Source organism: Bactrocera dorsalis, chromosome 4, assembly GCF_023373825.1.
Source record: "Bactrocera dorsalis isolate Fly_Bdor chromosome 4, ASM2337382v1, whole genome shotgun sequence".
NCBI lineage: Eukaryota > Metazoa > Arthropoda > Insecta > Diptera > Tephritidae > Bactrocera > Bactrocera dorsalis.
In genome coordinates, this window is record NC_064306.1 from 14019441 (window position 1) to 14081817 (window position 62377).

General features: G+C 37.4%; 3 protein-coding genes and 1 long non-coding RNA gene across 19 annotated transcripts in view; 3 read left to right on the forward strand and 1 right to left on the reverse strand.

The window, feature by feature from the left end:
- LOC105234086 (MAP kinase-activating death domain protein) overlaps positions 1–6434 on the forward strand; it is a 79266-nt gene extending 72832 nt beyond the window's left edge. For 3 of the 14 annotated variants that reach the window (XM_049456728.1, XM_049456731.1, XM_011216330.4), the window contains one exon: positions 4666–6428. In XM_049456728.1, coding sequence (XP_049312685.1) covers positions 4666–5850 — 1185 coding nt within the window. In that variant the 3' untranslated portion in view covers positions 5851–6428. Of the gene's footprint in view, positions 1191–4665 lie in introns of those variants that run through there. The other 11 variants (XM_049456730.1, XM_049456732.1, XM_029548440.2 and 8 more) reach the window with 7 other exon arrangements.
- A 10727-nt stretch (positions 6435–17161) lies between these two features.
- LOC125778516 (probable cytochrome P450 4s3) lies at positions 17162–40018 on the forward strand. Of its 3 annotated transcripts, none has more exons than XM_049456764.1 (4): positions 17162–17463; positions 20777–21230; positions 21295–22001; positions 22062–22326. In XM_049456764.1, the coding sequence occupies exons 1-4, from the start codon at positions 17313–17315 to the stop codon at positions 22217–22219; spliced, it is 1470 nt and encodes a 489-aa protein (XP_049312721.1). In that variant the 5' UTR covers positions 17162–17312; the 3' UTR covers positions 22220–22326. The 3 variants fall into 3 exon arrangements, with proteins under 3 accessions (XP_049312721.1, XP_049312723.1, XP_049312722.1); XM_049456766.1 differs by lacking the exon at positions 22062–22326 and adding an exon at positions 39069–39680 and having other exon boundaries at positions 17163–17463; positions 21295–21397; XM_049456765.1 differs by lacking the exons at positions 17162–17463; positions 20777–21230; positions 21295–22001; positions 22062–22326 and adding exons at positions 32973–33268; positions 38448–38901; positions 38966–39672; positions 39751–40018.
- Positions 40019–41526: 1508 nt separating this feature from the next.
- On the reverse strand, positions 41527–42541 carry LOC125778521 (uncharacterized). Its single transcript, XR_007422766.1, has 2 exons — positions 42114–42541; positions 41527–41783 (listed from the first exon to the last, which is right to left on the reverse strand). It is a non-coding gene; the product is annotated as an uncharacterized LOC125778521 (long non-coding RNA).
- Positions 42542–45432: 2891 nt separating this feature from the next.
- On the forward strand, positions 45433–54404 carry LOC105222980 (probable cytochrome P450 4s3). The gene is made up of 4 exons (XM_049456767.1): positions 45433–45706; positions 52841–53294; positions 53359–54065; positions 54126–54404. The coding sequence occupies exons 1-4, from the start codon at positions 45556–45558 to the stop codon at positions 54281–54283; spliced, it is 1470 nt and encodes a 489-aa protein (XP_049312724.1). The 5' UTR covers positions 45433–45555; the 3' UTR covers positions 54284–54404.
- Positions 54405–62377: the final 7973 nt, after the last annotated feature.

Below are 62377 nucleotides of genomic sequence, written 5' to 3' on the forward strand. Positions count from 1 at the left end.
GAAGCTGCCAAGCCGGTTGAAACCAATGAGCAAACAAAAGCTACTGAGCAGGTGAAAGCTACTGAGCACGTGAAAGTTACTGAGCAGGTGAACGCTGCTAAGCAGGCGAAAACGAAAGTGCAGGTTATAGTTACAGAGCACGTAGATGTTACTGAGCTAGTGGAAGTTATAGAGCAGGTGAAAGCTATTGAGCTAAATAAAGATACTGAGCCAGTCGAAGCTACTAACCAACTAACAGAAAACGATAAGATAGCTATCAAACCGATAGAAGTCGATGAACAAACAAAAGCAGTTGAGCGCGTGCAAATTACAGAGCAGGTGGAAGTTACTGAAGCGGCAGAAGCCATTGAGGAGGTGAAAGAAATTAAGTTAGCCACAGCTACTGCGCAGGAGAAACCCATTAAATCGACGAAAGCTGCTAAAGTAATGGAAGTTGACGAGCAAACAGAAGCAACTGAGCAGTCGAAAGCCATTGAGCAAGAGAAAGCTACTGAGCAGAAGGAAGTTAATTTGCAGGCGAAAATTACTGAGCAATCAGAAGTTATTGAAGAGCAGAAAGCTGCTGGGTTAGTGAAGGCAACGCAGCCAGCGAAAGATACTGAACAAGTGAATGCTCCCGAGTTGGTGAAATCTGCTGAGCAGACGAAAGCTAATGAACAAGCGAAAGCACCCGAGCAAGTGAAAGCTTCCATGCAGGAGAAAGCTCTTGAGCAGAAGAAAGCTGCCGAGCAGGCAAAAGCTCCCGAGCAGGCAAAAGCTCCCGAGCAGGCAAAAGCACTCGAGCAGGCGAAAGCTCCCGAGCAGGCAAAAGCACCCGAGCAGGCAAAAGCAACCGAGCAGGCAAAAGCTCCCGAGCAGGCGAAAGCTCCCGATCAGGCAAAAGCCCCCGAGCAGACGAAAGCTGCTAAAAAGACGAAAGTCCCTGAATAGTCAAAAGCTCCCGAGCAAACGAAAAACTATTACTCATGCGAAATCAATTAAACGGTTTCCAGCTGCCGAGTCTGTGGAAGCTATTAAACATTTGGAAACTACGCAGCAAGGCGAATACTAAAAGCAAAGCCTGTTGTACTACGTTCTTCGTCAGGAATTAGTAGGAATTAAACTTAAAAAAATTTTTGCACTGTGATACATCTGAAAGGCAACTAGTTTAAGATATTTGCAGTCTACATTTTATGTCAATTCTTGAAATAACACGTACATCAATATATATTTATTATAAACAATTATGTAAAAATGAAAAATGCTGCCACATTTTGTGCCGCGTTTATTTTATTTACAATTATACAATCCACACACTGAAAACAAAATCTTAATTATTTCAATATTACATGTATATTAAGCCTTGCCGCCTTTTAATGCCAAGCAAAAATATAAAACAATCACAAAAAATGTCTTATAAATTTTTATGCTCTAAAATATTTTTAAAAACTATTTAAAATAAAGTAGAAAAGTGAATTAATGGAAATCAAAAAGTGTGAAAAATATTATGTATAATTAAATAGTCTGCTTGCCTTGTGTATAGCTTTTATATTACTATTGTGTCATTATTAAATAAATGCTATTCAAAATTGTTTCTAAAACACAAGAAAGCTAAAAATGTGTTTCCTTATATAAATTTGTACATACACATGTGTTTGTGCACACGTATCTTTGTACATATGGGTACATATGTTTGTAAATATATATAATTTTCGAGAGTTTCATTTGCATTTCTACTGTGGAAATTTTGAAAGTATATACCAGGGAGTTCAATTCAGAACTAGTTTGACGCTGAGCATTATATTTTGTTTTATTCTATAATTAATATAAAAGTAATAAAAAATATAAATTTTTACAAAAAAACTAATTTTGTTATTATATTATACTATAGTAGCGCATTTGATGTGCCTTTCTGATGAGCTATTAAATATTTTTCTTATTTTTTGGCGGAGACGCCGCTTAAGCAGTTATAGCCGAACCGAAATAAACCACGAAGCAATATTCTCGATATACAATATTACGATGTTATGATATTTAACTTTATGATGATGTAATGATATTCAATTTTAATATTGATTTTGATATTACTTTTGAGAATACGCCAACACTGCTGTTTTAATGTTAAATTGACATGTTTCGACGTCCGTACAGATATTGCTCTTAAGGGGGTATTATACTCTAGAATTCAAATTTTGGGCAGTTTTTTGAATTTTATTTAAAAAAAAAAAAAAAAATATATTTTTACTATCCATTTTTTTATAGTGTTTTTATTGATATCTTAAGAATACATATAAAGGATAAAGGATTATATTAAGAAGGTTCACACAAAATTTCAATTAAATCGGTTGTATAGAACTTGAGATAATGCCGGTACCGTGTGAAAAAGAGTAGTTTCGAGAAAAATGCGTTTAAGAAAGTGAGTCTACCTACCTACCGGGCTAGGTACTGCGTCACTAAAGTAACTGTAGCTCTTAAGATAATTTTAATTTTTAAAAATTCCCCTGGAGGATATGTTCTTAAGGGTCTAAACTTTAAATATATGAAAAAAAATCGAATTTTTCAAAATTCTAGAGTAGAATACCCCCTAAAGTTTGTATTTCATATCTGGTAGATACAGATTACAGCATGTTGTATCTTTCAGTCTCAGTAGTCCCTTTCTATCCGATTACAGTTCTTATTTCCTCTTTTTAGTTTTTTCAGAAAGAGTTCACTTTACCGACGTTTACATTAGGTTAGGTTCGTCTGGTAGTCTCCTGACCCACGCATAGCCCAGTTTTGATACTTAGCGATGATATTGACTCTCTAAAAGTTCCCATCCATCTACATCAGCTAAACTTCATTATGTTTTCATTCTTCTTCCTCTTCCTCTTCTTCTTTTCTTTACATTACTTATACTCGTAGTGTCGATGTTCAAGTAATATAATCGTCAGTGGATGACTTTTTCATGTTTTTATATGTATTTTTTTAATATTGTGACTTTCTTTTTTTAAGTTCCTTTTGTGACTTACTTTAAGATAGTAGTCTGTCGTACCGCATACAGAAAATATAACGGTACTATCAGCAAATTCGCTGATGTGTTACTCTAAAGTCTGTTGTTACAAAACTGCTGTGAAAGACGAGTACAGTAGTGAGAACAGTAGTAGCATCTAGTGGTTTCACAACAATTTACTGCTGAAATCTTATAAACGATTTTAAAAATGTCAGTTTTGAAAGTTTTTCTTCCAAAATAATTTTTGAGGACTTACTACATTTGCTATCCAGTGAAACCCTTAGATTATGTACATTTCGAGAATAATATTAAGATTTCAAAATTATTGAATCCTCCTCAACAGAGCATGGCTAATGAATTGTATGCCCATAGATCTACCTAGAAACAACCAAATATACCAATATCTTCCGAGGCCTAGTTATAACCCGAAATATAGTGAAAATATAAGGAAGATTTGCCAATAATATACATGAACCACTCAGAGACTGAAGTACTTAATAAAGGCGTAGATATGAGAGGAAATAACATACTCAAAAGATCATAATATTCTGTATCTCTCTTTGGCGCCATAGGCCCTCAAAAAAATATTAATAAATTATGTTTCCACTCAGGTTCTACTGTTTGAGTGTTTTTAAGGGGGTATTCTACTCTAGAAATCAAATTTTGGGCAGTTTTTTGAATTTTATTTAAAAAAACCAAAAATATTTTTACTATCCATTTTTTTATGGTGTTTTTATTGATATCTTAAGAATACAGAAAAAAAATTTTACAAAAAAATATTAAAAATTAAAATAATTAGAGGGGGGAGAGACAGGTGTAAAAAAAAATAGCGCATCCTGGTGACATTGATCCTGACTCTCCTGTTGGTCTGAAAAAAAATCAGAAGAATTTCTTAATCAGTAAGGATGCTGTTATAGTCCCTACCTCAGGGAACACGAAAAACATTTTTTTTTAAATGGCGACTGCCTGAAAATAAAAATAATTTTTTAGGTCTTTTTTGAAATTCCCGAATTTTTTAAAATATTAAAAACAACGGATTAAAGTTTATATAAAGAAGGTTCACACAAAATTTAGTAAATCGGTTGTATAGAACTTGAGATAATGCCGGTACCGTGTGGAAAAAAGTAGTTTCGAGAAAAAGGGGTTTAAAAAAGTGAGTCTACCTACCTACTGGGCTAGATACTGCGTCACCAAAGTAACTTTAGCTCTTTAAATAGTTTTAATTTTTAAAAATCCTTTGGAGGATATGTTCTTAAGGGTCTAAACTGTAAATATATGAAAAAAAATAGAATTTTTCAAAATTCTAGAGTAGAATACCCTCTTAAGACAGTAACTTTGAGACTGTTATTGTGATCTTTTGGGTTATGGAGCATATCCAAGAAAAAGTCCTTTTTGAAGAAAAGTAAATAATATCTTTAAGCTTATGTTTTAAATTACCATTTATAATTAAGATAATCCAAACTGTACAATTTAAACTAAGATAAAAGAAAAAATAAAGAATAAGAAATAAAAAATTCTAAAATAAGAAACAATGTCAAGCACTTCATTTTTTTCGGCTCTCTTCACTACAAAAACAGAATTTTCTTATTTCCAAACAGAAATGCAAATGAGCTTAGTTTGTTCAAAATAAATACATGTATTTAATAAGTACCACAAACCGTTATTAAAAATGTTTTCAATTTTCTCACTTCTCCAAGGCTGACCAGATTTGCTATGCGGTTTTGTGCGTTTTCTCTTATGTCGCCGCCGGGCAGGAGCAGAAGAAGAATCCCGTTGTTATCACGCCTCAAATACAGGACATACACGCACAGCAGAAACAACAGCACGCACAACAGCAAAAGCAATTACAACAACAACAACATCAACAGCAGCAGCAGCAACCGCATCCGAGCAGCAGCGGCGCCACAAGTCCACGCGCTTCGATGGCCAAGCAAACAGCAGTGGCAACAACAACACCCAGCAATAAGTCGCCATCATTGGCAACAACACATCTGCCACCACAACAGGGCGCTGGTAAGAATGCCACAATCACCATACGTCACACGATGCCAATGCAAAAGCCGACGGTGACAACGGCCACGGTGCAGCCACAGGCGAAGTTGCCGCATGCCGCATACGCCTCGCCAGCCACAATCACCGCTGCGCCCATGCAAACAGCAAGCGCGACGGGCGGCACAATGCAACAACAACATCACCCACAAGCGAACTATCAACAAGTGTCACCCGTTTCTCCATTACAACAACATGCACATCAATATGCACAACAACACCAACAAACGCCACCAACACACCATGTGCCCAGCCACAGTCCAGTTAGCCGCACCAGCAGCAGTGGCAGCACAACTGGCCCCTTACCACAATTGCCGCCGCGCGTACCCTCACAAACCTCCACCGAGAGTCTGCACGCCTCACCACCAATTGGCAAAACGCGCGGCTTACCTGCCGGACCACCGCCCGCCATACCGCCACGCAGCGGCGTCATGGCACGCGCTGGTTCCTTGCAAGTACATTCCTCCGCAGCGGCGGCGGCAACGTCCTCAGCCGCTAGCAACGCTTTAACGGGCGCACGTAACTTTGTGCGCCAAATTTCAGCAAGTTCTACGCCACCACAGTACACACCGCAGGCACCGCCGCCCTTCGTAATACCCAAGCGGCGCACCTCGTTGTCGCGCGCCTCCTCGGTTGCGTGTACGGGTGCGGCAGGTGCACCCCAAACGAGTTCAGTGGGCGCTATGGGCGGTCAACGACCCTCATATGGCAGTGTGAACATGGGCATGTCTCAGCAACAACAACCGCTGCATACTACTTACCAGTCACAACAGTCACCACAACAACAGCAGCAGCAACAATCGCCAGGTGCCAGCGGCGCCAACAAACACTGACGAAGGAGCTCATTCTTTCGTTTTAGCGGCAGCAGTGGTGGCGGTGGCGGTCATGCGGGTGTTGAGCCGCAGCCACGTGAGGTCTGCCGCACCATTTGTATTCCATGGCTCTGAAAAAGTGACACAGAACGGGTAACTAATGCCAGCAAGCACTGGCTGCTAAACTTTTCCGCTACATAGATGAGCTTTTTTATTGACATACACAAATCGATGAGGCTACCCTGCAGGAAAAATTTCACTAGTTCCAAGTCAATGATTGTATAGGCTAATGGTCTTTCGTGATTTGCGAAGGACAAATTTCAAATTAAGTTAAGTTCAAAAAGTTTTAAAATTTTTAAAATTTTTACACAATTATTAAGTATGTCTGACAAGATTCAGCATGATGCAGAAATATCGCTATATAGGCGCTTGTACCATAGTGTGGTTTTGAAAAAAATCGTTTTTAATTATTTTTAAACTATTCTATTCTGAAACCTGATCTTATAAACCTTTCCAAATAAAAGAAAAACTAATAGCAAAATGTAGATTCTAGGCAATTGACAAACTCTTGGAAATATCGCTTGACATATACAGTACTGAAAAATTTACATATGTTCTTGAAATACCTTCAACTTCTTTGCAAATTCAGTAGTAGTCAAATCTCCTGACTAAAGGTTCAAAGTATGTTATAAGCAGTTTTTAAAGTTTATGTGAGCGAAGTTCCACCATTCTGCTGTCAAAAATTGGTTGAATTACTGTATATATCTTAGTTTTAAAAAGGATTCAGTTTGTTCCATTCTGGAGACCAAAAACGTCATAAAAATATTGATATATGTGACCTGGTCTACGGAAGATTATCTCTTTCAAATATTGGTCGCGGCTACATCTCAGATGGTCCATCATTTGAGTCCAATTTTCGATGTCTCTTTCGAGCATTTCGACTAGAAACATGTGTAATTATTTGCTCCTGACCTGAATAGACTCATATACTTTAGACTTTACATATCCCCACAGGAAAAAGTTTAACAGTATGATATCACAGGATCTTGGTGGCCAATTGATCGGCCTAAAATGTGAAATAATCTGCTCACCGAAGTGTGCTCTCAATAAATCCATTTACTGATGCGATGTGTGTGCGAAGTGGCGCCTTCTTTTTGAAACCAAATGTCGCCGAGATTACGAGCTTCAATCTCAGACATCAAATAGTCGGCTATCATGGTGCGATGACAGTCGCCATTGACGGTTACGTTCTCACCGCCATCATTTTTGAAGAAACATGGGCTGTTGATTCCACCGGCTCACAAACCATACCAACCGTTGGTTTTTTGTAGATGAAATGGCAACACTTGAATCTCCTCGGGTTGGTCTTCGTGGTCTGTGGTTTATTCGATCGAATACGTATATTATACAAAAATGAATGTTGCGTCTCAAGTTGGATGATGGTGTTGCGAATAGTACGCTCAGTAGGCCGATTACGTTGACCATAAGTAGAGCGAAGAACGCGAAACACATTCCATACAGAACGTGAATTTTCGAGCTAAAGTTGAACGATTTGTAAACATTGTTGAGGCGTAACTCTTTCATGATGAAATGCCGAACAATACTGAACGAAAACAACAATGAAAGTCTGAAACGATTCATGCGTGATCTGTCAAAAAATGGCTATTGAAAAAAGTATCTCTACTTGGAACACTAGTTTTGAGTAAAAACACAGCATCTGTAAAAAATGTTTCAACTTTACTTGACAGAAACTTGAACATAAAAAAATCATGATTTTCAAAGTAATGACTATTTGTGTTGATCAAGTCCGCAGCTTTCTGATTTATCTAAAATCAGTCGGAAAAAAAAACAAAAAAATAGTTTTATTAAGAGATCATCTAATGCCAGATCGAACCTTTTTGAATTTAACAAAATGGCGGTTTCATGAAATGTTTTCCAAATTTCCGGGAAAAAATAATTGTTAATTGTTCATAACAAAACTTTGGATAAGACTCTAGTTTTTTTTGTTATCAAAAGACTGTGTATATTTTTTTGAAATATGACGAGCGGTTTTCGAGGTGCAGTGGTTCAAAAAATATAGTTTTTGAAAAAACGTATTTTAAGTTTTACACTTACTAGTCGTTTGGGGCTGTTGCAAGACACCTTCTATCAAACGTTCTAGAGCGCCCGAGAACTTCTTGCTAATTACTGAATAACCGAAAAGTTTTTGTCGGATATACTTCAGTGCGTATTCAGAGAATATTTCAAAGATTTCAAACTTTAAGAAAATGCAAGAAAAATTAATATTTGATTAGCCCTAACCCCTCAAATATGTATTATACAATGGTAATATGTACTTGCTTCCAAAAGTAGTCTCACTAAATTAGTAGTCAGCTAAATATCAACCGATATTTGAAAACGTTTAAAGTATTTAACTTAACAGATATAAATTTCTAAATTCTTCAAATATATAGCAATGTTATGATATATAAATATGGAACCATATATTATAACGGGTGATTTTTTTGAGGTTAGGATTTTCATCATTAGTATTTGACAGATCACGTGGGATTTCAGACATGGTGTCAAAGAGAAAGATGCTCAGTATGCTTTGACATTTCATCATGAATAGACTTACTAACGAGCAACGCTTGCAAATCATTGAATTTTATTACCAAAATCAGTGTTCGGTTCGAAATGTGTTTCGCGCTTTATTTTGTTCAGCGATGAGGCTCATTTCTGGTTGAATGGCTACGTAAATAAGCAAAATTGCCGCATTTGGGGTGAAGAGCAACCAGAAGCCGTTCAAGAACTGCCCATGCATCCCGAAAAATGCACTGTTTGGTGTGGTTTGTACGCTGGTGGAATCATTGGACCGTATTTTTTCAAAGATGCTGTTGGACGCAACGTTACGGTGAATGGCGATCGCTATCGTTCAATGCTAACAAACTTTTTGTTGCCAAAAATGGAAGAACTGAACTTGGTTGACATGTGGTTTCAACAAGATGGCGCTACATGCCACACAGCTCGCGATTCTATGGCCATTTTGAGGGAAAACTTCGGACAACAATTCATCTCAAGAAATGGACCCGTAAGTTGGCCACCAAGATCATGCGATTTAACGCCTTTAGACTATTTTTTGTGGGGCTACGTCAAGTCTAAAGTCTACAGAAATAAGCCAGCAACTATTCCAGCTTTGGAAGACAACAATTCCGAAGAAATTCGGGCTATTCCGGCCGAAATGCTCGAAAAAGTTGCCCAAAATTGGACTTTCCGAATGGACCACCTAAGACGCAGCCGCGGTCAACATTTAAATGAAATTATCTTCAAAAAGTAAATGTCATGAACCAATCTAACGTTTCAAATAAAGAACCGATGAGATTTTGCAAATTCTTCAAATATATAGCAATGTTATGATATAAAAATATGGAACCATATATGTATATTAATTTGGGCAAAATTCACCCCAAACGCCTTGTATGTAGAAGGTTTATTTTTTCAAGTCCAATTAGTTTACAATTTCTGAAACACTTGCATCTGATGGGAAGTAAATTTTAGTATAAAATTTTACCATGGTTGCTGCCACGGACCCTTATTTTGTCTACAACCTCTACAGAACTGCGATTCAATCAACTTTGTGGAACTAGTCTGAGGTAGGAACAAGCGATAAAATTTAATGGAAACAGTATGATGCAAGTAAAAACAAAGAAATATTGCTCTTATGTGTAAATTGAATAATTATTCACCGTGTACCATGTACAAGTACCAGATATGTATGTATGTTTTTAACATAAACACGCAATACAACATAGTTCCATAACCAGCTTTAATATCAATGTTAACTGTTACAGAGTAAGACAGAGAGCTAAACTCAGTGAGAGTATTAATTAATATTGTAAGCGGAACTGGTTACAGCGAGAAAACAAAAATAACAATTTTTTGTTACATAAATTGTAATCGAAATGTTATCGCATAAAAACCACAAAAACTATCTAAAAAGGCTATCAAATGATATATAAAAATAAAAAGAGCTGTACTTATATTTGAAGTTATTAAATAATTTTCATGGTTTTAAAGCTTGTGACTATCTTTATATAAACACAAATATATATATATAAACATTTGCATTTATTTTCGATTAATTTCGATATTATTCACTTATTTTGAATAAATTTCCTATTTGAAAATATTATAAATTTATATTTCGAAACTAATAATAATGACTAAAAAATTTGTTGTTGTCCGCTGTAAGTGTGTATATTAAAAAAAAGTACTAATTATGTTTCGAAAGTCGATAATAACAAATTTATAGTAGTTAAACTAATGAGCACAAACTGAAAAATCAATTGAAGGCAATCTAGATAGGGAATGTATGTATGTTATGCAATTAACTAAATGTAAATACTTGTAATTGAATTTAATGTAAATTTTCTCCATGTGTAATAACTATTAATACTACAAGCTTTGTTGAAGAAAAAAAAATTACGCAAGAATAATAAAACAAATAACAAAACATTAGTGTAAAAAAACACCAAAAAAATAATAATATTTAGGAAAATAATTTAAAAATGAAATAAAAATTTAATAAAAACTGAGAAAATAATTCAAAAATGTAACAAAAATTAATAAAACTTAAAAAAATAATTCAAAAATGTAACAAAAATTAATAAAAATTGAGAAAATAATTCGAAAATGTAACAAAAATTAATAAAAGTCATGAAATTAAATGAAAAAATTAAAAAAATATTAAAAGTTAAGAAAATAATTTCAAGCTTACACAAATATTAAAAAATAACAAATTAAAAATTAAAAAAAATAAATAAAAAATTAATAAAAAATAAATAAAATAATTCAAAAATTAAAAACTAACTATAAAATGCATAAAAGACTCATAAAAATATAAAGTTTAAAAATCACAACAAATACATATATTATTGAACAAACGTAAAGCTTTGCAAAGGAATTGTCAGGGACAGCCAGTTAATTGAAACATTGAGAATTGAGTATAAAAAGAAACAAATCGAAAGCGCTGGCAACGCCGAGATTGTGTAAACAAATATACGCCATTTGTAATTAACTAAGTTTACACTACGCGTCACAAGTGTAGCACTCAATTGACTAAAAAATAAATTAAAATTGTTTACTGTATATCACTACCAAGCAAAGGGCACCACAATAATTTATATCATTAGCATTTTTGTTTAACGATTCCATGTATGTATGTATGTTAAAAGACAAACTTGTTTCATTGTTAACTGTATTCAATAAAAAAAAAAAATTGTTCAAAGTTTAAATTAGCATAATATTAGTAAACAAATGGAGTTCAAATATCAACATATAACATTATTGAATGTATTTTTTAAAGAAATAAAGAAAACGCTGAAATGCCGTTAGCTGGAAGATCATATAATTACTAAAGTATACAATACACATCTCAAATGTAACAATAAATATTAGTTAAATAAAACAAAAATTAATTAAAAACGATTGTTTTGTTGTTAATAAAGAGTATATTAAATTTCACCAATTATCCGAATAATTAGCTGTGCATTATCTGATATACTTGTAGTGGGAGAAAATCGAGCATGATGTAAGAGAGATTGCGGCTCCGTTCCCACGACAGTTGAGTCTAAGTAACCGGAACGAACACGGATTTTTATTCGACCAAGAACTGTCAAATTCAAATGAAATGGTACCCAGATTTCTCGAATTTACTTCAGGAATGTTTTCTGCTGCTACAACAGCGATTGCGGCACGCTTTTGAAAGGAAAGAGACAACTTGTACTGGAGCTATGAGCTCTGAACAAATCCCGTTCACGTCGACATGATGTAGAAATCTTATTGTTTAACTCGTTTTTGGTAGTGAGTGAATTTTTGAATAGAAAAAATATCATAATTTATTTTCAGCGAGCATACTCCCGAGATCTATGTCCAAAAAAAATTACTTAGGGGTAGATACGAAGAATAAGTTAGACGCAAAAGTGTTACTCTGTCTCACTATGCAATTTGGGTATTGCTGTGTTTGTAACACTAGTCGAGAAAGCATTTTCGTATTTCTAATCAAACTTCAACCTATTTTTTTATATTTATAATGATTTTTAATGAACCAAATATTTACCATTTTGCTCGACCACTTTTTGCCATTTTTCCGCTAGAACTTTTTTTTTTCAAAATGGCACATCAAGTGCTAATTGAGCCCGATAGGGCTATACTCCTACCTACCGCTAGAGACATTATGCCATTAGTGTAAAAGTTTTCTGGTTTCTCTCCGAAAAACTGCGACAAGTTATTTTCAAAGACTTCTCTTGAAGCCAACTTTACTAAATTAAGAGAGTTCGGCATTGACCGAAACAAATGGTAGTCTGCTGGTGGATGCATCAAAACTTCCCAGCCAAACTCTCCTAATTTTTGCATAGTCATCAAAGATGTGTGTGGTCTAGCGTTATCCTAAAGGAAGACGAAGCTCTTTCTGTTGATCAGTTCTGGCCATTATTTTCAATTGCTTGCTTCAATCTCATCAGTTGTTGGCAGTAAAATGAATCAATCGTTCGATCAGGCTGGGGTAGCTCATAGTGGATGTTTCCTTTCTAATCCCACCAAACACTCAGCATAATCTTTCTAGACGTCAATTCTGGCTTTCCGACCATTTGTTGAGCTTTGTCACGCTTGAACCATGATCTCTTTCGCACATTATTGCTGATTGATTCAATTTTCGCCTCCTATTACCATTAGCTTCAGAAATGGTTTGATTTCATTTCGTTTTAGCAAAGAATCGCAGATGTTAATTCGGTCTATTAAATTTTTCACAGACAATTCATGTGGTACCCAAACATTGAGCTTCTTTTTGTAGCCAGCCTTTTTTAAATGATTCAAAACCGTTTGATGATGAATTTTAAGTTCCTTAGAGATGTCATGGCTGCTTAAGAATTATTAAGAAGTGAGGATTTTTCTTTTCATCGGCATCGATATTAAGTGGCACAATAATTGTTTAGACTTGGGAAAGCGCTTTGCCTTCGGAAATACCGCACAACTCTGGGAAATCAAATGAAGCAAGATCCTCAAAGTTAGGTTGTGTTAACAGCCATTGCTTTCTTATACTTATTTTCGTCATATGTATCAACAATTTCGATGAACATTGCAGGTTGCTCTGATCTCACTTGCATTGGAAAATTAAAATCAGCATTAGGCTTGGCGTTTTAGTAGAGAAATTCGATGTAGCATTTGTTATAAAAGGTTATCTATTTCGACGTTCCTACCTTTTTAAAGAAAAAACATAGAAACTTCAAATTTAATGGGGAATATTTCTTATCATTCGGAAGAACATTCTTTGAAATTTTTTTTGGGGATTATCTTTTTAAAATGTTGGCCGCGGCTACGCCACCGATGGTCAACCCGTTCAGTCCACGTTTCGATGACTCTTCGAACATTTCGACTGGTAACTGGCAAATGACATGCGTGATGTTTTGCTCCAAAGCCTGAAGCAAAGCGAGATTGTCCGCATAGACTTTAGACTTTACATATCCCGACACAAAAAAGTCTAACGGTGTGATATCACACGATTTTGGTGGCCAATTGACCTACCCAAAACATGAAATGGCAGCTGTTGAATCTCTTCAGGTTACACTTTGTCGCAAATGAGCCAATTTTGCTTGTTTATTATATATATCATTGAGACAGAAATGAAACTAATCGCTGAACAAAACTAGGCTCTAAAACGTCGGATCTTTTTGGAACTTTTCAATAGCCTCTAGAGTGAAGCGGTGTCGCTTGGGAAAGTCTAACGGCTTCAGTTCTTCCACAAGCTGTATTTTGTACGCTTTCAATTTAAAATCTCGACGTAAAATGCGCCAAGTCGTTCCATACGTCAGTTTGAGTTGCTGCGAACGGCGCCGAATCGACTCTCAACGGTCTTCATGTACACTCTCAGCTACGGCTGCTTTATTTTTTTCAATTTTTCACTAATATTTTAACAGTCTCGATTGTTTTAAAACTATTACTAATTCTTTAAATTTTTGTTATTCCATGTGATAGACAGACATTTAAAGAACAATAGTGCTATATTTCAAGTAAATCGGCCGATTAGCACTTGAAAAATCAGAATTAAGTAGTTTCATCCGCAGCTCAAACTGGTCCAGTTGCCACAGCACAAAATTGACTTTAACTTTGGAAATAATTTAAATTAAAAATAATTATTTTAGAAAGATAGTTTTGCATATCCAAACTATTAAATTATAAAAGAAAATGTTTAGATATTTTCAATTTTGTAGACTAGAGTTTCCCCTTAAGCGATATGTAATATAGCGCACGAGCATAGACCTCGCTGAAATAAGATTGGATAATTTATATTTTTGGCTTTGTATACTATATTCCGATATATATCCGAGCCGTTCGATACCAAACGAGGTTTCAGACAAGGCGACTCCCTATCGTGCGACTTTTTCAATCTGCTGCTGGAGAAAATTATTCGAGCTGCAGAACTGAATCGAGCAGGTACAATCTTTTATAAGAGTGTACAGCTGCTGTCGTATGCCGATGATATTGATATCATCGGTCTCAACACCCGCGCCGTTAGTTCTGCTTTCTCCAGACTGAACAAGGAAGCAACGCAAATGGGTCTGGCAGTGAACGAGGGCAAGACGAAATATCTCCTGTCATCAAACAAACAGTCGTCGCACTCGCGACTTGGCACTCACGTCACTGTTGACAGTCATAACTTTGAAGTTGTAGATAATTTCGTCTATTTAGGAACCAGCATTAACACCACCAACAATGTCAGCCTAGAAATCCAACGCAGGATTACTCTTGCCAACAGGTGCTACTTCGGACTGAGTAGGCAATTGAAAAGTAAAGTCCTCTCTCGACGAACAAAAACCAAACTCTATAAGTCGCTCATAATTCCCGTCCTGCTATATGGTGCAGAGGCTTGGACGATGACAACAACCGATGAGTCGACGTTGCGAGTTTTCGAGAGAAAAGTTCTGCGGAAGATTTATGGTCCTTTGCGCGTTGGCCACGGCGAATACCGCATCCGATGGAACGATGAGCTGTACGAGATATACGACGACATCGACATAGTTCAGCGAATTAAAAGACAGCGGCTACGCTGGCTAGGTCATGTTGTCCGGATGGATGAAAACACTCCAGCTCTGAAAGTATTCGACGCAGTACCCGCCGCGGGAAGCAGAGGAAGAGGAAGACCTCCACTCCGGTGGAAGGACCAAGTGGAGAAGGACCTGGCCTCGCTTGGAATATACAATTGGCGCCACGTAGCGAAGAGAAGAAACGATTAGCGCGCTGTTGTTGACTCGGCTATAATCGCGTAAGCGGTGTCTACGCCAGCAAAGAAGAAAAAGATACTATATTCGTCGAACAAAATAACTTGTATCTGCAAACATTGCCTGCGTGCAAAAAAAATGTTTTCGATCAGAAAAGAGCACTTGATTTAAAAATGTCAAATCTTATTTCATTTACCTCAAATATATTTTGAAAACTGAGAACGATTTAAAAACGTTCACTAATAAATTCACTAATAAACTCTAATTTCATTATAAACAAGATCATACCCCTTGTTATGAGTTACAGTTATGAGAGCTTGATCTTGTTTATAATGAAATTAGAGTTTATTAGTTTATTAGTGAACGTTTTTAAATCGTATTATCGTAAATCGTAAATTAAGGGGTATGATCTTGTTTATAATGAAATTAGAGTTTATTAGTGAATTTATTAGTGAACGTTTTTAAATCGCCAATGTAACAGCTCACCGCCTACTGTTACTCTGCTCTCATAACTGTAACTCATTCTATTTTTAACATACACAGGTGTTATGCCGCTCTTTCGTACAATGCAGTTCATCGTGTATATATGTTCATATGTATATTATACTTACATACCAATATAAAATATTAAATTACACTGGTCTAGATATAACTCATATTTAAAATTGTTTTGGAGATCACTTTGTAATACACATATGTACATATGTATGTTGAGAGAATTGAATGTCAACTCAAACGCAAGTGAAAGCTCGATGTTTTTGAATACAAGGTTTGTTATACCTACATACTTTTATAAGGAAAGAATGACTTTTAAAATTTTATTAAAATGCCAAATTTATTACACGAGTTATTTCATCTGCCGTTGGGTAATTATTGGCGCTCATTCGCTTAGGAAATTATTTAAATAATTTTTTAATATATTTTTAAAAACTTGTGCCCCGATTTCATATTTTTTCTTCTTCGAATACCCTTCATATATTTTAGTTTTTATCTTCGCCTTAAACTTATGGTCCTAAATATTATATACCATGCCGTTCTGAATTGGTTGCACTGCGCGATCGTCCAGAGTAAAATTAAAATCCAATCTCAAATTTAAATATTCAATTTCAGGAAAAATGTTGTATGATTCTCGTATGTTATGAAGCTGCATTGTTCTCTTTTTGCACATATCGAATGTAGACATAATTATGATCAAGCCTTATACAGGATTTAATTGAAAGAATGTTGATTTACGAAATATCGACCGGCGCTGAGTCTTCACGCCTATCAGCCAGCTTTGAATGCATTTTCCCGAAAGTTTCTGCACGATCCTAACAAAAGCAATGAAAGGTACTCGAAAGCTACTGATTTATTACTAACATGAGGTAAAAAAATATTTTTATTTTTGTTTTGAAACTTCCGAAGCTGAAACAGTGGTGCATTCAAAATACAATATAATAAAATTTCATTGAAATTTTGATAAGCTGATGTCTGTGATTGAAAAACTTTATTACCAATTAAACTGAGATAACACCGTCTGACAAGTTTTGTTTTCTGTTTAAGATATTTTTAATTTTTTCTATGAACTTTGTGGTGCTGATTATGACGTCGACTAATTTTATCCCACCTTTTAGATCCGTATGTGTACTGATCATCTTGGAGATTGTATTGAAGAACAGAGGGAACGATTTCACCCAAACATTACATGTATGAAAGCAAGACACCAAGGTTAGTGAAACTGTAAAGCTTACAGCTACCATCCAAACTGATCGATCAAAATCGGACTCAAGATATTTGTATACTCTTTTATGCTATAAAAATGCATTAGTGAATGTTAATATAACTTCAGTGCAGCCAAGGTTCATTTTTTTCTTGTTTTTTTTCTATATTTATAGCTTTTTATTATTTTAGTAATGATTTCAGAAAAGAGCAATAATAATACCGTTAACTCCATCTTAGACCCTTAATTGCCAAGTAAAATTAAAGCGTGTTTTGCACAGTGTAATCATTATCATGTATTGTTTTTATTTACATTGTGTTTGATTATGGATAAAAGTACATATGTATCAATTAATCGCTTTATCGCCAGCGATAAAAGACGCCCTGCTAAGCTCAATTTGCATCTAACTGCCTCCAGTGGCAGAAGTGTCGTTGCGCGTTATTCCAGTTTACGAGCAGAAAAGTGCATGTGTTGCTGTTTAGATCGTCTTAATAAGTAGTTATATTGAAAAACACAAACAAAGCATACAAATGAGCGCTTTGGCGTTGATCGCTTTCGCGCTGTGGGCGCTTTTCATGCTCTACTTGCCGCACATCGTAGAATTTTTACGCATAAGGAGATTCGCGTCTACTATACCGGGACCGAGTATTGGTGAACTGATCGAGAATGCGAAGAAAGGACGTGAGTGCAAAATTGTTATTGAATATGTGGTAATTAGTCTTTGAAGAGAAGTTCAGGCATAGGGCCCATTATACTTTCCATAAATATCTCGTTAGTAAATCATCGAATTTTTGTTTCCAATAAAATGAGCAAAAAATAGTAAGATTTTGTTCATACTCGTAATTTAAAATTTTTTAGTAAATTCTTAGAAAGATTCAAAGTAATCCTCTTGGTCCCAATACTGGGGTCAACGTTTTTTCCAGTCCTCGAAACAGTTATTAACGTCAATTTACGGAATAGCCTTCAATGTAGCTCAGCGATTCACGTTTAATGTCCTCAATTGTCTCAAAACGGTTTCCCCGAGGGGTCTTTTGAGTTTGCTGAATAACACTGTGATAGTCAAAAAAAAAAAGACAAGACCAAATTCGACGGTTTCCTCCTATTTCGGGTCCTACGAATCGAACTGCATCATTACTTTTTTAAGTTACAATCATGGTTTCATACAAAAATTGTTGTTGAAGTTTTTCATCAAAGTGGCCCATTGTAAGAGAAAGGCACATTTTTTTCGGTCTCTAACTTTTTTAATGTTGACTTTTTTGGTAAACTTTCTTTGGCAAAGCTTCTTAGAATAAGTCCGTCTTTAAGTTCTTAGATGACTGTAAACCCCAAAATCAAGGTTTTCTGTATCCTTATAGCCAATATGTCGAAAAAAAACTGAAATTTAATTCATTTTTTTTAATGTTTTTTCCCTCACGTTTCGTCAATATTTTAATTTACCCTTTGATACTTATACATTAAGTGACATCTTGTAATAGTAAGAAACTTAAGTAAAGACAACGTTCTGAGCAAACTAACCATTAGAAAAAAAACTTAACAAAATTTGTATTTTTTAAAAACGCTACACAACTATGTTTGTGTACTGTTTTTTTTTTTTTTTGTATCTTATAAGTGTTATCAATAAGTATCATAAATTTGTACACAATATTTAAATTAAATTTAATAAGACTCATCTGTCAATGTCCAACACAAATCAGCAAGCAACGAGTCAAGCTTTTAACCACTGCCCTGATAAGAAATAACAACAAGTATCGTTTGAAAGAAACGTTAAATGCTTGCCTAAGAGTCAAAAAGCATAGTAGAGTCATTAAGCATAGATTGCAGTAGTTAATTTGACTTTGACTTCGCGGAAAGAACATTGTTTTAGTGCCTTGTATATTAAGAAAATAAATTAAAATGAATAAGTCTCCAATTGGCCTATCGTAGTTCTGCTACGTACTTATGTGGAAAATTTACAAGCCCTCGGAGTAGACGCAAAATATCTTCGGGAACTGCCGGCATCTACGAGGAATAGTTCGATTTGCCCGTTATAAGAGACGTAGATTGGGTGCCAAATACCATTTGCACGCAATGCAACAACAACCTGCATAACTGGTCAAAAAGACTGTGCCTAAAAATGGGGTTCGGCATCCCAATGATTTGGATAGATCCACAAGGGCATCATACTGGTAACTGCTACGCGTGCAAGAACAAATTTGCAAGACTCAAAAAAAAAACACAGTTTACAAAAGTGTTCAATCTGCACAGCTACCAGTATCTCACTCAGAAAATGTTCCAATACCAAGACGTCCAAGTCCAACTGACAGATATATTTCGCCAACATTTTCCACCGAGCCTACAGATCTACTCTCAATGTATAACCCAACCGAAGTTGAAAGCCCATGTCGTCACTTGGAGATTTCCCAAGCCCGTTTGAATACGATGGTACGACAGCTGAAATTATCGCAAAGACAAGCGATTTGCCTAGCACATCATCATCGATCGGTAAATATATTGTCTAAAGATGTGAAGGTGTATGGATACCGCAAAAGACAGCAGGAGCTTTTAGATTTCTTTGAAGTTAATGGCGACAATACTTTTTCGTATTGTAAAAATATTCCTGGTCTTATGCAATACATGAACTGTGAGTACAAACCAGAGCAATGGCGCTTGTTTATTGACTCGTCGAAAAATAGTTTAAAAGCAGGATTGCTGTATGTGGATAACACAATCCAATTTCCAAAAGCTCCAACAAGGACCCGATATAAGAAAACTTATGAAGAACGCAAAATTCGGAGAACTTCTGAGGCCAAATGAAAAAATTGTCTGGAACTCCGTTATGACCGTTATAAACCATTGCTTAGGAGTGCATCGGTCTAAAGATTGGAAAAAATATGTGAATGACATGGTGGACTCTTTTGAAGAAATAGGTGTGAATATGTCCTTAAAAATTCATTTCCTTCACCATAACAAGGACCATTTTGAGCAGCAAGTTCCGACTGAATCCGATGAGCATGGAGAAAGATTTCACCAAGTCGCCGCCCCCTTGAGCATTGGTACAGCGGCAAAAAGCTTGACTCGTTGCTTGCTGATTTGTACACAATAATCATGTATCAAAGGGTAAATTAAAATATTGACGAAACGTGAGGGAAAAAACATTAAAAAAAATGAATTAAATTTCAGTTTTTTCGACATATTGGCTATAAGGACACAAAAAACATTTATTTTGGGGTTTACAGTCATCTAAGAACTTAAAGACGGACTTATTCTGAGAAGCTTTGCCAAAGAAAGTTTACCAAAAAAGTCAACATTAATAAAGTTAGATACCGAAGAAAATGTGCCTTTCTCTTACAATGGGCCACTTTGATGAAAAACTTCAACAACAATTTTTGTATGAAACCATGATTGTAACTCAAAAAAGTAATGATGCAGTTCGATTCGTAGACCCCGAAATAGGAGGAAACCGTCGAATTTGGTCTTGTCATTTTTTTTTTGAAAAAAGCTATCACAGTGTAATTAAAAGTTGGCGAATATTTGACACATTTCTATAAAAATGTTTGATTAGATCATAGACTCTGCAAGCTGCTGCAAGCGGTATTGAAATTAAAAATTTCTAGTCAATAGAATTAATGAACCTGTTATTTCATGTTAAATTAACCGTGCGATTCTGTATTGTGATACAGTCACAAGTTTCTAAATAAAATTTAGACTTTAAATTAGGGACAACTTTTGTAACTTGAAACGATTTTGTAAGTGACAGTAAGTGAAGTTAGTGGAATAATTTATGTGGACACTGAAGGTGATAAATAGTGCCTGCAGACGGCTTTATTTAATTCCACCCTGAAGGAGATATACATATATTCCAATCCAGAATTCAATATTATTATGTGTAACAGAATTGCTTTTCTTGTTAATTTAGGAACTAATTTTATGTAACGGACGTTAATAATAAAAAATAAATTAATTAATTTGTTTAAATTTGTTTAAATTAATTAATAACATGATATTCTCATTTCAGAAATTCTGGCATGGTTGAATTCGCTTTACAAGAAACATGGTACTGTTTTTCGCATATGGTTCGGTAAGGATCTCACGGTCTTCTTTTCCGATCCCGAAGACGTCAAGCAAATACTAAGTAATAACAAATTGTTGAAAAAGTCCAAAAGTTACGAACTCATCGAGGTATGGCTTGGCAAGGGACTCCTAACCAGTTCTAACGAAGCCTGGCAACGTCACCGAAAATTACTCACACCCGCCTTCCATTTTCGCATACTGGGCGAATTCAAGGAACCCATGGAGGATAACTGTCAAATTCTCATTAGTAAATTGCGCGAGAAAGCAAACGGCGAGCAGTTCGATATATATCCATATATAACGTTATTTGCTTTGGATGCTATTTTAGAGACGGCAATGGGCTTAAAGAAGAATGCACAGATGCAGAGCGAGTCGGAATACGTGAAGGCTGTCCAGACGTATGTGAAGAATTTAAAAACAAATCTCTTGAATTGGCTTATTTTCCCTTCATTCCCATTCCAGCATATGTCGCGTTTTGTACAAGCGGCTTTTCTCATTTTGGCATCGCTTTGATTTGATTTATCGCTTCACCGATGCATACAAAGAGCGCATCGAAGCACTGAAGGTACTGCATGGCGAAACCAATCGTATGATCAAGTTGCGCCGTCAAATGCTGCAGGACACCAACATACATAATATGGCAGACGCTGAGAAATCCGATGAAGTCGGCGGTAAACGGCGTCTTGCCTTCCTCGATATGCTGCTGATATCGCAGCTAGAAGGTGGCGGTCTAACAGATCTTGAAATACGCGAAGAAGTCGACACTTTCTTGTTTGGAGGTCATGACACCACGAGCTCTGCCATGGGCTTTTGCATTTATCTGCTCTCTCAGCATGAGGACATACAGCAGCGCGCTTACGAAGAGGCCGTAGCAATGCAGGGACGTGAAAAGGAAACAATGCGTTACTTGGAGGCGGTGATAAAAGAAACGCTACGCATTTATCCTTCAGTACCATCCTACTCACGAAAAACGCAAGAAGACTTACAAATCGGTAATATAACAGTGCCAAAGGGTGTTGCTATCAGCGTACTGGCCTACATGGTACATCGTGATGAAAATAATTATCCAGAACCTGAAAAATTCAACCCAGATCGGTTTTTGGACAACGACAAAGAGTTGCATCCATTCGCTTTCGTAGCATTTAGTGCAGGACCAAGGAATTGCATTGGTAAATGAAATTAAAATATTTGTAATAACTCATTAAATTTCATTTTCTACTCGCTTTTAGGTCAAAAGTTCGCTATGCTGGAGTTAAAGCTTGCGCTATCGTCTCTTTTGAGGAGTTACGAATTACTGCCAGTGAAGGGTTTCGTACCTAATCATTTGGCAGAGTTGGTGATGAAAAGTGGAAATGGCATACAGATACGTATGCGGCCACGAAAATAAAATACCGTTACCAGTTTTTAATGCATTTATTGATTTTTACCGCCTTGTGCTATTGTTTATTAGTTGTTTAAAAATATGTTCTAAATAAATATTTTTTATTAATCGTATGACCTGAAAACCACCCTCAATATAAACGGCAAACTTCTCTTTTTACCCTGAAAAGGGTATATTAATTTTGCCACTATATTTGTAACACCCGAAAGGAATCAGCGGAGACCGTATAAAGTGTAGACTAGTATACCAATACAAATGATCATGCTGTGCTATAACATATACACAGGTATCATACAAACTAAAGATAAGCTACATATATTATAGCTTTTTGGCAGCCGAAGTTAATAATTTTTCTTGTTTTTAAATACATATTATATTTTATCCAGTCAAACTCAATAGGAAGAAGTCCACATTATATAGGATCTAGGTGCGACTCTGTTCCTACTAATATCACACTATCTATTTTTTCAAAGCGGTCGCTACTAGACAGTTAAAGACAAATTCTGGTGTAGGATTTTGAAAAAAATCGATTTTTTTTTACATATTTTGAAAGTTTAGACTTTCAGAAATGTGATCTAGGAAGAATGTTTCAAAATTCGACATATTTTCGGAGATACAGCCGATTTTGTGACGTGGCGTCCGTGTTCACTAGAATTGTCTCCTAAACTTTAAACGCGTTTTTCTCTAAACTACTTTTTTTGAGGTAGTTGACATGATATTTCAAGTTCTACTGAACCGCTTCCTTTGAAATTTGGTATGTACATATCTTCTTTATACAATGCTCTATCGTGTCTGCTTGGATTTCCAAAAATTTTGATTTGAAGTATTTTTAAAAAATTCGAAAAGGTCGAAAAAATCGGGTAAAAATTTTTTTTTTTTCAAGTCCACGCTATTTTGATATTTTTTTTTTTTGAAAATGGTCAACCCAATAACGACATCCTTACTAATGAAGAATCTTCTTGTTTTTTGTGTTTTAGATCTCTACGAGGGTTGAAATCACGTCAACCAGGACGCACCGTTTTTTTTGAAGCCCCAACTCCACCGGCCTGTATCTCGACGAATTTTGGCTTTTTTTCGCAATTTTTTTATATTATTAAAATGTCAATAAAAAACGTATAAAAAAATTTATAGTAAAAATGTTTTTCATTTTTTTTATCTTAGTTTAAAAAATGCCTAAAATTCATGCGTCTAGACCAGACCCCCTTAAATTTCCATCTTCCTACCGGGTCATGTAATGGTGAATATAATGAAGAAATTTGCTATATTTTGAAATTTTTGTATAAAAAAGGGAAGAATGCCATGCAAGCCATCAATGAAATTTGTGAAGTTTACGGAGACGATGTTGTATCAGTTCGTGTAGCACAACAATGGTTCGCTCGCCTCCACTTCGTTCGATTTACACCGATGAAAGTTTTACGCAGGTGGAATAATGTCTCTAGCGGAAATATTGCAAAAAGTGATTGACCAAAATGGTACATATTTGTTTATTTATTTATTACTATAAAAACAAAAAAAAACAAGAAAGGAAAGGCTAAGTTCGGGTGCAACCAATCGCAAGAATCAAAGCCAGGGAAATACTTTAAGGTGTAAAACCAAATATATAGAGGATAGACCAAGTTTCCGCTCAAATTTATTTATTTTAGGCGCAAAGATACACATTATGAATAAAACACGCTTTCTTATTTTCATTGGGATAACTCACATATTGGCCGTTATGTGCGGTACAAAGTTACCACGAAGCCTCTGCGAATGGTAGGCACCTAGTCGTGGTGCAGGGGCTTAAACCGCAGCACAGCACGGCAGCTCCCATCCACCAGGGTGATGCTGCTCAGCATCTTCCCTGGGGGATGGCAGAGGCCGCATGTGCGCGGCGACCAAGAGCTACCACCTCCTAATCCAGGGTGTTATGCGACCCGTGCCCATTGGATGATTTGCAGCCAGGAGGTAAATTCGGCTGTATTCGTACGGAGCCTTCCCAACACCGGGCCGCCTTGGGAAGTAACGGTGGCCTTACTGCGTCAAGGGGCTTTGGCGCAGCGGACTTCTGGATTCCCCTTTCAAAGACTAGACCGGGAGGCCCACAACACGGGCCAAACGGTCATAAGAACAAGATGGAACAACAAACAGACAACGGCAACAACAACAACGACAACCAAAACAACAACAACTACAATCGGAGCAACGGATAGAAGCAGCAGCAGCAGCAGTACCGCAAGCAAGAGTGGCCCAGGAGCTAGAAGAAAGTTTAGCTTCCTTGATGCCCTGTCGCCTGAAGAGCGAGCACTCTTCGAGGAGCACGCTCGTGACGACGACGATGTGCTCTCCGGCAGCGGTACACAGCGTAGTGAGTCAGCAAAGACCACGGTAAATCGCGCAAATGCTGCCCCCTCAACCCCCTCGAGCAGGATCGACTGCAGAGAGGAGGGTGGTTTCACGAAAGTGGAATCTAAGGGTGAACGAAAGCGGAGAAGGCAAGGAGGGAACATTCCACGTACCCCGGAGCCAGGACAGCCAGGAGGTCATGGCGATCCTCGTAGAGCAGGAATGAGCGGAGCCACTCTTAAGTGGTACCTAAGATTCCTGGAGGACGGCATGACACCAGAGTCAGCTGAAAAGCGGGCTCTGAGTAGGAGCAGTGGGAACAACCCCTCTCCCAACAATGCACAGCGCATAGATGCCAACGGTGGATCGGCGGCAACAAGGCGTAGAAATCGAAGGCGTCGCCGGGCTCACGCTGCTTCGTTAGAAGGACGGAGCGAAGCAAGGACGGCGCCCCAAGAAGCACCCAGAATGGAGAAGAGGAAGAGTGGCCAGATAACACCTCAGGAGCCACCTAGACCAAAGAGGGTAAGAGAGGACAAACCACAGGAGACTAGTGGAAGGCGTTCCAACCCCAAACAGCAGGCAACCGCAAGCCGCAAATACGCAGAGGCTGTGAGCAGCATTCGGATGGCTGTGTTGCCCCGCAACTACCCGGCGGAGGCCCTGGGATCCGAACAACTGACGGCTCTCCAGGACTGCATAGTGGATGCCCTGTCTGTCGGCATAGGCTTCACCAGCGCCTTTAACGGCATATTTTTCAAGGGCGGCATGCTGCTTTTTGACTGCCAAAATGAAAAGTCGGCCACTTGGCTACAAGGGATCATACCAAGGCTAGAGGGTTGGAAGGGTCCGGCCTTGTGTGTAAGAAGGGGAGACGAGATTCCACAGCTACACAGCATGGTGGCGTTCTTCCCAAGAAGCGCAGACAAAGGCTACGACATCGCGCTCAATCTGGTAAGGAACCAGAATGAAGGTTTAAGTACCTCGGCGTGGAAGGTCGTAGCGAGCAAAGTTGAGGGTTCTGGGTGGAACCTCAACATAACGATGGACGACGAGTCATATAAGTACATCCGGCAGAAGGGATTCGTCGTGAGGCCATGGAGGCCCAAGACCACGTCTACGAGCCAAGAACCTTCGACGGAGACGACCGCAGCACCAGCTCCACCCGTAACCCGCCCAGCAGCGCATGAAGCGACTGCCGCTGTGGTTTCGTGTGAGCGAGATGAGCCCACCAACGACAAAATTTCGGCTGGGCAGGTTGCGACTTCCGCCGCAGAAGTGAACAGCAGCAACGAGATCCCCAAAGAGCAGGAAGGCAGGTTGCCATCCACCCAAGAGCTCCTGGAAGGGCTGGAGATGCAGGTCGATGGAGGGATTGAGGACGAGGACCCGTCTCTCGTCGAACCTGTACTAGAATCTCCAGTACCGGCATAGAGGTGGCTCAGGTGAACCTCCATCACGCATCGGCATCCTCGGCTGTCATCGTAAAGAGGTTCATTTCGGATAAACTGGGCATCATCTTAATCCAGGAACCTTGGGTGTTCAGAGGAGAGGTAAGAGGCCTCAACACAAGAAAGAGCAATGTAATCTGGGATCTATCTAGCGAGAGACCCCGTTCCTGTGTAGTCGTTAGAGCCGATATAGACCTTTTCTGTATTTCAGAGTTTTTAACGCAAGATCTGGTGGCAGTACAGATAAAGGACAAGGAAGGATCGGACTTCGTCCTCGCATCAGCATATTTTCCGGGAGAGACGGCCACGGCACCCCTCCCATCGATACTCAAACTAGTGGAGCACTGCAAGGCCAACAATCTGCCCCTAACCATAGGTTGCGATGCCAATGCGCATCACACGGAATGGGGCAGCACGGGCTGTAACGTGAGGGGTGAGTCACTTCCAGAATTTATACTTAGTAATAACTAATATTAACATAGAGAATGTAGGTTGTGAACCAACCTTCGTAACCAGTGTTCGGAAAGAGGTCCTAGACATTACCCTGAGCAACGACAGCATGATTGGGCTGATCTCGCAGTGGCGGGTTTCAAAAGAACCCTCAATGTCAGATCACATGATCATTCGCTTTGTTCTGAGGGTGACAGTCGGTGACCGACCTACGACTCGTACCCCGAGAAATACAAACTGGGGTTTCTTCAGAGAAAATCTAAGCAGGAACTTAAGTGAAGTGGAGCAGGTGGATGGTAGGTCCACCACAGTTGGGCTGGAGAGTAGGCTAAATGCCATCAACCAATCCATTATGGACGCCTACCATTGTGCCTGTCCACTGAAAGCGACCACTAGTAAACAAATCTACCCCTGGTGGTCCAGTAAACTCTCAGCTCTTAGACTTAGGGTGCGCAAGCTGTTTAACAAAGCCAAGCGCACGGGCAGCTGGGAAGAATACAAGCGGCAGCTAACAATCTACAACAAGGAGATTAGGCTTGCCAAGTCAAACAGTTTCAGGAAATTCTGTCAGAGCGTCGCCACGACCCCGGAGGCAGCCCGACTGCACAAGGCGATGTCGAAGGGTAAGACGGACACAGTGTTATCCTTAAAAAGACAGGACGGGACCTATACGACAAGCGCGGAGGAGAGGGCGGAAACACTCCTACAAACGCACTTCCCGGAGACAGTTCAAGCTGACCTAACCCCAGCTTCGGTCACGCGTAGGCCAGATCGCTCAGACTGGCTGACTGCAAGGAATCTGTTCACTGCAGACTCAGTCAGGTGGGCACTGGCCTCCTTTTCGAGCTACAAGTCACCGGGAGTGGACGGCGTCTTCCCGGCCCTCTTGCAGCAAGGTATGGACATTCTCCTACCACACCTGCTAGGGCTGATGAGAGACAGCCTGGCGATGTCGTATATCCCCGAGCCATGGAGAATTGCTAAAGTAATTTTCATCCCCAAGATAGGAAGAAGAGACTATTCGTTAGCCAAATCATTCCGGCCCATAAGTCTGACCTCCTTCTTTCTAAAGGGGATGGAAAAGGTAATAGACAACCACATAAGATCGGAGGTGCTGAAGGTCGCACCCCTGCATGACAGACAACACGCGTACAGAGCGGGAAGATCCACAAATACTGCTCTGTACCAACTCACGTCTGAACTGCAGGATTCACTAGTCAATGGCGAGGTAGCGCTTTGCGCCTTCCTAGACATTGAGGGTGCCTTTGATAATGCGTCTCACACAAGCGTGATCAAGGCACTCGAGAGAAGGAATGTAACCCTCCCGATACGCAGATGGATTGAAGCCCTTCTGCGCACTAGGGTAGCAGAAACAATAGTGGGAGAAAGTAAGATTCGTCTTGGCACCACGAGGGGATGCCCACAGGGCGGAGTACTATCCCCTCTGCTATGGAGCCTGATAATAGACGAGCTACTCGAGCTACTCACAAGCAATGGAATCCGCTGCCAAGGGTATGCGGACGGCATCGTCATAATGGCGAGAGGCAGATTTGTGAACACACTCTGTGACATTGTTCAAAGAGGCCTAAACTTGGCGAAAGGATGGTGCAACACGGTAGGGCTAAACATCAACCCAGCAAAGACCACCGTGATCCCATTCACAAAGCGGAGATCTCTTCCGGGCCTGAGATCCCTTACAATCGGAGGCACAGAGGTGGAAATGTCTAAGGAGGTCAAATTCCTTGGCCTCACCTTAGACTCACAGCTAAGATGGAGTAGGCATTTGGACCTAACGCTATCCAAGGCAACCAGAGCACTTATGATTTGTAGACGCCTGGCCGGCAGATCATGGGGATGCAAGCCAAGCATCATTAGATGGCTGTATACCATGATAGTAAGACCTATCGTCACCTATGGAGCGGTTGCATGGGCCACCAAAGCGGCGCAGTCTTCGGTGATAAGAAGACTGTCAAAACTGCAAAGACTTGCATGAGTCTGTGCTTCGGAGGCAATTCGCACATGCCCCACGGTGGCACTGGAAGTCTTACTAGAGCTCACACCGCTTCATCAGGTGATCAAGCTAGCAGCAAAGCACACCATGCTGCTAATGTCAGCAGAAGGCTGTGGAAGAGGGAAGATCATGTCCTCTAAACAGATGGACGCCCTAGCGGAAAGCACACCGCTGGCCCTCCTCCCACGAGATGGCACAACAAAGAAAATTAATCTCAAAAAGAATTTTAAAGTAACTCTAGGCAACAAGACGGAGTGGAACGATTCCACGCTGGGAAAGCTGCTGGAAGACAGTACCATTCAGTGGTACACTGATGGCTCAAAAACACCGGAAGGTATTGGGGCAGGTATTGCGGGACCGCGTACTAAGCTGTCCATACCTATGGGCTGCTTCCCAAGCATCTTCCGGGCTGAAGTTTTTGCCATCAGTCAGTGCGCGGAAGTCAACCTCGGCCGCAACTATCGCAACCAGCGCATAGCTATTCTTAGTGATAGTCAAGCGGCACTAAAAGCGATCCTATCATACGAGACCAAATCGCTTTTAGTCGAGGAATGTATAGAAAGGCTAAACCGCCTATCCGTGTGCAATCGGGTGCACCTAATCTGGGTACCAGGGCACAAGGGAGTAGAAGGGAATGAGAAAGCCCACGATATCCTCTAAACAGATGGACGCACAGCCCGCACAGCAGCAGCGTCCAATATGTTGGGACCAGAGCCATACATAGCGGTAGGACCCCACATTCTTAAGGAGCTGCTCCGCACGGAGGAGAGAGAGGAAAGAGAGCGGCACTGGCGGCAGGCGGCAAGCATGCGCCACGCTAAGCTACTTCTGGGAGGGTACAATCTCTCGAGGTTTAAAGAAATAATTAACCTACCCCGTGAGAAATTCCGTCTCCTCGTCGCAATATACACAGGACACTGCAAGCTCAGGAAGCACCTGTCCAACATGGGCATGGTCTCCTGTGCCAACTGCCGGTTCTGCGACCTGGAACAGGAGACACCAGCACACCTGATCCTGGATTGCACAGCAATCTGTGGAAGAAGGCTTAAGGCCCTGGATTCTGTCTGAAAATTCTCAAGTGTTTTTGAGAAGCGAAAATGTAAACTTGGGAAATGCGCGAATACTCGTAAAACAAGAAGCCTAATTGCCTGTCTCGAAAATAAATTGCGATAATAAATGAAAACGCGTCCGGTCGATTCGATGGTTCTAATACAATAGAATCTTTATTTAATTTCATTTAGTTGCTTAGCCTAAATCTTAAACTAACGGTTTAAACTAGTGGTAATGTTCATATGTATAAAAAAGGGGAAAGTATAGTAATTTTCAACTTTCGTTAAATATTGTAGAAGATTACGTTCAGGTGAGTAAGGTGAGTAATATTTTGGTATTACAAATGTATTATTAAGGTAAGTATACAATAATTTAAATAATTCAATATTTTATAATTTTTTATAATTCATTTTTCTTAATTTTAGTTTTAGGTTTAAATATATATTTTGTCGCTTGACGCAACACTGTCTATATCAGCAGGGATCACATCACCTCGCTTGAGCCCGGCAAACTCCTGGAACTGTTCAGGCTGCTGGGGCTCTGGGAGGTCATGTGATAAAGTAGAGGGCACAATAGACCCTAGGTCGCGGTGCATTACCTCAAATAACTATTCTAATTCTAATTCTACCACGAAGTTCGAAAATCTTTATATTAAGTCTCTGGGGCAGAGATCTTAAAGCATATTTTAATAAAAATAATAAAATATTAATTAAAAACATGTTTTAAGTTCTCTGGTTGCAGTTTGTTTAGAAATACGAAAAGACTACCAAAATTAAAATATAAATGAATTCATTGCATACTTTTCGGTTGAACAACTACAGTTGTGTCCAGTAAGTAAGAGAGGCTCAAATAATTAAGCTTTTAGGTAAATATTTTAGCTCATTTTTAATCTCTACCTCACAAAAAAATTTTAATCAAATTTATTAAGTTTGAAATATAAAATGAAACATCGAAAAAGGCATAAACTGTTTAAACAAAAAAAAAATAAATAAATGAAATTATATTTAGGGAACTTTATAATTCACCACGCACAATTAAAAATTTTTTAAATAACACAACACAAAATGGCGGCTGTACGGACTTTTAACATAATTTTTCCAAAATTTGTCTTCTTTTGAAATGACTACTTGAGTGACTCCTACAGAAACTCATTAACAATGTCGAGTATGATATGATGACTGTAGTGGCGTTGAGTCTGACCAAAATGACCTATCATCATGAGTCTGCTGGCCATGAGCATTGCATCATACTTCACTTGAATATGTATTCGCCGGATATCGAGCTTAACCTCCAGGGGCTTTGTCGATTTAGATTCTATTGCGTTGGTATAGTTTCTATTGCGTTTGTAATCCCCGTTAAGCAGACCTATGTACTGCACCCATTCCAAGGACTAAATGCGACATTTTTTCGATAATTCCATCTGTTAAACCACTCTTGTCGCGCATTGTGTACGCCAGAGATAAAGAGATGCCCAACTCTTGCGGAAAGTTCAGACGATGAACCCAATTTTCGACGATTTTCAAGCATAAATCGGGCGATATTGCTGAAATTTCACTTTCGATATTCGTACGAAGTTCATCAATCGTCGGTGGCGTCAAATCGCCAAATGACTGGACCATTTCGGGAGATGGTTCACGTTCACCAAACTTGATTTTCACTAAATCGAGTGTGACATTCGCTGTGAGGCTTGTGCCGCCGTCCTTTTAGGACCATATGTTGTCCAAGTCCATATCAACCATTTTCGGGCCAAAAATATTCGGTTAGCATTGTGCGGTAGCGACTCCCATTCACAGTAACGTGCCGGTCTTGATCATCATGGAAAAAATAAGGCCCAATGACGCCCTCGGCCCATAAAACGGTAATTTTTACTGTATACAATAATGACTCAATAAGTACGTGTGGATTACTGCCTGATCAACAAGCATATTTTGCTTGGTTACGAAGCCATTCAGTCAGAAATGAGCATGAGGCGCTGAAGCTGACTTTTCGATGAAAATCGGGATCATTTTCAAGTTGTTGCTCAGCCCAATTCAATAACATACGACGATTCTGGTGGTCAAACCGCTTCAGTTCTTCCGTCAATTACATATTGTAGGCCAAGATCTTTTCCCAAAATTCCCCACAACGTCGTCACAGAGATGCCCAACGCTTGAGAACGACGTGTGAGAGAATGATTTGGGTCTTCCTCAATTGTTGCGTTTGCGGCAATAATATTCTCGACAGTACGGGCACTTTTTGTCTCACTGGCACGGGAACATTTTGTACTGTGCCTGTGGACTCAAATTTTTCCACTAGACGCTCAATTGTTGATCTGACAGGATGATTTTGACGACCATAAATTAGACGTAGCGCTTGTTGAGTTGAGTTGAGTCTACTGACTCCGAATTTCGGTAGAAAATTTTAATAATTTCGACTCGTTGTTGCACCATATATCTTTTCATGATCTTTTGGCAAACATTACTGAAGAGAAATGTTAAAAGAGCGGGAATATATAATACGCCGTTTGCTGTCCCTATCAAACTACTTTTGTAACCTCCCTATGGCAAACCCGTTATATCTTGAACATACATATATTTAGTTTGCCATGAATTTGTAATAAGGAAAGTTTGAAGGATATAGTATATACAGTGTCTACCAATAGGCAGTTTGTGATTTTAACAGCATGTGGGGCCAAATTTTCATGTACTTCAGGAAACACAATTTCATCCCAAAAATTGACCGTTTGTTGCAGATTGTGCCATAGTGGCATCATTGAGCCTTATTTCATGCGAAAAAATTCAGGAAATATAAGTAAAATCAATAGCGAGCGTTAAAACACAATTTTGACCGACAAAACAGTGCGCCACGTCATGTATCACGTCTATACCTGGACACATTGCGTGCTAAGTTTGGTGAATATTTAATTTCGAGGAAAGGACCATGCAAAGTATGGAAAACATTTTCATATGGCGAGGTGTCTTTAAGAAATTTCAGTTCGAACTACTACAGCATACAACTGCAACTGACGTTGTACGAAAAACTATTTTATCTGTCAAGGTATCTTCGTGGAACTCGCCATATGTAAATTATTATCCAAGGCATTGCTAAAATTTTCGAACATTTTGTTCAGTTAGGATCACTAAGCTTATAGCTGCCATCCAAACCGATCGATATTTTTATACTAAATTTTATTCTATAAAAATGCAACTGTGAAGGTTAATATAACTTCAGTGCAGCCAAAGTTAACTTTTTCTCTTGTTTCTTTTCTATATTATAGTTTTTTGTTATTTTAGTAATGATTTCAGAAAAGAGCAATAACTTAACCGTTAACTCAATACTAGACCCTTAAGGGCCAACTAAAATTAAAGCTTCTTTTGCACAGTGTTATCATTTATTGTTTTTATTTACATTGTATTTGATTATAAATATACGTAAATGAGAGTACATATGTATGCATCAATGAATCGCTTTATCGCCAGCGATAAAAAGACGCACTGCTTAGCTCAGTTTGCATCTAACTGCCTCCAGTGGCAGAAGTGTCGTTGCGCGTTATTCCAGTTTACGAGCAGAAAAGTGCATGTGTTGCTGTTTAGATCGTCTTAATAAGTAGTTATATTGAAAAACACAAACAAAGCATACAAATGAGCGCTTTGGCGTTGATCGCTTTCGCGCTCTGGGCGCTTTTCATGCGCTACTTGCCGCACATCGTAGAATTTTTACGCATAAGAAAGTTCGCGTCTACCATACCAGGACCGAGTATTGGCGAACTGATCGAGAATGCGAAGAAAGGACGTGAGTGCAAAATTGTTATTGAATATGTGATAATTAGTGTTTAAACAAAAGTTCAGACATAGAGCCCATTATACTTTCCATAAATATCTCGTTAATAAATAACCGAATTTTTTTTCCAATAAAATGAGCAAAAAATAGTAAGATTTTGTTCATAATTTAAAATTTTTTAGTAAATTCTTAGAAAGATTCAAAGTAATCCTCTTGGTCCCAATACTGGTGTCAACGTTTTTTCCAGTCCTCGAAACAGTTATTAACGTCAATTTACGGAATATGGGAATATGGGTGAAATCGGTTCACAACCACGCCTTCTTCCAATATAACACTATTTAGAATTCCATCTGATGCCTTCTCTGTATAATATATACATTAGGAACCAATGATGATGGCGGAATAAAACTTTACACAAATACGGTATTTGAGCTGAGGTATTCCTTGTGGAAAAATTGTCGTGATCGGACTATAACTTTTCAAGGTCCCTAATATCGAACACGAAGAAGAACTCAGTGGCTAACCTAACCTAACCTAATTTTTCATCGAAAATGTCGGTAAATCTCTCAGAATTTAATTCTAATTAATACTTTTTTTCAATAAAATGTGAATATGCGAAGAAACATCAAATCAACAATTGTTTCTTGAAGGAAATTCGAAGTAATCGTGAAATTCATCCTAAATTAGTTGAAATCATTATTATGAAGAGTATAAAATGTTCGGTGACACCCGAACTTATCCCTTCCTTACTTGTTTTACAGTAAAATTCTCATGCAATATTTATTGTATGCTAGTTCCACTAATGTGGATCATTGTCTCAATCCCACGATAGGCCAAATGACGATCTTGCAATAACAGTTTGCGCTTAGCATGAATAGTTTCCGGAACAAGAACTGATTTTGGAGGACTTTCACTAAATTCGTCTTGGAGTGATCTACGACCTCGATTGTATTCACCATTCCATCGATAAACATTGGCTTTTAATAGAGCTTCATCCTCAAAAATTGAATTAAGTTCATCGAAGCACTGATACTGAGATAACCTACGTCGAAGGTTGTTAAAAATAATCGCGATGTAACTGTAAGCAACATGAATAGCGGTGGTATATCAAAACGTTTTGAGTACGCATACATACCCTCAAAAATGGGTTGCGAAATCCCGAAATATAAAAGGCAACCTACATATGTTTGTATCTATGTCTCTTAATCTGGTTGTAAACAGGCACTGACGTAGGTACTTCGAAAATCTACATACATATGATTGCAGAGTATAATAATTATTATTAAGATGATTAGAGCTTTTTTACGACATGCATTCATTCAAACACACCTTTTCAATAAGTTTTATCGTTTGATAAGAAAAACACAACTTTATGATTCAAAATACAATTTATTATTCGGTATAATCTCCCTGAACTTTAATACACCTCCAATCTGTGGATCCCATCCCTGAAGTGGGAAAACGGAAGGTCTGCAAAATACGCTTCAACAGCTGTTGAGTTCTGGAAATAAATGGAAGTCGCTGGGACCAAATCTGGTGGATAAGGTCGATGCTCCCACATTTCGAACTTTAATTAATGCATTTTAGCCACTGTTCTTCCGACAAGGTTCATTGTCCTGATGAAAAGGGATTCTTTTCTTCTGCAAACCGAGTCTTTTTTCACGAATTTTTTCCTTCAACTGGTCCAAAAGATTGCCATAATATTCAGAATTAATTGTTTTACAAGTTTGCAAGTAATCCACAAACAAAATTCCTCTCGCATCCCAAAAAAACTGATGTAATAACCTTCATGACCAGGTTCACAGGACTCTTTAGCCTCTAGTTTTGATTCAGGGTCTTGGTGATAGACCCAAGTTTCATCCATAGTGATGAATCGACGCACAAAATCCTTTATCTTTTTTAAAACGTTCCAAATGTTGCTGAAAAAGTCGCATTCGAATGTTTTTCTCTTAAAATCTGGCTCACATTGCCTAATGAGATGTGTAGAGCCTCTAATAAATCCCTCTCAGTCAATCGACGATTTTCCGAAACCATATCCTGTATTTTGGCTATGATTTCTAGTATTGATGCGTTTTTTGAACGTCCTTCACGTGGATCGTCTTCAAGGCTTGTACATATGACCATGTTTAAGTTCAGCAACCCATCTTTCTACTGTTTAATTGTAGGTGAACAACCATTATACACTTTTAACATTGTGATCCAAAGTAACGAAAAAGAATCCAGGTAAAGTATGAGCTCTTAATATTAATAATAACAGGTGCCACTTTGTGATTTTTGATATCCTATATACAAAACTCGAACTTCAGAACTTAATCGAGCAGGTACAATCTTCTATAAGAGAGTACAGCTGCTGGCGTATGCCGATGATATTGATATCATTGGCCTCAACATCCGCGCCGTTTGTTCTGCTTTCTCCAAACTGGAAGCGAAGCAGATGGGTCTGGCAGTGAACGAGGGCAATACGAAATATCTCCTGTCATCACGCATTCAGGCATCGTCCATCATGAATTTGTTTCTCCTGGCCCAAGTTTTACGTGGAAATCCTCAAGAGATTCAAACGAAGGGTCAATCGGGTCCGACAAGACATCAAGACATGGTTCAATAGATTTTTTTAACTCTACACAGTCCTATTACTTACCGGACAAACCCTGTATATATTGCTCTAACTGAGTAGTATTATGTATTTATGTATAGGTATACTCGTAAAAATCTTAAAATTTATTACCATAAATCCAAGCGATAAGAACGATGACTTTTCTCCAAATTTGTTTATTAAATGTAGCGTATAATTAAAACTTGGGTAAACCTTCATTGTATTTAAGCAAGTACAAAGGTCGCCAGTTGGTTAATAATTTAATCAGTTCCACTATAAAATATTGCAATGTTATGATAACTACTCCTGCTTTGTTGTTATAGTTACTATGTTAAAGCACAATGGTGCGGGACTTTGATAAATATCTATCTACTTAAGGTTCTGGACTTAGAAACTTTCTTTTTAGACGTACAAGTATAAGGCACACACTTTTTGCTGATTGATGATTTACATTTATGCATATTTTCTTTAGAAGAAATTAATTTTTTTGAAACTCAAAGCATAAATAAATAAAATCAGAAATATGGCATGTAATTATTATGCATTTATGCATAATTTTTCTTGATTGGAGAGCATTAAGGCAAGACGCACTGTGGCCGGTGCTCAAACTTATTTATGGAAACTAAAACAATTTATTTCTTTTTCTTTGAGGAATCGATATTTTCAAATATTGTAAAGTCGAATATAATAAAAACATCGTTTTTATGTTATTATTGATTAAAACTTGAAAATTTTTCGAAATCAATAATTAAAGGTTGCCAAATATTTGACACATTTATATAAAAATGTTTGATTAGATCATAGACTCTGCAAACTGCTGCAAGAGGTATTGAAACTAAAAATATCTAGTCAATAGAATTAATGAACCTGCTATTTCATGTTAAATTAACCGTGCGATTCTATATTGTGATACAGTCACATGTTTCTAAAACTGAGATTTTAAATTAGAGAAATTGTTTGTAACTTGAGACGATTTTGTAAGTGACAGTCACAAAAATCTATTACATTTGAATAGCAACTCGTTCAGGGGCGAGGGGTTTGTGTTGGGGTGGTGTTAGCTGCGGAGAGCTTCCCTCCAAAATTCGACTCTGTACCCGCCCCTGAACTAATCGCAAATGGAGACTTTACCTCAAAATGTCTCAAATAGTGACTAGAGACTGCTTACAGAATTCCACTATACTGTGCCCAAAAAATAAGATGACATTGTATTTATTTTGAAAATTCTTTATTTATTCTTCCAAATCAATTTCATCCCCTTCAAAGTAATCCCCTCCCGATGCAATGCACTTATGCCAACGGATTTTCCAATCTTTGAAACACTGGTTGTAGTCACTTTCCGGGATGGCCTTCAGTTCCGTCTTCTCTGCGGCTTGAATCTCCCCCGGTGTCCCGGAGCGGTCTTTTGAGCTTGGTGAACAGCCAGAAGTCGCACGGCGCCAGATCAGGTGAATACGGTGGTTGCGGAACGATATGGGTTGAGTTTTTGGCGAAATGATCACGAATTACGAGGGCAGTATGGGATGGTGCATTATCGTGGTGTAAAAACCAAGAATTGTCTTTCCACAATTCCGGCCTTTTTAGGCGGATAGCGTTACGCAAACGACGCATAACGTTCAAATAATATTCCTTGTTGACTGTTTGACCGATAAGGAAGGAATTCATAATGCACAACACTACGATAATCGAAGAAAACAGTCCTTGACTTTGGCGTGATTTTTTTGGTCTCGGCTCTCTTTTGGCACGATATTCGCTCGATTGATCGGTTTTTTCGGGGTTGTAAGCATAGATCCAAGTCTCATCGCCAGTTATAATGCATTTCATGACACCCTGGTAGTCGGAAAGCATCGTTTCACACACTTCAACGCGACGCCTTTTGTCCAAAAAATTCAATGTTTTCGGTACCAGTCGAGATTTGACGCGCTTGAGGCCCAAAACATCCTTCAAAATGGTATTGGCTGAGCCTTTCGATATGCCAACTTCATCAGCAAGGTCTCTAATTATCAGTCGACGGTTTTTCAACACCAAATCTTTGATTTGTTGAACGTGAGCTTCGTTGGTTGAGGTTAATGGTCGCCCTGGACGCTCTTCGTCTTCGACACGTTCACGGCCGGCTTGGAACTCACTATACCACTTATAAACATTTTGTTAGACATAGCCTCATCATCGAAGGCTTTCTACACCATCCTCAACGTATCCGCAGCAGAAAATTGATACCGTAAACAAAATTTAATGCAAATTCTTTGCTCAACAAATTTCGACATCGAAAAACTCACTTTTAGCAGCTCAAAATTAATCTATGTATATATCTTGATTCCATAGAAGATCTATTGATTGCGCAGGAAATGTATACAGATAAACTTTAATGAAATTATTTATGTGAACACTGAAGGTGATAAATAGTGCCTGCAGACGGCTTTATTTAATTCCACCCTGAAGGAGATAGATGTATATTCCAATCCAGAACTCAATATTATTATGTGTAAGAGAATTGCTTTTCTTGTTAATTTATGAACTAATTTTATGTAACGGACGTTAATAATAAAAAATAAATTAATTAATTTGTTTAAATTAATTAATAACATGATATTCTCATTTCAGAAATTCTGGTCTGGTTGAATTCGCTTTACAAGAAACATGGTACTGTTTTTCGCATATGGTTCGGTAAGGATCTCACGGTCTTCTTTTCCGATCCCGAAGACGTCAGGCAAATACTAAGTAATAATAAATTGTTGAAAAAGTCCAAAAGTTACGAACTCTCCGAGGTATGGCTTGGCAAGGGACTCCTAACCAGTTCTAACGAAGCCTGGCAACGTCGCCGAAAATTACTCACACCCGCCTTCCATTTTCGCATACTGGGCGAATTCAAGGAACCCATGGAGGATAACTGTCAAATTCTCATCAGCAAATTGCGCGAGAAAGCAAACGGCGAGCAGTTCGATATATATCCATATATAACGTTATTCGCTTTGGATGCTATTTTAGAGACGGCGATGGGCTTAAAAAAGAATGCACAGATGCAGAGCGAGTCGGAATACGTGAAGGCTGTTCAGACGTATGTGAAGAATTTAAAAACAAATCTCTTGAATTGGCTTATTTTCCCTTCATTCCCATTCCAGCATTTGTCGCGTTTTGTACAAGCGGCTTTTCTCATTTTGGCATCGCTTTGATTTGATCTATCGCTTCACCGATGCGTACAAAGAGAGCAACGAAGCGCTGAAGGTACTGCATGGCGAAACCAATCGTATGATCAAGTTGCGTCGTCAAATGCTGCAGGACACCAACATACATAATATGGCAGACGCTGAGAAATCCGATGAAGTCGGCGGTAAACGGCGTCTTGCCTTCCTCGATATGCTGCTGATATCGCAGCTAGAAGGTGGCGGTCTAACAGATCTTGAAATACGCGAAGAAGTCGACACTTTCTTGTTTGAGGGTCATGACACCACGAGCTCTGCCATGGGCTTTTGCATTTATCTGCTCTCTCAGCATGAGGACATACAGCAGCGCGCTTACGAAGAGGCCGTAGCAATGCAGGGACGTGAAAAGGAAACCATGCGTTACTTGGAGGCGGTGATAAAAGAAACGCTACGCATTTATCCTTCAGTACCATCCTACTCACGAAAAACGCAAGAAGACTTACAAATCGGTAATATAACAGTGCCAAAGGGTGTCGCTGTCAGCGTATTGGCCTACATGGTACATCGTGATGAAAATAATTATCCAGAACCTGAAAAATTCAACCCAGATCGGTTTTTGGACAACGACAAGGAGTTGCATCCATTCGCTTTCGTAGCATTTAGTGCGGGACCAAGGAATTGCATTGGTAAATGAAATTAAAATATTTGATTAAACTCTCAGTTCTGTAGTAACTCATTAAATTTCATTTTCTACTCGCGTTTAGGTCAAAAGTTCGCTATGCTGGAGTTAAAGCTTGCGCTATCGTCTCTTTTGAGGAGTTACGAATTACTGCCAGTGAAGGGTTTCGTACCTAATCATTTGGCAGAGTTGGTGATGAAAAGTGGAAATGGCATACAGATACGTATGCGGCCCCGAAAATAAAATACCGTTACCAGTTTTTAATGCATTTATTGATTTTTACCGCCTTGTGTTATTATTGTTTATTAGTTGTTTAAAAATATGTTCTAAATAAATATTTTTTATTAATCGTATGACCTGAAAACCATCCTCAATATAAACGACAAACTTCTCTTTATACCCTAAACAGGGTATATTAATTTTGCCACAATATTTGTTACACCCAAAAGGCATCAGCGGAGACCCTATAAAGTATAGACTAGTACCAATACAAATGATCAGCTTGACATGCTGAGCCGATTTAATCATGTTCTTCAGTTATATATGCGAAATAGTCTTTCAGTTTTTAGGATATTGACCTGATATTTTGCAGACGTCCTATTCTTTTCAGGAAGCTGCAAACTTTTCGGAACCCACAATATTGAACAACTAGCATATAGTTTCCATACAAACTGAACGATGGAAATCAAGTGCTTGTAGGGAAAACTTTCTCACTTGACAAGGTATCTTCAAGAAATTTGGCAGAGATTCTTAACCAAAGCATCACTTCAATACCGTAAGATATTTTTCAGTTCGTACTACTATAACATATACATATCGCTCATTTACTTCAATAGTGTCATAACTCAAAAAACGCATTTTTTCAGGAGAGCAATTTTTAGTTTTCAGCTTTCTTTTGTGGGTTAAATAAAAGCTAAGATCGCAGATTTTCTATGCAAACTAGTGATATGTCATGTGTAGTATACATTATAGAAGAAATTCGACCGAAATTAATGATTTCTCAATTTTTTCTTGAACAAAAACTTTTCTGCTTTGAATTATGTCATTGTTTCTGAAAAAACATAGAAATTTCTCGGTTATAAACTAAATGTGTCATTATTGTAGAGAAATAAAATACAAACCCCCATATTCATAATAAATAAAAATGGTTTATAAAGTTTTTTAAAATGACATGAATAATGGGCGAAATTTATACATTTAGACATTTTATTTTCGGGGGTTTTTAACGTAAAAAAAAAAAATAAAATACAAAAATTCATAGCATCAAAACATATTTTTATATGAAGTTCATTTTCAGTTTTTAAAAATAGTAGAAATAATTAGTAAATAGTGGAAATACATATATGATTGAATCACAAATTGTTATAAAATTCTTGATGAAAGCGTGGAATCAAGTTCTTTTTAATTAATTCGTTGATATCTTGTCTTTTATTATTAGGAATTCCGATTTTGGAATGGTAGGCTTTTTGTAAATCAATCGGTGTGCAATGTTTCTTCTTGGATTTGATTATAGTGGCTTCCCTCAACTTCTCCTCAGCGTATGATGTTTTGAAAAGCACAGAGTTGGGTGACTCTCGTTGAACCTTCAGGATTTTCACTTGAGAGAGTTTAATTTCTCCCATATTCAATGGACCCATGTCATTAGAGAGTAATTTGAGGTCAAAGAAATCTCCATAAGACATTTCTTGCACTAAGAATGGGTGGCCTGTTTTCTTTGCTGATCGAATTGTAGTAATGAATGAGTCAGTGGTGTCAACAAGTTTCATACAATTGGAAATAAATTGCCTCTGCTTCTCAATGTCACCAAGAGCCCAATATGAGGAAAATATCTCTTTTCTCTGCTCTTCGCTAAATATATTTGAAAGGAGTTTTGTTCAGGTACTGGCGTACATAATTCTAGATCTGGAGAATCTTCCTCGAAGCAGTTATCATAAATTAGGCTGTTTACCGCGGTCGGATGTGGTGGGTTATCTTCATCATTGCCGTAGACACTATCACTGGAATCGCTAGCAGAAACTGGGAAGTATGTCACATCAACTATGGAATTGTCACTATCTTCTGAGAACAATGATGAAGAAGATCCGCAATTATTTTTGGATAACGACATTTCTAAGTAAGCTAGAAAAAGTCGAAATTCGTAATTTTATTATCAGCAATAGCGTATCATTTTACGTTATGAGAAGATGTTTTATATTATAGCCGATACTATTTTCGTAAATAATGACATATTTTATATTAACACAAAATCGCCATTTCTACACAGCCCATTTTTTCACGAAAAAAACGTCACAAAACAAAATACCTAGTTACGCAATTAATTTATTTTCAACAACAACGTCACATATTGTGTTGCGCAAATTATGAGGAACTAAAATTTTTCAACAGTATAGTCACAACGCAAAATAATACTATTTACATGAAAATTAGCAACATGAAAAATATAACTACCTTTTCACATAATTCGCTGTAACACAAAATATATCGTTTTTTCGGAAAAACTAATAATCTTTACACGACGACGACTCATGTTAAATTGAAATGTGTCGATGCTGTAGCAAAAATTTGACGCGTCACAACAAGTGGAATAACGGCACTTTTTCGTCTCACGCGCTCAATTTTCTACTAATCACAGAGAATTTTTTATACAATATTAACCATAATATTGAGCACATTTTTTTGTATTTAACTCAAAAAATCAGTTTTTTGAGTTATGACACTGTTGAAGTAAATGAGCGATATGTAGGTATCTTACAAACTAAGCGTTCAAAATCACAATAAAGATAAGCTATATTATAGCCGCCGAAGTTAACAATTTTTCTTGTTTTTAAATACATATTATATATTATCCAGTCAAACTCAATAGGAAGAAGTCCACACAATATAGGATCTAGGTGCGACTCTGTTCCTACCAATAGCATACTATCTATTTTTCATAGCGGTCGCTACTTGACGGTTAAACACAAATTCTGGGCTAGGATTTTGAAAAAAATCAATTTTTTTTTGCATATTTTGAAAGTTTAGACTTTCAAAAATGTGACCTTGGAAGGAATTTCCAAAATTCGACTTATTTTCGGAGATACAGCCGAGTTTGTGACGTGGCGTCCGTGTTCACTAGAATTGTCTCCTAAACTTTAATCGCGTTTTTCTCTAAACTACTTTTTTTGAGGTAGTTGACATGATATTTCAAGTTCTACTGAACCGATTCCTTTAAAATTTGGTATATATCTTCTTTATACAATGCTCTATCGTGTCTGCCTTGGATTTCCAAAAATTTTTATTTGAAGTATTTTTAAAAAATTCGAAAAGGTCGAAAAAATCGGGTAAAATTTTTTTTTTTCAAGTCGACGCCATTTTGTTATTTTTATTTTTTTTTTTTTTTGAAAATGGTCAACCCGATAACGACATCCTTACTAATGAAGAATCTTCTTGTTTTTTGTGTTTTAGATCTCTACAAGGGTTGAAATCACGTCAACCAGGACGCACCGTTTTTTTTTGAAGCCCCAACTCCACCGGCCTGTATCTCGACGATGGTTCGCTCGCTTCCGCTTTGTTCGATTTACACCGATAAAAGCTTTACACAGATGGATTAATGTCTCTTTCGGAAATATGGCAAAAAGTGGTTGACCAAAATGGTACAATTTGTTTATTTATTTATTAGTATAAAACAAGAAACGAAAGGCTAAGTTCGGGTGTCCAATCGCAAGAATCAAAGCCAGGGAAATACTTTAGTGTGTAAAACCAATTATATAAGTAAAGTCAGCCATATATTCGAAAAACTTGATATTAGTTATATAGAGGATAAGCCAAGTTTTCGCTCAAATTTATTTATTTTAGGCACAAAGATACACTATTATGAATAAAACACGCTTTCTTATTTTCATTGGGATAACTCACATATTGGCCGATATATGCGGTACAAAGTTACCCCGAAGTTCGAAAATCTTTATATTAAGTCTATGGGAAAGAAAACTTAAAACATATTTTAATAAAAATAATAAAATATTAATTAAAAACATGTTTTAAGTTCTCTGGTTGCATATAGTTTGTTTAGAAATACGAAAAGACTACCAAATTTAAAATATAAATTAATTCATTGCATACTTTTCGGTTGAACAACTACAGCAGTGTCCAGCAAGTAAGAGAAGCTCAAGTAATTTAACTTTTAGGTAAATATTTTAGCTCATAGCTAATCTCTACCTTACCAAAAAATTTTAATTAAATTTATTAAGTTTGAAATATAAAATGAAACATCGAAAAAGGCATAAACTGTTTTAATGAAAAAAAAATAAATAAATAAAATTATATTTAGGGAACTTTATAATTCACCACGCACAATTAAACGTTTTTAAAATATAATAACACTGCACAAAATGACGGCTGTACAGACTTTCAGTATAATTTTTCCAAAATTTGTCTTCTTTTGAAATGACTACTTGAGTGACTCCTACAGAAATTCATTAACAACGTCGAGTATGATATGATGACTGTAGTGGCGTTGAGCCTGACTAAAATTACCTATCATCATGAGTCTGCTGGCCATGAGCATTGCATCATACTTCACTTGAATATGTATTCGCCGAATATCGAGCTTAACCTCCAGAGGCTTTGGCTTTGCCCCTTTAGATTCTATTGCGTTTGTAATCCCCGTTAAGCAGACCTATGTACTGCACCCATTCCAAGGGCTTAATGCGACATTATTTCGATAATTCCATCTGTTAAACCACTCTTGTCGCGCACTGTGTACGCCAGCGATAAAGAGATGCCCAACTCTTGCGGAAAGCTCAGACGATGAAGCATAATTCGGGCGATATTGCTGAAATTTCACTTTCGATATTCGTACGAAGTTCATCAATCGTCGGTGGCGTCAAATCGCCAAATGACTGGACCATTTCGGGAGATGGTTCACGTTCACCAAACTTGATTTTCACTAAATCGAGTGCGACATTCGCTGTGTGGCTTAAGGCGCCGTCCTATTGGGACCATATATTGTCCAAGTCTATATCAACCATTTTCGTTGGTTGTGGACTGTAGCATAGTGGCCTTATTTCATGCGAAAAAATTCAGGAAATATAATTAAAATCAATAGCGAGCGTTAAAACACAATGATGACCGACAAGACAATGCGCCACGTCATGTTTCACGTCTATACCTGGACACATTGCGTGCTAAGTTTGGCGAATCTTTAAGTTCGAGAAAAGGACCATGTAAAGTATGGAAAACATTTCCATTTGGCGGAGTATCTTTCAGTTCGAACTACTACAGCATATAGCTGCCACACAACTGACGTTGTATGAAAAACTATTTTATCTGTCAAAGTATCATGAAACTCGAAATACATATGTATGTAGACTATTATCCAAGACATTGTTAAAATTTTCGAACATTTTGTTCAGTTAGGATCACTAAGCTTATAGCTGCCATCCAAACCGATCGATATTTTTATACTATATTTTATGCTATAAAAATGCAACTGTGAAGGTTAATATAACTTCAGTGCAGCCAAAGTTAACTTTTTCTCTTGTTTCTTTTTTTTTTATTTTAGTAATGATTTCAGAAAAGAGCAATAACTTAACCGTTAACTCAATACTAGACCCTTAATTGCCAACTAAAATTAAAGCTTCTTTTGCACAGTGTTATCATTTATTGTTTTTATTTACATTGTATTTGATTATAAATATACGTAAATGAGAGTACATATGTATGCATCAATGAATCGCTTTATCGCCAGCGATAAAAAGACGCACTGCTTAGCTCAGTTTGCATCTAACTGCCTCCAGTGGCAGAAGTGTCGTTGCGCGTTATTCCAGTTTAAGATCAAAAAAGTGCGTTTGTTGCTGTTTAGATCGTCTTAATAAGTAGTTATATTGAAAAACACAAACAAAGCATACCAATGAACGCTTTGGCGTTGATAGCTTTCGCGCTCTGGGCGCTTTTCATGCGCTACTTGCCGCACATCGTAGAATTTTTACGCATAAGGAAGTTCGCGTCTACCATACCAGGACCGAGTATTGGCGAACTGATCGAGAATGCGAAGAAAGGACGTGAGTGCAAAATTGTTATTGAATATGTGGTAATTAGTCTTTGAACAGAAGTTCAGGCATAGGGTCCATTATACTTTCCATAAATATCTCGTTAATAAATCCTCGAATTTTTTTTCCCAAAAATATGAGCAAAAAATAGAAGACTTTGTTTATAATTTTAAAATTCTTAATTTATTATATCTCTGTCTATTAATAGTCAATTCACAAGCGCCAATTCCTTTATATTCTTGACGTGTTGATCATCAGTTGATGTGGATGACCATAATGAATGTAATTCGTCGCCAACGCGTCCTCGACCCTCTTTGAATAATTTGTACCAGTTAAAACATTTGCTCGCGACAAACAATTACCACCAAAGAAGGCGTGTTCCAAGATTTTCAACTTTTCAAAACCAAAAATTTGATTCCTCACACAAATTCTAATGGAACTTCTTTGTTGTATAGTTTCATTTAACATCAAAATCGTCAAAGCACTTTATGCACTTCAGAAAGACAAGCGTTTACTAAACACTAATGATTATTGTGATGTGACATATGGCACAAATGTAACTGACAGTCATACCAATAATTTTTCTACAAAGACAGCCCACAGTTAGCAAAAAATTAAGCAGTAATTAATTGAATGATCCAATTGACTAACTGATAGTATCCATTTCATGGTATATTTGGTCGCCAAATGTTCGTCTCAATCAATGGTCGAGAAGAACATTTCAAGTTACTGTTAGCAACACAAAAGCGGCCGTATGTCAAAACGTTCTGAGTTTGCATACCATCAAAAATGTCAATATTTACGATAAAGTTGTTAGTCGGCAGGTTTCGATACCGGGGTTGCGAAATCCCGAAATATAAAAGGTAACCTACGTATGTTTGTATATATGACTCTTAACCTAGTTGTAATCAGACACTGACGTAGTTGCATCGAAAATCTATATAAGTACATACATACATGTATGAATGCAGAGTATAAAAATTATTATTAAGATGACTAGAGCTATTTTAGTACATGAATTGAATCAATAACACCTCTACATATACATATGCATATATATTAATAATACTGGCCTTATTCATAAACATAAAGGAAACTTGCATTCAGATTTTATAAGGTTACAATTCACATATACTTATATGAATATTAGGATGGGCTAAAAGAAGAGTAGAATTTTTTTCATTACAAACCGAGATATTATAGTCAGAAATTACGAAAAAAATTGTGGTAAAAGAAAAAAAAAAGAAATAAAGAAGAAAAAGCAAAAAGAAAAAAATAACGAATTGTGATTTCTGATATCCCATATAAAAAACGAAAAATTGTTTTAAATATTTTTTTAGTTGTTTAATGCATTTGAAGACATTTATTTATAGCAAAAAGTCGATTTGTTCAATATTTTTAATATTCAAGTTCAAAATCCAATTTTAAATCGGAAGATAAATTTTTTTCAAGTTTTTATATCATTCCATAAAATTGAGGCACTCAAAATCATAAAACATTTTATTGAGTAGTCGTAAAAGTCTTTTCGTAATTCTAATCAAACTTTAATTTATTTTCTTTTTATATTTATTATGAACAATAGTGAACAAAAAAGTAACATTTTGTTCAACCACTTATTGCCATATTTCCGCTAGAGACATTTTTCATTAGTCTAAATATTTCACATAGAAATATCCAGAACGGAAGGTGCGAACCAGAGAACGTACATATGTATAATATAATATTATTGCACTATTGTTGTGCTACACGAACTGTTACAGCAGTAAACTTCACAAATTTCAATGGTGGCATGGTGGTTTGGCATACTTCTCTTCTTTCTTTTTTATTTAAAAATTTCAAAATACAGCGAATTTCTTCTATATTTCCACTTATTTTTGAACAGCTGTAACATTTTTTCAACTTCCCCGAATTTATTTACTTTTTTTTTTGGTTAAATGAAGCTTAAAATCTCACTTTTTCAACACCATGTGGTATGACACAATGTAATACAATACGAAAAGACTTTTTCGACTCAACATTTGTCGTAAAACTGAACGAATATTTTTGGTCTTTTGGGCACTATGATTGTTAGTACATGTTCACAGAGTGTAATACTTACTTCATTCTTCTCTTCTCTCTTCTTTATTATCACATATGATTCAGTGTCTGCTTGCGAACTTAAATTAATAATATGTCATAATATTTATATCTTGTTGTGTTAACTTCTTAACACCTTCGCTTTCAGAGGTAAATAAGCTTATCAAAGTTTAATTTTTTGTTTGTTTAAGAGAGCGTGTCGCTTCTTTGCAAACACAAATATTGCCCTAACTGAAAAATATTTTGTATTAATGTATAAGTACACACGTACATACATATGTAATCACAGAAATCTTAAAATTAATTGCCGTAAATCGAAGTGATAAGAACAATGACTTTTCGCCATATTTGTTTACTAAATATAGCATATAGTATGCAATAATTAAAACTTTAGTTAAACCTACATTGTATTTAAGCATGTGCAAAGGTCAGTTACTGGCATACGAGTACACAGCGCAGCCAGTTTGTCAATAAATTAAACCAGTTCCACTATAAAATATTGCAATGTTATGATAACTACTCCTGCTTTGTTGTTATAACGGGTGATTTTTTTGAGGTTAGGATTTTCATGCATTAGTATTTGACAGATCACGTGGGATTTCAGACATGGTGTCAAAGAAAAAGATGCTCAGTATGCTTTGACATTTCATCATGAATAGACTTACTAACGAGCAACGCTTGCAAATCATTGAATTTTATTACCAAAATCAGTGTTCGGTTCGAAATGTGTTTATCGACAAATTTTGTTCAGCGATGAGGCTCATTTCTGGTTGAATGGCTACGTAAATAAGCAAAATTGCCGCATTTGGGGTGAAGAGCAACCAGAAGCCGTTCAAGAACTGCCCATGCATCCCGAAAAATGCACTGTTTGGTGTGATTTGTACGCTGGTGGAATCATTGGACCGTATTTTTTCAAAGATGCTGTTGGACGCAACGTTACGGTGAATGGCGATCGCTATCGTTCGATGCTAACAAACTTTTTGTTGCCAAAAATGGAAGAACTGAACTTGGTTGACATGTGGTTTCAACAAGATGGCGCTACATGCCACACAGCTCGCGATTCTATGGCCATTTTGAGGGAAAACTTCGGACAACAATTCATCTCAAGAAATGGACCCGTAAGTTGGCCACCAAGATCATGCGATTTAACGCCTTTAGACTATTTTTTGTGGGGCTACGTCAAGTCTAAAGTCTACAGAAATAAGCCAGCAACTATTCCAGCTTTGGAAGACAACATTTTCGAAGAAATTCGGGCTATTCCGGCCGAAATGCTCGAAAAAGTTGCCCAAAATTGGACTTTCCGAATGGACCACCTAAGACGCAGCCGCGGTCAACATTTAAATGAAATTATCTTCAAAAAGTAAATGTCATGAACCAATCTAACGTTTCAAATAAAGAACCGATGAGATTTTGCAAATTTTATGGGTTTTTTTTTTTAAAAAAAAGTTATCAAGCTCTTAAAAAATCACCCGTTAGTTACTATGTTAAAGCACAATGGTGCGGGACTTTGATAAATATCTGTCTACTTAAGGTTCTGGACTTAGAAACTGTTGTTCTTTTTAGACACACTTTTTGTTGATTGATGATTTACATTTATGCATATTTTCTTTAGATAATTTTTTTGTATTACAACTCAAAGCATAAAATAATATTATCTGATATATGGCATGTAAAAAAAACTTTTTATGCTCTTATTTGCTATAATAGTACCTGCTGCTTTAATATTCAATCATTAATTAAAGATTTTCAAAATCAATACTTAAAGGTTGCCAAATATTTGACGCATTTATATAAAAATGTTTGATTAGATCACAAACACTGCAGGCTGCAGAGATATTCAAACCTAAAAGTTCTAATCCATTCAATAGAATTACAGAACATGTTTTTCATATCCAATTAAATATGTATGTATGTTCAAGATCATTTACAGCCGCAAGTATTTTAGAGCAGAGTTGCCACCAGACACTATAACTATAAAAATAATAATGGAATTATTACCATATTAAAGACAAATTTATCTTACACATGGCACGTGGCAATTCCAAGAAGAGAGAGACCCAAAACATACTTGGGGTCTTGCAAAAAATGGTTTTCAGATCATGGTGCCAGCGTTATGGCTTGGCCAACTTACGGAAAATTGTTAAGGAAAATATTGCACCCTTTAAACTGAAAAATAAGGCAGAATTCTGAGAGAAAGTACAAAGTTCTGGTATTCTGTTCTACAGAACACTTTCGGAAGCCTAATTAGTTCTATGCCTAGAAGATGTGCATCGATACGAGTATTAGACGATTAAGAATACACTATAATGTGCTACCAATTTTTCTATTAGTTCCCTTACAAAATATTTTTTTTTTATGTAAAAGATTTTGATTCTATTTTTTTGTCCATCGAATTTTTTAAATATATTTTTTACCTTTGTTTTTGTAATATATATATTGTTTCTTGCCAATAATTTAACTGCTTCCAATAGCACTTGATATGAAGTACATAATAAAAATGTAACTTAATTGAATTTAAATGAAATTCATAATTTTTTTGAGAATGGAAAATTAGTACCATGGATGATTCTATTTTATTGTACGTAACTGTATAAAAAAAGTAAGGAATTGAGATAGCTCACATATTGGCCGATATATGCGACAAAAAATCACCCAGAAGTTCAAAGATCTTTATATTAAGTATATGGGGACTTGACTTAACCCATTTTTGACATACAGACATACCATTGACAGAGAAGTATTATTCCTGAATTTCAACTATATACATATCTCACACATTGATCAATATTTTCGATTAAAAATCAACTATAGGTACTGGGGTCTAAAAAAGTGTTGTAATGGACGAAAAGGTTGTGTGTCGATCCTTCATCGGTTTTTTTTTCTAAGATTGGATGCATGCTGAATATTTGGTGATTTTCCAGACCTGAAACCACACTGATAACGCTCAATCAGTTTGTTGTCGGTGGACTTTAGTCTTTCACACAGTATGTTCGATAGAACCTTATATGCGATTTTGAAGAGGCTTATCCCACGCTAATTGGCGCAGATTGTGGGGTCACCCTCTATATGGATTGAGCAGAGCACACTTACTTTCCAATCGCTGATCATTTTTTCGTCCGACCATATTCTACAATGAAGCTGATGCATTCTCCTTATGCGTTCTTCGCCGCCGTATTTGCATAGCTGGGCCGGTCCATGGGCTCTCGTCGTTTTGTTGTTCCTCAGACGGGTAATTGCTATTCGAACTTCTTCATGGTCGGACAATAGAACGTCTACTCCATCGTCATTGATTAGGGAATCAGGTTCTCTCACTTCTGATGTTATGCTTTCACAGACATTTAGCAGGTTGGAGAAGTGTTCCCTCCATAATTTCAGTATGCTCTGGGCATCAGTCACAAGATCACCTCAGCGGGCTCTACAAAAGTATACTCAAATATACTTTGCCCAACCTGACGTTAAAGTTACGGAACACAATTTAGATATCGTGGCATAGGCAGCGCTTGTATGTGCGCCGCAAGCGCTCAAAGAAGGCATCTTTGGTTACATCGTCCTTTTCTTCCGTCGAGGCGTGGGCGCAAATCAGCGGTAAGTTGAAGAACTTCGCTTTGATGCGGATTGTGCCTAGACGTTCATCCACCGAGTTGAACACAAGGACTCATCGGCGGAGTCTCTTTCCCTCCACGAATTCCACATCGAATTTTTGCTGCTTTATATGGTCATTGTAGTAAGCGCCACAAGGTGGCACAAGTCTCAGTCCTTTTCCCGACCATCGCACTTCTTGGACGGCGATAATGCCAGCCTTTACTCTTACAAAGATATTAACCAGCAAGGCAGTGGCACCTTCCCAATTAAGGGACCGGACATTTCAGATGCATGCCCTTAAATCGTAATCCTTATGGCGTTTGGAGTGGTTGTCATCAAAACGGAGAATACCGGAAGTCATGAGCTGCTTGAACCATATGCAAAGAATCGTTTTAGGCCACTACCAAGTGAATGGCGCTCGGAGAACTTTTCTTTCTTGCGTGAACTTCTACACATGGCTCAATCTGCATATGTATGTGTCCAAAAGTTTTCGATAGCCAATCTAGAGAAGCTATCCTGATTTCTTCTTTCCATCCGCTGCACAAGCTACTCTAATGATTTAGGTCATTGACCCCTAGAAGACCCCAATTCTGACTTCCTACTCCTAACTACATGTCAGTCGGTGACATGATTAGTTTACCAATTCCTTATTTTGGTTAAGCATCCCCAAACATGAACTTTTCCTGAATGATTCACTGATCTCCAGAGTAGCTTACCAGCTTTAGTGGACAAAACACGCTAAATTGTGTTGGTCATCCAAACCGAGGACTCGTCTTTGAAGACCAGTTGACTCCAAATATTATCCACATATTGAACTGGTCAGTGCTGAAGTTTTTTATTTGTTTTGCAATTAGTAAAGGTTTGGTTCTGAAATTCCCTCAATCGGCTTCTTATTGTATTTAGAAATACAATTACATATGTCTTTTCGGGCCAATTTTTATTTTGCTGGTTTCAATGATATGCCTGGATGCCAAGTTTTGGATCAATCAAGGATTACTTAATTTTAAAATTATTTCATGCGAAAGGGCGGACGCTTTCTTGTAATACGTTTTTATGAGTAAGGCCATTTTTCCGACTCAAGCGCTGCATTATAAAGGGTGATTAAAACAAGTTGTATGGTTTTAACAAGAAAATACATTAATGTCACACTTTTATTTAAATTATTTCCATGCTTTTTCAAAACTGAGTTCTAATTACAATAAAATCAAACAGATAAACTTTAACGTTCCCGAAATTTTTTACCATTACGACCGTAATGTGAGGAGAGGCTTGAAAAATAGTATTGATTGAATAATTTATGAGACACAAGTATGTACTATATACATATGTATGTATATTCCAAACCAGAATTCAATATTATTATGTATATCACAACAGTTTTTCTTGTTAACTTAGGAACTAATATTATGTTATGGGCGTTAATATTAAAAAATAAATACTTAAATATATTTGTTTAAATTAGTTAATAACATGATATTCTTATTTCAGAAATTCTGACATGGTTGAATACGCTTTACAAGAAACATGGTACTGTTTTTCGCATATGGTTCGGCAAGGATCTCATGGTCTTCTTTTCCGATCCCGAAGACGTCAGGCAAATACTAAGTAATAACAAATTGTTGAGAAAGTCCAAAAATTACGAACTTACTGAGGTATGGCTTGGCAAGGGACTCCTAACTAGTGCCAACGAAGCCTGGCAACGTCGCCGAAAATTACTCACACCCGCCTTTCACTTTCGCATACTGGGCGAATTCAAGGAGCCCATGGAGGATAACTGTCAAATTCTCATCAGTAAATTGCGCGAGAAAGCAAACGGCGAGCAGTTCGATATATATCCATATATAACGTTATTCGCTTTGGATGCTATTTCAGAGACGGCGATGGGCTTAAAGAAGAATGCACAGAAGCAGAGCGAGTCGGAATACGTGAAGGCTGTGCAGACGTATGTGAAGAATTTAAAAACCAAACTCTTGAAATGGCTTATTTTCCCTTCATTCCCATTCCAGCATTTGTCGCGTCTTGCACAAGCGATCGTTCTCATTTTGGCATCGCTTCGATTTGATTTATCGCTTCACCGATGCATACAAAGAGCGCAGCGAAGCACTGCAGGTACTGCATGGCGAAACCAATCGTATGATCAAGTTGCGTCGTCAAATGCTGCAGGACACCAACATACATAATATGGCAGACGCTGAGAAATCCGATGAAGTCGGCGGTAAACGGCGTCTTGCCTTCCTCGATATGCTGCTGATATCGCAGCTAGAAGGTGGCGGTCTAACGGATCTTGAAATACGCGAAGAAGTCGACACTTTCTTGTTTGAGGGTCATGACACCACGAGCTCTGCCATGGCCTTTTGCATTTATCTGCTCTCCCAGCATGAGGACATACAGCAGCGCGCTTACGAAGAGGCCGTAGCAATGCAGGGACGTGAAAAGGAAACCATGCGTTACTTGGAGGCGGTGATAAAAGAAACGCTACGCATATATCCTTCAGTACCATTCTACTCACGCAAAACGCAAGAAGACTTACAAATCGGTAATTTAACAGTGCCAAAGGGTGTTGCTATCAGCGTACTGGCCTACATGGTACATCGTGATGAAAACAATTATCCAGAACCTGAAAAATTCAACCCGGATCGGTTTTTGGTCAACGACAAAGAGTTGCATCCATTCGCTTTCGTAGCATTTAGTGCAGGACCAAGGAATTGCATTGGTAAATGAAATTAAAATATTTGTAATAACTCATTAAATTTCATTTTCTACTCGCGTTTAGGTCAAAAGTTCGCTATGCTGGAGTTAAAGCTTGCATTATCGTCTCTTTTGCGAAGTTACGAGTTGTTGCCAGTGAAGGATTTCGTACCTAATCCGTTGGCAGAGTTGGTGATGAAAAGTGGAAATGGCATACAGATACGTATGCGGCCACGAAAATAAAATACCGTTACCAGTTTTTAATGCATTTATTGATTTTTACCGCCTTGTGTTATCATATAGTAGTTGTTTAAAAATGTGTTCTAAATAAATATTTTTATACTTTTGCAACCAGTTTCTAGAGGGAGTTATAGTTTTATTCACCTAAGGGTTGTACCTATCACTTAAAACTAAACGAGATAGATATAGGGCTATATATATATAAATAATCAGGGTGACGAGAAAAGTTGAAATCCGGTGGACCTTCTGTATTTCCGTCCGTCCATCCGTGCAAGCTGTAACTTGAGTAATTGCGATTGAAAGTGTTCGACGCAGTACACGCCAGGGGAAACAGAGGAAGAGAAAGACCTCCACTCTGTTGGAAGGACCAAGTGGAGAAGGACCTGGCTTTGCTTGGAATGTCCAATGGGCGCCACGTAGCGAAAAGAAGAAACGATTGGCGCGCTGTTATTAACTCGGCGAAAATCGCGTAAGCTGTGTCTATGCCAGTAAAGAAGAAGAAGTATCAAAAATTACGAATAAGAAGCATTGACGCTAGGTATCCTGGGAGCAATCACGACGCTCATGTATGGGGATTGAGCAAGCTGAGGTGCTATATGGAACGACGATATCGTGAAGGTGAAAGGAACACACCGTATCGTTCCGGAAGTCCCGGCAGCCGACAAAGTCATTATAACAGAATGCACTCCAAAACTTATAGAGCGAACGATCGGTGTTTTAAAGAACCGCTTTCGATGTTTGTAGGGAGCTCGAGAGCTACATTACTCGCCTCAAAAAGCGAGTCAAATTATAAATGTTACTTGTGCACTACACAATATATGCATTTTCTACAAAGTAGAAGATTTGAATCCGATAGAATTTGATAATGAAAGCCGTCAAGAGGAAGAAGAAAAGGAACAAAGCAATGACCCTGAATTTACTTCAACAGCAAATCGTATTCGTGACAACATACTTTCTGCTTTTTAAAGTGTATAAAATTTTATTTCAATATTTCATGTTTTTCTTTAAATACAAAATTTATCTACATATGTTAATTTAAGAATAAAATGCATATCACATTTTTATACCCTGAACAGGGTTTATTAAGTTTGTCACGAAGTTTGTAACACCCAGAAGGAAGCGTCGGAGACCCTATAAAGTATATATGTATATAAATGATCAGTATGTCGAGCTGAGTCGATTTAGCCATGTCCGTCTGTCTGTATATATACGAACTAGTCCCTCAGTTTTTAAGACATCGTTTTGAAATTTTGCAAACGTCATTTTCTCTTCAAGAAGCTGCTCATTTGTCGGAACGGCCGATATCGGACCACTATAACATATAGCTGCCATACAAACTGAACGATCGGAATCAAATGCTTGCATGGAAAACTTTCACATTTGACAAGATATATTCACAAAATTTGGTATATATTATTTTGCTGCTCTTGAAGCTGCTTTACTGCAGTGTCTGCCAACACTTCTAGAGAGCGGTTCATTCGCCGTAAATATGACTCTGCTTCCTTCATTTTGCCATCTATAGCTTCATAATGAAGTTTTGTTTCCGCATAAAACTCTTTCTGGAGATCTTGTTGCTCCCTTAATAACGATGCAGCGCTCTCCTTTTCTGATTGTCTCTCTCTGTTATGGCTGCTAGCTCTGCTGGTTGACGGCACATCGTCTGAATGTGTCGAAATGTCCATTTCGGAGCTTCGGGTTGCGTCTTGTTTGCTATCGCCATAATCGTACGTATTCTTTATTCCACTTGTACTCCTTTCCAACCCCGTTAAGCGCACAATTTTCTCCTCAATTGCCCTCCCCCTGTGCTCATCATTTCCTTCTTATTGCTAGTTAGCTTGCGTTTGATATAGCACTTCCAGTCAATCCAAACCTGTACCAAAACGTTAGATTTTACAAATTCGTTTTCAATTCAATTAATACCTTACCTTTCTCCATGCATTTGAGTCTTTTGATGGTGGACCAAGTGCGTTTAAATTTGATGCTACCTCTTTCCAGAAAGCCTGCACATCGTCTTTACGACGCTGGTGGTTGGCTATATCTAGCTTACTCTCCATCATATCTGCCAGTTTTCCATATTGCTCTGGTGTTGTTGTTTTTGACCTGAAAGCATATCAAAAAACATCATTAGAGCGCAAAAACTGGAAATATCGTGTGTTTTACAACTTTTAAATACAAGTTTTACTTACATTTTTAGAAAATTCATAAAAAATCACGGAAATAATAAAATTTTCGCACAAATTTTCGTAAAAACACAAAAAGTTCTCCGCCAACAAAATTGCAACGTAGCAGAACGGAGCTACGATCGAAATGCATGATAGGCAGAATTGTAAATTTCGAAGTTGAACAGAACGTGAACGGAACGCATGACACCAAAGTTGCCAAACGGAGAAAATTTCAATCCAAGTCGAAATGCATGATAGGGGTGTAAATTTGCACTTTCCTACCGGGTCATGTAATGTAAAAAAGATAAATGAATTCATTGCATACTTTTAGGTTGAAGAACTACAGTGGCGTTCAGTAAGTAAGTTAATTAAATAATTTGGCTTTTTGCTAAATATTTTAGTTCTGCCTCACCAATTGAAATGATTATGTTTTAAATATAAAAGGAACGTCGAAAAACACATGAGCTGTTTTAACAAAAAAAAAATTAAGAAATGTAATAATATTTAGGGAACTTTAGAAACCATACAAATAAAAGATTGTAAAATAATTTTCCTTACTTTAAGAAAAAATACGTTATTTCGGTGACTCCACTTATGTTTAGTAACAATCTTCATCGAGCAGTGTTTCCAGTTCCTCATCTTCAAACTTTTTTGGCCGCAAGTGCGTTCTTCACCTTTTATTCGAAAATTATCACTCTTAAATTGTACACACCATTTTTAACACATTCGCTGTCAAATGTTTCTTAAATTGGAATATGTGAAATATGTCCCGTCTCATCCGACTAAAGCCTGGGCATTCCAAAATATCTTGATCCACCGTTTCATTAAACTCCGCGCATGCTCTGCTTTTCTATTTTTGTGAAGGTGGTATCTAAAAGCTGTTGTTATCTCGGCTATAATCGCGTGAGCCGTGTCTACGCCAGTAAAGAAGAAGTATCTAAAAGATAAGTACCCTGTGATGACCCCTACAATACTACAAAGTTCCTTTATGGCTAAAAGTAGAAGTGTTTTGATATGTCCACCATCAACACTACCAAACAGTAATTTCAAAAATCTGAGGTGTTCCTCTAGGGTCCGTTCAAACGATCCTCGAAGGCACTCAATGGAGTTATGTTTCCAATTGTCCCAGAGCGGGTCAACTCGTCGGTCCTTTCGTTTCTTTCTATTTATTTATGACTGGGTACTCAAATGATAATAACTGAGTTACCTATTGAGAGTGAAGTAATTGCCTGGAAGCACAACCTAACGCAGTGAGACTTTTTATTGACGCTACGGATAGCTTTAAAAGCCGTTTGGCTGTCCAGAAAAAATATCTTCTGATTCTATTTTATCATTTGATCAGTCGGTGAATATGTAGATTTTGCTGTTGAAACTGCCGATTACATAACCATTGGTTTATTCTTCTCTACTGCGGGAATTGTTTTAAACTCCTCATGAATCTCCTTTTCTCGATCGCATTGCCAATTCATTAACAGCGTCGAGTATGATATGATGTCCGCAGTGACACCGAGTCTGGCTCCAATCACTTAACTTCATGAGACTGCTGGTCGTGAGCATTGCATCATACTTCACTTGAATCTGTATTCGCCGGTTATTGAGGTTAACCTCTAGAAGCTTTGTCGATGTAATTTTCTTTGCGACTGTAATTCCCAGCAAGCAAACCCGCTGCAACTGTTCCAGGGGTTGAAAGCAGTATTTTTTCGATAATCCCATTTACCACAGCACTGCACTATATGTTAGTATGTAAGGGATGACACTTGGATAGAGTCATTGGACCATGTGAGGTCGTTACCTATACTAAGGGGCAATGACGCTTCTGCAGGAGTTTCCGATTCGAAGAGGTTTGAAAGTTCTCGATGTGTTTTTTCGAGATTATTTTTTAACTGGATATCTCCAATATATTTTACAGAGTTCGAGAATATAATAGTTCTAAAAGAGAGAGGATTGAATTGCGAAAACTTCGTGCTTCTTTTGAAAAGTCAGTTTATTTTTTAATATCGACTTTAAATAAGTTTTAATCAGTTTTACATAAAAAGTATAAGACATTGAGATTAAAAATGATAAAAGCCAAGCCTTCTTTTCATAAGAAATTATCTTACTTATTTTCAAACAATTTTATTTTCAAAATTATTTTTCAAAATAATTATTCTCAAATTCGAAAATAACTTGCGGCTTAGCTAAAAACAGAACCACCTTCATATAAAAGCGTCATGCACTTCAGTCTTCTTCGCCGATCCAAATGGACGCACAGCCAACCCGCAATATGGAAACGGCTCGTGTCGCGTATTGTGTACGCCCTAATTTTTCGTTAATGCTCACATAAAAGCGCGATATTTTAATATGCAGATAGCGTTTCAAATGTTTTGTAAAATACACAGCAAATGTCGGCAAGAAATGCAATCAATATTGCCAGTAGCAGTCAACGGTAGCGACAAAAAATAACCGGTGGGCCGAAATTCAAGGTTGCCATTCGCCACGAAAGAAAACCCGAGCGGTTGCTTGCACAAATGTAACTGTATGAAATTGTGCATATAAGTAGTTGAGTGCAAAGTCTTCGGTCTTTGTATTGGCAAAACCGATGCCTAAGCGTGCGAATTAGCAAAGCCTTAGGATTGCACTTCAAACACCAAACAGAACCGTTGCGTATAAACAATATTATTAGCTAGAAAATACTTACAAACGGCTATTTTTTGGCACTTGAGCATTTCGTTAGCATATGAGTAACTAGCAATCAACTGCTGAAGCGCCGCTGACGGGAGCGTTGCGCATAAAAACGTGCCACCCTCAAACTCTGCCATATTTGTCACGTATCTACATAAGTACCCACAAGTATATAGGTACGACGAGTTTATATGGGAACCTAAAATTACCAATGCACACGTCAGGCTAACAAAACAGCCAAATAGCTCATTGTGGAAATTATTGCGTTGCATAAATTTTTAAATTAGTACTCTGACTTTTACCTTATTTGCTAATACTTTGACTTTTGGGTGCACACAGCATACGAATATGCCGTTAAGTATGTAACAAAGTGGTTGGGTAATACAAAAAATCTATCTACTCAATTCGTGGTTTTTGTAGTACATAATTTATTATATAATATTAACTAACTTAGGTTAGGTTAGGTTAAGAGATTGATACTAATAAGGATCTCATTTGGACAACTTAGCACGTTGGTCTGTTGAGATACCTAAACTTCTATAACGGGGTTTTCAATAACAGCGCTACAAAACGCTTTAAATAAAACAAAACTGGTTTGGGATATCAATGAAATTCTTTATTTCTGTGAAAGTACATTTGATGCCATTATGTATGGAACTCGATTTCTTTCGCACGGCCACCACGGGCACGCTTGTAGAAGTCTAGACACTGAACCCAATTTTCAACGGTTCTCAAGCATAAATCTTAAGGCCAATTGACTGGACCATTTCGTAAAATTCGGTGAACAAACTTGATTTTCAATAAATGCAATTGTGACTCATGGAGTACGTGTGGATTGCTACCTGACAATATTTTGCTTATTGACGAATCTATTTAGCCGAAATTGAGCCTTATCGATGAAGATGATTTTTCGATGAAAATCTGGATCATTTTCAAGTTGTTGCTCAGCGCAATTCACGAATATACGACGGTTCTGTTGGTCAAGCGGCTTCAGTTTCTGCGTCAGTTTGATCTTATATAGATGTTGACCAAGATTTTTTTGCAAAATACGCCACAACGCCGTTACAGAGATTGAAAATGCTTGAGAACGACGTTGGAGAGACTGATTTGGGACTTCCTTAACTGATGCGTTAGCGACAGTAATATTCTGGAAACTACAGGCACTTCTTTGTCTCACTGGCACAGGAACATTTTGTACTGTGATTGTGGATTCAAAATTTTCCTCCAGACACTCGATTGTTGATCTGACAGGACAATTATGATGACCATAAATAAATTTTAATAATTTCAACTCTTTGTTGGGACGTATATCTTTCCATGATAAAATGGCAAACCTTACTGAATGTCAAAAGATCGGGTACAAATATGGCGTCGTTTCGGTCTACTTTTGTAGCGTCCCAATTGAAAAACCCGTTAGTTCGCTCTTACAGTTAAAATTTGATTTACCAACTAACTAGCGAAATATTTGCGTTAATGGTTAATAAAGCTAAAATAACTAATACTAATAGCAAAAAATGTTATCTTCGACTGCAAAAAAGTAGATTTAAAAGATTTAAGAAACAAACCTGTTTCTATAAAATCAGAACCAGCCCTTTCAATTCACTTGGATTTATTTGGATAATTACTAGCTATGAAATATTAAGTTTTACTGATTAGGAATAAAACCGCATTTAATTACAAAAATAAACAGTGAATTCTAATGAGAAATTTTCACTGTGTCAACACTATGTTGAAGAAACATTCAAGTATACATATGTACAGTGGTCGCCTGCTAAGTGTTGTAAGGCATTTTGTTTCTATCCTTTATATAGCGCCCATAATTTATATTAATACTGTAGCCATTTTGCATACTAAAAAAATGTCTGTAAAATATTTACTAATTGATCACTGCAACGAAATCGTGTTGTGTAACACAATACCGCCACACTCGCTGTATACAAAGCGAATGACCAACATGGTCAAACAGTTACGAGTAACAAATGCTTCCTGACTTATTCAGAGCAATACTCTGAAAACTTAAATAACAAAATGAAAATGTTGCCAGCTGTACATAGAATTTAAGGCAAAAAGATTTAATAATATAATATAACCATTCAATTCTTTTGAATAAACTTGATCTTCTTGGTTTTCAACCAATATTTCTAAAAATGGGTTGCCTCTTATTTTAGCAATAGAATTCAACAAGTCTTATTTAACGATACTTTTTCTGACATAATCAATGTTCCTTCAGGCGTTCCACAAGGTAGACATCTGGTCCAATTCTGTTCTTGTTATTTATTAATGACATATCATCTGTTGTTAAGTTTTCAAAAGTCTTATTATATGCTGACGATGTAAAACTTTTTAAAACGTATACTTCAAACAACGAAAGATGCCAGTTGCAAACAGACTTAAACAACCTAGTTTCTTGGTGTGATAGAAATGACATGCCATTGAACCTTCAAAAATGTAAAACAATGTGCTTTTCACGTAGATCTGTAGACCCTACTTCATACGCAATACAAAACTTTAGGTTGGAGCAAGTATGCAGTTTTGTTGATCTGGGAGTAACTATGGACCCCAAACTCAATTTTAATCTTCACGTATCTTCCACGGTTTTTAAAGCTAAAGGCGCTCTTAGTTTTGTTAAACGTTGGTCTAAAGAATTTAGAGATCCGCTTACCACAAAAATTCTTTTTACATCTCTGGTGAGGCCTATATTAGAGTATGCTTCTGTGGTTTGGAACCCTAGTTACCAAGTCCATTCGGATAAGTTAGAGTCCGTTCAAAAACAATTCTTACTTTTTGCCTTAAATCATTTGCATTGGGATTCCAGTTTAAATCTTCCCCCTTACACTAACCGTTTAAAACTTATAAATCTCCCGACACTCGCTAGTCGTAGGGAGATGCTTGGTATAATATTTCTTGTAAAACTCATGAATGGGTCAGTCTGTAGCCCATCTCTCTTATCTGATATTAAATTTAACGTCCCCAGGCAGTTTAAACCCTTACTTTTCAAATTTTCTATAACAAATTTTGAGTAAAACGCACCATTCCGCCGTATATGATTTCAATTTTCATTCCAGCACATTTGATTTAACAGACTCACTTTTTACAATTAAAAAAATTATTTTATCTACTCTTAACAAGTAACATTTAAAAACTATAAACTTTAATTTAATTCTTAATTTTGGCTGTTGAAATTTTTGTTTCTGTAGCTTAGCAGCTTAAGATCGCAACGCTTAAAACTCTCTTTTATGACTCGACTAATTCCGCTCGTTCGCGGATTGCGCCC

What these genes read in the sequence shown, in the direction of transcription:
- LOC105222980 (XM_049456767.1), top strand. Translation starts at nt 45,556, where the DNA reads ATGAACGCTTTGGCGTTGATAGCTTTCGCGCTCTGGGCGCTTTTCATG. An exon ending in TACGTGAAGGCTGTGCAGAC is followed by an intron (nt 53,295 to 53,358) that starts GTATGTGAAGAA and finishes TTCCCATTCCAG; the next exon opens with CATTTGTCGCGTCTTGCACA. An exon ending in AGGACCAAGGAATTGCATTG is followed by an intron (nt 54,066 to 54,125) that starts GTAAATGAAATT and finishes ACTCGCGTTTAG; the next exon opens with GTCAAAAGTTCGCTATGCTG.
- LOC125778516 (XM_049456764.1), top strand. Translation starts at nt 17,313, where the DNA reads ATGAGCGCTTTGGCGTTGATCGCTTTCGCGCTGTGGGCGCTTTTCATG. An exon ending in CGAGAATGCGAAGAAAGGAC is followed by an intron (nt 17,464 to 20,776) that starts GTGAGTGCAAAA and finishes TTCTCATTTCAG; the next exon opens with AAATTCTGGCATGGTTGAAT. An exon ending in TACGTGAAGGCTGTCCAGAC is followed by an intron (nt 21,231 to 21,294) that starts GTATGTGAAGAA and finishes TTCCCATTCCAG; the next exon opens with CATATGTCGCGTTTTGTACA.